Below are 72,089 nucleotides of genomic sequence, written 5' to 3'. Positions count from 1 at the left end.
AGATAAGAACTTTATTGATCCTGCAGGAAATTGTTGTGTCAGAATTGCAATACAAAGAAGCATACAAAGAAGCAAGTCATTTTTCACACAAAATAAAAAAATAACAGAGTAATATATGTATATAAAAAATAACAGAGTATCTGCATACTAATGAGAAAACTCCACTGGATCAAAGATTTAAAAAACACTGTGCCAATGCAAATTTTTACAGATGCAAACATTTCAATGCCAATATTTCCTTTTTCATTTCAGGTTTTGTTTTCAATGTCTCCAATCTTATTTTTGATGTCAAAATAGCATTTTTTTATTTTTTTTTTTTTTTACCAACCCACAGTTACCACCAGTGACCAGTGGTGTCGCCAAATCAACCACAACGTAACAGAAAAGCACATGAGCGAGAGAGATGTGGAGAGGGAGGAAGAGGAGGATTTTCAGCATCAAAGATTTCCCAGAAGGAAAAATTTTAGTGTGACAAGAAACTCGACACAAACCGCTTTGTGTGTCTGTGTGTGAAGTTAATGGCTTCCCAGTATGAGGGGTGGGGTGTGTGTTGTAACACACACTTCCACACATACAGAGTGTACACGAGCTGTTTGGGCGATGGTGCGACAGTTTTGGTCGTCCTGCTGGCATGTTGTCGCACTTTTCCTCCAACACGAAAACATCTTCAAAGAGCCTGAAGCTTCCAGAGCAGGAAAGTCAGTGAAATCCTTCCAAACCAGATTTAAAAGATTTAAATTTAAAAGAACATCAGCAGGTGCAGCTTCATCAGCTTCGTCTTTGTTAGTTTTCAGATGTGTTCATGTGATCTCCCACCTGTCGCTCCGCGCTGTGTTTTCAATGTGAGTCCATTACAAGAAGAAGAAGAAGACAAACACCTGGAGGGAACTTTTAACGAGTAAACAATCACACGCAGTTGGTTTCAAACATACAATCCACAGGTACAGACATGGAGGGATGTGATCAGTGGAGAGAAAAACGTATGAAATCAGAAACTCTGGGACAAAGAGCCGAAAACACTCACTAAAATAAAAATTTGTGTATGGCACAGCTGCTTCATGTGTCCACTCTTCTTTTCATGGTTCGTGTGTTTTACTGCTAAAAATGTTTCGCAATCAGCCATCAAACTCCATTTATTCTGTTAGTACTTTACTTTATTACTTTATTATTATACTTTTATTTTTTTCTCCATCTGTCTTTTCTACATTATGCCTGAGACTGACACATGAGTATTAATATTAATAGTTTCATTCGTCTCCGTTCAGACAGAACTCAAACATCTTTCAGTTTGAAAGAGAACCTGAAGTAAAAGATGTTTTAAAGCAACCACTGGTCTCCGTGCTGCTTTCTACAACTTCCTGTCTCCTGGTGCGTTCATGACGTCAAATGCGATGCACCAAAAAATAAATAAATAAAAGTAAACCTCATCTACTGGAAACGTGAAAGAAGCCAGTCAGTTATTTTTATCAGGTTTAGTCAGCGCTTAAAAACCTGCATATGGACGCTCATTTTGGTGTGAAAAACGCTGGTAAACAAGAGCGCCGCATGTGTTCAGTGGATTCTCTTTGTGGATGGTGCGTTTAAGGGCAGCAGCAGCCTGACAACAACAAGAGTGAGGGAGGGAGAAAGGGGGGAGGGGGGGAGAAAAGAGGGGGAAGCATCACAGTAACTAAACATTAATTGGTTGTTTGGATGTCAGTGAGGAAAGTGGAGAGGAGAAATCCTTTATCATTTCTTCAGATGCTGTTTTGTATCTGTGTTAAATGTATTCATTGAGCTCACAGTTATTAATGTTCTATAGTGTCAGAGCATTATCCATCCATTTTCTATACCGCTTATCCGTCAGGGTCGCGAGCGAGCTGGAGCCCATCACAGCCGACTATGGGCGAGAGGCGGGGTTCACCCTGGACTGGTCGCCAGTCAATCGCAGGGCCGCCAGAGCATTAATAATTCTTAAATTCTTATCTCAGAAACTCCTCTAAGCCCTGTTCGGCGTCCACTTCAAATTTTATTACTTAATAAGAACTTCTGCCATCATTTGGTTCCTTTTTAAAGAGTAGCTTTTAAGAATTATCATCAACTTTATTGACAGTATATATATTTTTACATACACACACTGAATTCATCTTCTGCATTTGACCCATCCTTAGTTGAACACACACATGCAACACCCGGCAAATTACATGCAGTGAAACACACACAGGAGCAGTGGGCAGCATCAAGCGCCCGGGGAGCAAATTGGGGGTTAAGTGCCTTGCTCAAGGGCACATCAGCCGGCTAATGAAACTTGCACCAATCACAGGATGAGAGCAGCCTGAAATGCAAAACACTGGGAAAAACATCCCCTTACATCAGGGTGTCGTTTTCCTTATGGGGTTCTGACTGTTGGCTCGCAACCTTTGAGCGTCAGGAGCACCAGAAGGTGTTTTGTTTGTCCTGGGTTTTGCCTCTCAGGCTGCTATTCACAATTTCAGGTTTCAGAGTGAGAGATGTTTATTCATTAACTTTTAGTTTTGTGTAAATGCAATGATGTGCATAGCTTATATTGCAGTAACACTGGAAACCAAACCTGCTTTCACAAGACTGGACTTCACAACAATAAAGTTAAACAAATGTGGGAGACAGTGAGAGAGACACACAAACAAGGAGAGAGAAGGGGTGAGGCAGGGTGAGACAGGGTGAGGGAGCAGTAGTAATTGGTGTGAGGCTGTTTGGGAGGCAGATGAGAACAGAGTTAACGAGCTGAGCCTCCAGCACCAATTAACCAACAACCAGCAGACGTAGACAGAACAGACCTACTGCAATTAAACACACACACACACTCACATACATACATACACACACGCACGCACACACACACACACACACACACACACACACACACACACACAGGCAGCAGTCACACACACACAGGTACACACACACACACAGGCAGCAGTCACACACACACAGGTACACACACACACACACACACACACACACACAGGCAGCAGTCACACACACACAGGTACACACACACACACACACTCACACACACACAGACAGCAGTCACACACACAGAGTTTTTATTCTGATAAATGAATTTGAAGATGAGGCTGCCGCAGGAGGAGGAAGTGCTTCACCTCATCAAAGTAAAAGTCATGTGTTTTCTCGTTACCTTATTTGTCTTACACACATCCAGTGCCATGAACTCTACTCGTGTCATGAAGAAAAGTTCTGTTCCCTGTTCCTCTGTCAGCAGACTTCAGCACGTCGGTGAAGCGTTTCAGTCACGGACGAAGCAGACGGCCTGTAATAAACAACAGGATGTCGTCTGCGTAGAGGAGGTTTGCCCACAGTTTGGAGCTGTGACGCTGCAGAAATGTTTCCTGGTTACGCAGGCTGCGGCTTGTTCTGCAGCAGTGATGTTAAAAGGGCTGCCCCCTCGGTGGTCGTAATCCACCTGCAGCCCGTGGGTCTCACAGAATCACAAACCTCTGATGCTGTTTCCAACAGGTGTGTGAAGAAGACAGGAAGTGGGCAGCTTTTCCCATCCACCTTCAGCACAGAAAACAAAAGTGAACAACGTTGGCACCATTCGTGCTGTTTTAGGATTTAGTTATTCACTGAATATTTACGTGGATCATGATGCTGTTTTCCTAAACAAAGGCTCATTAAAACAAACCCAGACGTGTGGATGTCAAAGTCTTCAGGAGTGTTTAATGACCTGTTTATTTACAGGATGTTTATTTGTGTTTCTGTGTCAGCTCGTTGCCAAATAAGATCTGGTTGTGTAGACATCAGAGCTGCTCCTGCAGAGGCTCTCATGCTCACGCCAGCCTTTAATATTCCTCATCTTTCATCTGACAATTCAGATTTTATTTCCTTCAGTGTGAACACACACTGATTATCAACCTGCCTCAGTGACTCTCTGACCTGAGGAGGCTTTAAAGATCTAATTACTACTGTTGACTGGATAGAGGTGTGTGTGTGTGTGTGTGTGTGTGTGTGTGTGTGAAATGATAAGGGCCTGTGGGACAGATAACAGTTATTATGACTCTCTGTGGACACCCCCCTCCACACACACACACACACACACACACTAACATGCAGGTCAATTTACAGCTAGCAACTGTAGACTTGCTCGTGTCCTAGTGGGCTCATTACTGTGTGTGTTGGGCCGTGTGCTGATTGTGTACACACACATACACACACACAAACAAGATGGGCAATGTGGGTATCCAGCATGCAAACACACACACATCCTGGCAGGTAAGAAAAACTGCAGAATCTCATGCAAAGAAACAGTAAGATGTGTGCACAGACTGACAGTGTGTGTGTATGTGTGCGCACAGAAGTGAGTAAACAACCATAAAACATTCATACACAAACACAGAAAATTAAGCACATGTACGACAGCAGAAACACGCGCACACGTGACAGGCATGTTTTCCACATCACGCTGCTGGGCATGATGGGACGCCGCTCAGGCTCACCGATGAGCCGCCTACCTGCTGCTGATGTGTTCGATCGGGGTGACGAGCGGACAGGAGTGTTCACCTGACGGTCCGACGTGCCGTCTGAGGAGACCAAATGAAAACGTGTTTCATACACACACACTCGTTGACTCGTCAGTGTGTAGCTGATTCAACCGCGGGGTGACACCTAAAACCTGCACGGGGGCCCGCAGATTTTAACATCTGATCACCGTGCTATGACACATACACAGGAAGTTATTTACTCAAACAGGATGTGCTCTCCTCATGATTCAGGTGGGGACTCAGGATGACAACGCTCAGAGCAGAGCACAGGTGATGCGGCAGAAGCCGACCAGGTGCTGCCGTGTGGGCAGGTCCTGACTGGTCACAGCAGCTCGATGCCCCAGTTCACGGTAACACTGACAGCGAACCACTGACACATACAACGCTGTTCTGGTGAGGTCATTTGGAGCCGGAGTCTGTGCAGTGAGATCGGGAGGTGGAGCCGCGGTGTCGAGTTCCCGCCCACACACCAGCCTGAGCCAATCAGGAGCAGCGCTCAGCTGTCAGTCGTGACGTTTCAGCCCCATCTAATAACATAACTAATTGACACCAAACTGATCAGAAAAATCTACTGCACAAACTGCAGTGAGTTTGGTAACCATGGTAACACAGGTCAGCAGGTTAAAGGCAGTTAAAGCAGAGCTGTGATAGTAAAGCAGTAACACAGCACCTGTTTTTATTCACTTCACTCTGTCCAGGTGTGTGTGTGTGTCATGGACAGTTGCAGCTTGTTCCTAACTTGCTAATGATCAGTGTCTGATACACACACATACACGCACACACACCCAATTAAAGTTGTTTGTCAGAGAGGAAAAATAATTACAGAAGCTGGTGTGTGTGAGTTACTTCAGTTCAATCCAATCTTTATTGACATGAGCAGTTAAAACACAAAATTACTTTCTCTTTAGTTTTTTCTTTGTTTTTAAACTTCACATACTGATTAAAAACCACAAATCTGATCAGTGAAATCTTAAGTTTGTGTGGATTTTCAAATTTCATTACCATAAAATTTATTGTGAGTGTTTAAGTCTTACACACAGCGTTGTGTTTGTGATGGTAAACAAGTGCTGATTATTATGTTTGTCAGTTACAGGCAGTGTGTGTGTGCGTGTGTGTGTGTGTGTGTGCGTCTGTTTCTTAAGCTCAATCACTCCAACATTCCTAACGGTCTGATTAAAGCTCCACTCTGCTGCTGTTTGTTCTTTATTGCTGTGGTTGTTGTTGAGTCAAAATGTTAAATGTTCATTCAGCATCTCGACAGCCACAGCAGGCAACATGCAAGTCTTTTATTTTGTCTTTAAAGGACAAACGGTTGTGTTTTATTTTGAAGGTCTGAGCCGAGCACACGTCAGATCATCAGCATGTTTGTTTTTGTGGAGTGAAACGTGTGAATGTTACAGGAAGTGCACCTTTTATACATTTTTTCCTCCTCCGGGTTCACGACGGACGCGTTCCTGCTCAGTGCAGAGCACTAATGTGCACTAAAGTGTGTGAGCACACAGTGACCAAGGCAAGTGTGAGGTGGTGCTAATGGGCAGCGCTGGCTTGCTGGGGCCTGGAATGACTGGGTTGGTACTTTGGCCTGCAATGGCTTGTTTGCGCTTGGGCCTGAAGGTCTGGGTCCTGAAAGGGGCGATCTGAGACATAAGATGGTGCAAATTCTGGCTTGTCCTTTGAACACTTGACATGCTCAATAAAATGCTTGAGGAAGACCACAAAGTGTGTTTCCGTACCGTACCTGTGTAAAGCCGCACCTGGTTACCGGTCTGGCTACTGTAACACCGGTCTCATCCATATTCCAAATGTCCCCTGGTCCCCCTGGTCTGCTGATTGTCAAGGCCAGTTGCCTCTGGCTGTCTGAGAGAGTGTAGCTGCTTTTAGAAACCCATGAACCAATCACTGCTGGTTTTTTCTTTTTCTGTTTCTGCTCATGCTGGTGGAAACTGCAGCTCCCGTGCCACTGCATATTCATACGCTAGCTTTCCCACCTCAGTTGGTGTCAAACCAAAATAGATGTCAGCTGATCTTATAAGGTACTTCTCAGCTCTGGGCTAAAAACCTGCAGTAGAGATTTACACCCAACCGCTGTGGCTGGGACGGCTGTCCCACTTTCTGTTTCAGCTGCAGTGAATGTCCTGCAGTATCGAGCCACTGTGCGATAGTTGATGTTATAATCCTGATTGATTTATTGGTCAACTTCATCTGCCTCACTGGCCTTAGCACCACATCAGGTGCTGTGCTGCCATTCTTTGTCTTTCTTTTCTAACTCCTGACCATCTCTTCTGAAGTGCTTTTTCCTTCTTTCCTCGTCTCGTTTCTTTCTTTAAAGACACAATGACAAAACTGAATATTGTAAAGACAAGTGCTGACAGGTAGGCTGTCTGTGCCTGTGCAAAGCTTATTGGCAACTTGTCTCTGTGATTCTGGGGTAAGTTGTCACATGTGACATGTGCCCCAGTCTGCCGTGTTTGCTTCACTGATACATTTGAGAAATCAGTTCCTTTAGTTAACCTTTAGTGCCTGCAGGCTTCATAACTGAATGAAACGCGTTTTATCCCACAAAAGTTTTGTCAGTTAAAGTGAAATGCAGTAACGTTTACTGCTGAAGTGCTTGTGATGCTTAAAAGGGCCCCAAATTGTCAGTATAAATACATGCTCTAAATGCCACATCCTGTCAGGACAAAACAGCATGTCGGGTGTCATCAGCTGACGGCGCTTCGGCGTGAGTTTCAGCTCACGGTTCATCAGCGTTACTGTGGTGCTTCCCTCTCGGCGCTCTCATAGCGTCGCTTCCACATTCTAATCTGTGAGAATCCACGCCACACGAGCTGCGGAGCAGACAGACCGCAGGCCGGCTCGGTTTCCTTCCTGTTTCCCACGGGAGGAGGGCGTCAAACAGAGCTCTCACAGAGGGACCGCTCAACCCAAAACAAGTTACAGACTGAAAACTAACATCCGCCATCCTGCTTCAGCGAGGAGCTGCTGTCACAGGTTTTCAGAGCAGTGAAGGATTTTTTACTGACAGCCGAAATGCACATGCTTTCAGTTTGGCCTCCAAATCAAAAATAATCTGATGAACGGTTTGGTTTCTCTGTGATGTCACCGCGTTGTCGCATCTCCTGCCAATCACGGTCACTTTGAATTACCCTCAATTACTGTGTGCACACAGAGAAAGAGGCCTTATGAAAATGTAACGTGAAACGATTCAGTTTTACTTCTTCAGAGCCCACAGGTCAGAGAGATGATGCATGCAGACAATAGATGCACTTCATCCACATCATTAAAGATCTGCAGAAACTGTTGTTGAACTGCTGCTCTCAGCTCTCAGTTTCCTCCACAGAACGACGCCCAGAGGCAGGCGGTCGGAGGCCGAACGGGAGCAGTTTGTTATTTTTAAAGTGCATTAACGAGTCGGTAACAAAAGGCCTCCTCGGAGAAACAGCATTTTTCTCATGACATATGTTCCTCTGTAACACGTTGGAATAAATTACCAAATTTAATCATCTCTGAGACTGTCACCTCACGTCCTCGAACCTGCACTGTAAAAGGTGGCAACACGCAGATGATTTAACTTCACCTTCTGTTTACCAAGCTCTGTGGAGGAGCACGGACTCCACCGCTTTGATGCTAACAACACGTCATCTAATGCATCAACCAAACATCTGAAACGTCCGACTCCAATAAAATGAGTTTTTTCACGCACACATTCGGCCCGACAGCACAACCAGCACAGCTTCAAGATTAGCCAGCAGTTCAGTATGGGAGCACATGTGGAATCTGGTCCCAATCTGCCCTTCAGTTCCTGAGTTTTGCTGCTCAATAACCGACAGAAAACATCAGGATGTCACTTTGACCTTTTGGATAGAACATGTCATCACTTAATTATTTAAGTTTATATTTAAGAGTAGACTAAAAACTTTCCTGTTTGATAAAGCTTATAGTTAGGGCTGGCCTAGGCCGGCCCCTATATGCTGCTATAGGCTTAGACTACCGGGGGCCCTCCCATGACGCACTGAGCTCTTTCTTCCTCTCCCTCTCCTTCTGCACACATTCATGTCCCATTAATGCATATTACTAACTCAACTTCTTCCTTGGAGTCCCTGTGCTTTCTGGTCCCGCAGATTCCTAGCGATCATGACTGGACCTCCTGCTGCGGTCCTGCTGTCGTCCTGCTCAAAACCTACTGCGATTACTACTGTTTAGTCATAATCTGATTTAAATCTGTTACGACTCGGTACAGCTACTACCATTATTGTTACTACTATTGTTATCAAAATCACCATAATACCTTCTGTATACTTCATTGTCATTATCGATACTTCTGGTATTATTACTGCTGCTATGCATCTCTGCTTGTGTGCTCCTTCTCTCACACCCCACCCCCTCTGCCTCTCTCCCTTGTTCTCTCTCTCTCTCTCTCTTGCTCCCCTGCTTGCTCTCTCTCTCTCTCTCTCTCTCTCTCTCTCTCCCTCTCTCTCTCTCCCTCTCTCTCAACCCAACCGGTCAAGGCAGATGGCCGCCCATCTTGAGCCGGGGTCTGCTCCGAGGTTTCTGCCTTCTAAAAGGCAGTTTTTCCTCTCCACTGTCGCCAAGTGCTTGCTCAAGGGGGAATGTTGGGCTCTCTCTATTTTACAATTTAATTAAAGAGTTTAGTCTAGACCTGCTCAAATTGGAAAGTGTCATGAGAAGCGCTATATAAATAAACTGAATTGAACTGAATTAGTTTGTCTTTGAGTCCATGTGGACGTTTGACTGGGAGACTCAGGAAACAGAAAAACCGATGTGATATTTAACCAGTAATGAGAGGCCGCACAGACGTCTGCAGAGGTTTACCTTTTCGCAGACAGGAAGTTGTTCATATGATGCTTGTTTCTCTGGTGATTTTACAGCTGATTAACTCTCAGAATGTTTGCAATAAACAGATCATGCATGAGTCTCAAACGACTCAAGAATTTCTCCATTAGTCTAATTAGCAACAGCAAATACGTACTGTAGACGGATTACGTTTTGTCTTAATGTGACCAGGAAATGTTGATACAGAACATATCAGTAAAATATCCACAGGAAAAGGATTTCATTTGTTTTCTGGCACATTGAAAACCCAATGTCTGACCTTAACCTGCGCCCGCCGGCCCACCATCCACCCTGAGAATGGTTACTCACTCTTTGTAACGTTAGCTTCAAAAGCTGCAAATAATCACACACTTTTCATCATTCAGTCAGTCTGTTTACGTGACACCAACAAAACATTACAGTTAGGCCTGTTGGCTCTGCCAGGTTCAGCCTGATGTGACCTCATGATGCCTGCAGTCAAAAGTGAGGGAAAAGTGACTTCATCAAAAGAGGAGAGGCAAACCAATGAACTGAGACCACTTGTCTTTTGTCACAGAGCTGCAAGTCAACTTGGCAGGTTTTCAACACGAGATAAAATCACCTGCGAGACTTGTCACCTTTTGCAGCGCAGCTTCCATCTTCTCCTTCATCAACATATGTCAAAGGAAATGAAACATGAAAGCTGACAGCTCCTGCACTGAGGGCTCGGCTGCAGGCGTCGACACTCCACAATATTTACATAAAACTCACCGGGGAAACAGCTAGCAGTGAGGAGTGAGTGTCATCGTCACCCCGATATTTACAGTGTGTGTGTGTGTGTGTGTGAGTGTGTGTGTGTGTGTGTGAGTGAGTGTGTGTGTGAGCATTCCTCTGGGTTGTAAAGTGTCAGGACCTTCAGGACTTGTTGCCTTTAGGAGAACATCCTGAATGTGACTGAATCATCACCGCTCGGCCTCTACAGGTAACTGACATGACACACAGTGTGTGAAGACTGCCTCACTTTGTTACAGATCAATGAAAATGCTCAGAAATGTGAGTTCCACAAACTCTTTCAGTGAGACAAAGTTTGTTCAGGCCCTGAGGAGACGGCCACACCACGCTGCATTTCTTTGTTATAGGAAAAAAAGTCAAAAAGTGCTCTGATTTTTAAAATTGTTGCCAGGCAACTGAGTTTAGTGTTTCTTATTCTAATCGTGTCATAAGAGCTGGTAAAGTGAGAAAGCTTCAGGTGCCCAGAGCCTGCACTGGTTTCCGTAAACCCTGTGGTCACCTGCCTCTCAGGTCATCTGATTGGCCAGTGAGAAATGACGTCAGGCGCGTCCAAAGCATAGCAGTCTGCAAAAAGCCTGCTGAAGTACATCAGCGTTCGTCTCGTCCAGGTGTGTAAGAACTCCTTCACTCTGATTGGTTGTTGGATGTGTAGACTCTGACTCACAGTCTAAGGTCTGGAAGCAGTCAGGGTCTCATTTAAAGAAAACTTCCAGCAGGGAAAAGACTTGGCACTGACAGGGGTTTTGGTTTCTTCTCTCATGATGATTTGAAGATGTACTCGGCTTCATAACAGTCGGGATGTTTTTCTGTCTCTGAGAAAACACACACACACACACGCCGTCTCAGTCACGCCACGTGTTTGTGTCAGTGTTTTTAATGTTTTGTGAAAGTGAGGTACAATTTCAGCAAATGTGAAAGCAATTAAGACAAACTGTAACAGGCGGGAGGCGTGACCTGTGACCCGCAGGCTGACACGTTCCGGCTTCCTGCGGCGTCTTGCAGCCCCTCCCACCGCTGCCCTCTGACTACTGTTGTACCTCGCCGTGCGCCACCGTCGGCAAACTTCCTCTCCAAACATTTGCACAACAACATACAACAACGACACCAAGTTTACTGGGAAGAGACGGCGGCTTTTTAGCACTTTTGCCGCATCTCGCACACCCCACGGTGACGGGAATAGCACCCACAGAGGGAGGAGGGGGCTGTAAAAATGTAACGACGGGTGGTGGGTGTCAAATCTGTCAGAGTGCTGTTTGTTCATGCATGTGTGTGAATGAGGAGTGTGTGTTCAGATTTAGTGATGCATGAGTGTGAATGTGGTGGTGTATGAATGGTGTGTGAATAACGGAGAGTAACTGAGCGCTGTGTGTGTGTGTGTGTGTGTTTTGAGGTGTTGGATAAAATCTGGTCTGATCTGAGCACGCTCACTGCAGCAAGGCACCATGTTGGAGGAGAGGAGGAGGAGGAGGAGGAGGAGGAGGAGGAGGAGGAGGAGAGTCACTCTCATGTGAAAGTCAGTATTTTAATCAGATGGTTTATTTCACAGACTGAGCGATGGGGTGTCGCTGTGTGTTCTTGAACTTGTTCTCTACTGTCTCTCTACTGTTGTCTGCTTTCATTGTGTTTTCGGCCTCCACAGAGAAACTTCAGTCCAGAAGAGTCAAACATTTGAATTCACAAACACAACGCCATCCACCACATTCATAAAACATCAGCACACTTTTATTCTCCACAGCAGAGGAGAAAGTTTTCACATCCTGCACTTCAGTAAAAGTTCTGGGTTCATATTCCTGCTGCGTTCAGGTGCCTGTCTGCATGTCTGAGCTCACCTCAGCTCCTTTCTGTTAATCTGTGGTGCATCAGATTCTATCAGATCATCGTGAGTTTGTAGACTTAATTTGGCTGAAGAATCAGGAGGACGCTCAGCATCGGCACATCTGGACACACATGGTCTTCATCTGAACAGGAACTGAACTTGCCAGACTCGGGGACCAGGACTTCGGAGAAGTTTTGTTTACTCGGAAAATTACAACTTTGGTTTCATAAATTCTGCATTTCCTCCCTGAATATCACCCTCCAAGCCCAGTTCTGCCCCAGTGTCTCCTCGGTGTGTCTCCTCAGTGTGTCTCCTCGGTGTGTCTCCTCAGTGTGTCTCCTCAGTGAGTCCTCTCAGTGAGTCCTCTCAGTGTGTCCTCTGTGTCTCCTCTGTGTTTCTGCAGTCGTGACTCTCAGTGATCGTGTCTTCACACCAGAGCAGCTCTGGTCCTGTTGGTTTGGGGTCCTGCAGAGATTGTGGACCCACAGATGGACTGAGAGGGACCAGACTGTGTCCACTCTGAGCTGTTAATGTCACACGGTACACAATGCCTGTGGAGCTGAGACGTTCACTGTGCTGACTGACTGTGTGGTTGATTTGCTGTTTTGTCCATCAGGTGATCGGCTCAGCAGATGTTTTATTGTTAAGTTAGACATTTGAAGGCCAACCAGCTGCTCGCTTTAGCAGGTTCACCACAGACCTGTCGAGTGGTCCCACGTGACCAGCAGAGGTCGTTTGTCTGGTTTCAGTCACTTTACTCTTCACTTCATACAGTTTAGAGCCAACGCGTCGTCTGCTCTGACTCATCTTCATCATCCTGTTCCAGCATCAGCTCTATAAATAAAGACCTTCACTACGCTGCACATTTCCAGCCTGGGCGGACCTGCAGGGACCTGAACCCTGGCAGACTGGCAGACTCCACAGCTGCAGCACACCGTCAGTGCTGCTGCTGACGGGATTACCTCCCGGATGTTTCATCTGATTCGCTCATGCTGCAGCAGGTTGATCTGTCTGTAATCTGGGGAGAATTTTTCAGTCCCACAGACTCCTTCACTCTTCACTCTTTTGTCAATAAAGTTTAAAGCCACCAGAAAACCAAAATACAAGCAACATCACACGGAAACCTGAAAGAAGACAAACGTCAGACAAATCATAATGTCCACATACTGTGTGGTCGAGTCCTCCAACCAGTGACCTGCTGACCCAACCAGACACACGCACGCACACACACGCACACACACACCATATGCCACGATTCAATTCTGGCATCATCTTTGGTAATAAATGGAAGTAAATGGAGGCAAGGTTGAAGCGTGGGAGGACTGGCAGAAGTGTGTCTTTGTGTATACATCTGTGTGCGTGTGTGTGTGTCTCCTAGCAACCAACACACTTCACTCTGTCTGTGTTGAGCCGACAGAGAAGCAGCACTCTGTGCTCGCATTCAACAGGTGTGTGTGAGATAGACAGACAGGCAGACACGTTGGCTCATGTAACCAATCAGCTGCGACTGATGTATCAGCTGACTCACTTTGGCTGTTTCTGGCTCTGACACAGGAAGATGACGTCCGTGTTGTTAACTCCGCCCACAAAGCTCTGATTGGCTTGGTTGTTTCTCTGACAGGTTGAGCCTGTTTGACTTACTGAACTGATCAGAGTTGTGGGTGAAACAACCTCCAGGTTCCTCTGCCCTACAGAAAAGCCCAAGAGTTTCCAAAATGTCATCGGTCAGTCAGTCTGTTCGTCCTTCTGCTCTTCAGATGTCCTTCAACGTGTCCCTGAACTCATATTTTTGCTTATTTTGGGACATTAACGATGTAACTGTCCCTCCTCTTACGCCTGGTCAGGGTCAGTGCTGCATTGATGACAAAGATTTCAGGCTTATTCCACTCCTCTAAACACCTTTTAGATTTAAGATTCAGTATGTTGCTTTATTAGTGCAGCCCAACAATCACAAACATCTGTCCAAGGTGCTTTAGTAATGTCGGAATTTAAAAAGCTGAATGAATAATCTGGAACTACTGCAGTTTTAAGTAGACTAAATTGTCAAATGAAAAGTAGAAAATATTAGTGAACATCAAACCTATGAAATAAAATGTGTGTAGGGGGGGGGCTTGATGACCTTCATGATCTCTAAATGCTGTCTACGGCCCTGAATATCTCTGTCCTTTTCAAGAGTTTTATTTTTCGGATATAACAATCAAAACGTTTAACCCTCCAACAAATTAGCTGATGACTCTGCAAAGACAGAAACACGTTTAATTAGCAGAAAATGAAACTTTCCCAACGAGACTGAGGAGGACAAAAGAAAACAGCTGAGCCTCCTCCATCAGTCCGGGAGCTTCCCTCTCTCCTCTCCTCCCTCCTCCTCCTCCTCTCCAGCCACTGTTGACGTCCACGGCTCTGTCACCCGCATCACCGGTCTCCACGCTGCTCTCCGGTCCAGTCATGTAGTCATTATGTCTCCTGTGTTCACATCCGGTCTCTGTCTGTCCTCTCCTGGCTCTTCTGCGCTGTTTCTCTCAGTTTTGTTGCAGTTAGTTCACCAGTCGTCGTTTCTGTCGGAAACTCTTGTTTTTGCGCTTTTCTGACGCTCTGTGGAGTTCAGCGCGCCCGAGCATCCCGCACCGTCTCCACGCGTCGGATCCTTCCTGCTGCTCCACCCGGACCCGACGGCTCGCGCTCTGCCGCTCATTTCCCCGCGCGGTCACTTTACCGGCGTCGTGACTTCTAATTGTTTCTTGGCGGGCTGGAAACCACCGGGGAAAAGGCTCATATGAGTGCGCCTCCGCTGATCCGTGCGCCCAGCCCGCTCCCGTTCTCAGGGGGGACAAACAACACCGGCACTGGAGGAGGAGGAGGAGGAGGAGGAGGTGTGATCTCCTTTCACATCCAGATCGGTCTGAGCCGGGAGCCGGTGCTGCTGGACGCCGCAGAGCTCAGCCTCAGTCAGGTCCGGGAGGTGGCGTGCTCCATCGTGGACCAGAAGGTAACCAGCCAAGCCTCAAAGCTTCTAACTGCAGCAAAAAGTTGTAGAAACGAGACAAAAGTTAAAGCTTCAGCTTTTTGTGTACTGATCCATCAAAGGCAGATGCAGTATTTGTTTTTATCAGAAAACTTCTTAAAATTTGACCTACAAACATTAAGATTTTTTTGTTTGATTTGGTTCCAATCTGTCAAAAATAAAATACAAATTAAATTTAATTAAATTAAACCAAACTCACAATAATACAGAAAAAACAACACAGTCATTAGGATATATTGGGGTTTCATGAAAACAACATTAAAGTGAAATAAAATAAAACAGCTGATAGAAAAGGACTAGAAAGAAATGTATGTACTGCATCCTGCAGACTGTACTGCAGAAATGTCCCCCTGATACTAAGGACACTTGAGAGAGACAGGAAGCAAACAAAAACACCACCTGGCTCCATAGCACATGGCCGGATTAAGCTGCTGATGGGCCTGGGGCAAAGAGTGGGCTGCTGGGCCCCCACACAGTTTACTTAGACCGCACATGTTCTGTGTGGGGCGTTGATTAAAAGCAAACAATCGATCAGTCATGAGCGCATTACGGCCTAGATTTCTGCACAGGGAGCATCCTGACGACAGGAGCCACCTTGGAGGCCCTGCTGTGTGAGTAGATGATCAAATATCTTAGCACCCAAACCAACCGCCAAAGAGACACAAAATGGCTACTGAATGCACCACTAGAGTCCACTGATGGGGCCTCGAAGGTGGTTGGGTTCTCACCCACCATGTAACGTCATGTTCTGTTTCTGAAACCCCACTGTGCTGTCGTGAGGTGTGTGTTGTCACTTCAGTGCATCACAGCAAAGTGTGCGTGTCGTGTCAGGGTCAGCATTTCACATCAGATTTGGTAACCGACTGAGTGAAAACCGAGATTTGACCTCAACATGAAAACATCAGGCAACATGCAAAGGGTCCCTGATTCAATACTGTGTGTGTGTGAGGGGGAATATTCAATAGCTGACCTGTATGGATGATGTGCAGTGCCATAGGCGATGCCGTCTGTCCTAACACTCGCTTTCAGTCGATGACACCACTTCCTCCTGGATCCTCCTGCGATCTAAACGTGTCGCACAGTAACACACGGCGAACACACGTCACACCTGTCTTGTCTTACTCAGGGTGGGGTCTGCTTCCTGTTTCCAGTCACCACAGGAAGTAACCTCAGGGTCTGAGGCTCACGCAGCACGTTTTCTTTTTGTTGTGTTTCCACAGCATCTCTTAGACCCAGAATGGATTTGAAATTGACATGTTAGTTAAAGATGTCATTGTGTTGTTCTTGTGAATTTCAGTGTCATGTTTGAGTTTGGAAAGCAGACGGAAATGACAAGAAGCGTGTGTGTCTTCTGTTCTTTCAGCTTTCTGGTTGGTTTACTGCTTTTTTAATCATAATTCTGTCAAACAGAGGAAGCAGCGTGGGAAAACCGAGCTCCCACTTTGTCGACCCCCTTTCGTACTTCACGAGTAACGTTAGCATCGTTAGCGTCGGATGCCTTTGGCTTTCTCTGTCTTGCATCATGTTTGCTGATTAACAAGTTATCTCTGCCTGCCTGATAACTTGTCCTGTAACACATGTCCACCCCAAAATCTAAAACACACACGTTTCCTTTTCCCTGAAGTGCTTTTCATCCGTCCGGATAGCTCTGGTGTGAGCTGCAGAGTTCTGGAGAAACCGGCTGTAGGAATTAGATGACACTTCACTTGTGGTGGTCAAAGTGCCAAAAAATAGATTGGGAAAACTCAACAGCTATGTCTCTTAAGTAAAAGAAGCCATACCACAGTGGAGAAATACTCTTTTCCATCACTGACGGTGGCTCAGAAGTGTCAAACCAAATTCAAAACCACCGACACAAGATTACATCTGATTGATTAACGTTAGCTTAATCACTAGCTGAACCTTAGCCAAGCGTCAGTACAGAAATGTGAACAGCTGTGTTCATGTACTTCCTGCACCACATGTGCAGGCTGATAGCATGCTGGACTACTGCAGATGAACACATGAAAAACATTTCTGCGGGAGCCTGGCAGTATTTCCCTCCATGCATGCAGTATGTGAGCCTGCTCCAGTGTTAGTCAGTGCGGTGACTCACTGCGAGGCTCGGTCATTTGTCGTTGGAAACAAGATAAAGTCTGCCTTTGTTTGCTCGCTCTGCAGGGGTTTCTCTGTTTTTCTGGCTTTTGCTTTATGAACCGAAGCTGTGGCCAATTAAAGTAGACAAAGAAACACACACAGACAGTGTCAGTGTCCTTACGAATGTGACAGATGTCCTCTTTCTCACACAAGGCAGGAGTTTGTGATTGTGAGCTTGCTTTTCCTCTAATTTTCATAAACAGTGATGTTTTTATGAATGTGAGCACCGAATCTGATTGTAATCCACAGTCTTTATCTTGCATTTGACACATCAAACCGCTCAATGCCAATGGAAGGACTTCCTGTGTTAGCTGATAAAGCACTTTGGTTCTTCATCTTCCAAAACACACGTTCAGTTATTGATTCACTGACCTTGAAAATACAGCATCTGTTTAAAGAGTCATTTAACGCCGCAAACAACTTAGAAAGAGACAGAAAACGCGAGCGAGCTGGGATTGAGAGAGAATCGGGATGGGTTCTGAACTGGACCGGGGCAAGTGCAGGTTGGGACTGAACCATGCAGAGGTTGTGACTGGAATGACCTGGGAAGTGGATGTGGATGATCACAGCTGGATAAGGACAGGAACGGGATGGGATTCAGGCAGGATTAAAACAGAAATGTGAAAGTGCTGTGATTGGTTCTCTCTTGGATCAGGATGGAATCTGGATCAGATCAAGAGGAGACCAGGTGGAACGGGTTTAAAATGGGATTACTGGAAAGGGAGCAGGATGGACAGAAAACGGGATTAGACAGGATTAGCAACTACTAACATCACTGGACACATGAATTTCTTCCTGTTGTGGGTGGAAAACCTGACAGGAAGCAGGAAGAGGAGATAACATTCAGTCCATACCACAACATCAAATCGATATTTTCAGATTCACTCACTTCGAGGGAGCCTATTAGGAAGTAACAGAAAACACCTGCTTAGTGTAATGGCAAGCCAAAAATAGAAATAAAAAATGTATGTACATGAGTGTGGTCACACTGTCTCACACACACACACACACACACACACACACGATATTCACGATGTGATGTGTCCATTAACTCCATTCAGATACACTAATCATCTCATTTCAGGTGAAAATCACCTCATTTCCCCACAGTGAGACTTTTACACCTGAACACAACACAGGCACATACCTGAAACCTGAGAGCCAGGACGCTAACGACTTGACACAGTGTGACACACACACACACACACACACACAGACTGTTGATTAAAGTGTTTATCAACAGGTTGATGCATGTTCTACAGAGGAATATACAGTACAGCAGGTCACCACGACACCTGTTCACACCCCAAACCTGTGTGACATCGCTCTAAATATGCAGCATTTAACACTTCAAATACCACCAAATGAACTAAGAGAAGTGTGCGTATGTGTGTGTTTTTATAAACGTTCTAAAAGTTTTCAGAAACTTCTCTTCCTCTGAACATGTCCCTGACAGACCTGAGGCCCGATCACAGCTCAGACTGGAGGGTTTGAGCTCTTTGGCTTTTCATTGGCTGTTCTGTCAGGTAAAAGCTTACAGAAACACTGGAGTCTGGTTGCAAAAGTCTATAAACCTGCTCAAACGGTTAACAGTATTTTTGAGTTTTAGCAGAAACGGTTATTGAACGCTGATCGATCAGTATCTTTTAAATTGATAAGCCAACCTTAACTTATGTCCTGTTCTTGCTATTCAGTAACTTCTAGTCTAACTAGTCTCTGATTAGTGAGTGATTAGCTAACGTTACCTGCTCTTGGAGGAAACGACCACTTTCATAAAGAAGATAAGCTAATGTAGGAAGTGTTGTGGATGCAGCGCTGTAAAGTGGGTTCCATAATCAGTGTCTACAGACAGACATCTTTATCTTCCTCTAGATGTTCACTGGAGAAATATCACCCCGCTAGCTGGCCATGTTAGCTTCTCCTCTCATGCTAAACCCAGTGAGCAGTGAGCGGAGGTAACAGCCAGCTGTGCTAATGCTAAAGCTAGGTGGGCCAGACAGAGAGCGTTCATAAGGAGCTCATGTGGACGTTGTGTATAAACCATAGATGCACACTAAGATTGCGTCTATATTCAAAAGTCTCTCAGTGAACAGTACAGTAATGTTTCTCCTGCTGGCTCCGTGAGTTCCTGCCCAGCCCATAGAAGCCAGAGATTTTTAAATAACTCTTCTTGGCTTGAAGGAAAGTTTTACAAGTACAGAACCTCCATGGATCAAAAAGCGTCAGAGCTGACCTTGTTTGCCTTGTTTTGAACCCTTGCTGCAATACCACGAGTGACCACTGGGCAACATTGGACCCACCGTATCCTGATCTACTTAATACATTCACGGTATGTTTAACCTTTCATTTGTGGTATGTTTGTTTAATTGTTAACAGTTAAACAGAAACTTAACCTGGTAACAGAAAGTCATTCCAGTTACCATGGTAACGGAAAACAACAAAGACTGATAAAAATTAAATAATATAGTCTGACCAACAAGCACACAGGATCATATTTTCTGTGCCTCATTTCGCTGGTGGTAAAGAGAGATTGTTTTCCAGTAATCAAACACACACACACACACACACACACACACACACACACACACCTCTGTCACTCTGTAACAGAAATAATAAAGCTGTGTGTGCCATGTTTCTGTCGGTAGCGGTTTCTCCTGGTTGCCTGGCAACTGATGATGATTGCGGCTGTGAAGTGTCCTTCTAAGGGCCGTTATGACACACACACACACACACACACTGAGTGAAGCAGGGAGAACAGATGTGTGTGTCTCATTGTTCTCTCTCTTTCATCTCTTCACTTTCTTCATCCATTCATGTCTCTTTATTCATCTCTCTCTTCATCTCATCTCAGTCGTTCATATTCTGTTTTTCTTCTCCTGTTCACACTCAAACCAGCTGTGACTCTGTTGGTATCAAAGCCTGATATCTTCTTCAACGCACACAACAGCACAAAATGTGGATTAATCCGCCTCTGAAAATAGTCCCTGACAAATGCACAGTTTCCTCCTGTTTGTTTGACTGTGAGCAGCTGTTGTAGGATATTGCTGAACTTTTCCAAACTTCATATTTGTGTTTTAAAGACTTACCAGCAGGAGCCAATGGGCTCAGAGCTGAGAGTCTGAATGTGTGGGACATCTGGACTTTTTGTGTTTGTGTGCCTCTAACTGAAAGTGAAAAACACACTGACTGTAGCCTGTTGGCTCGCGGTTTTGTGAGGGACGGCGGGATGCCGTTTGAGCCCTGCAGTCCACTGGGACATTTCAGAGGCATGTAGACAAACTGTCTGCTCAGCCTTTATTGAGACCATCGATCAAACTGTTCATAACAAACGTCTGATAAGCATCAGCCTGACTGTTTGAGTTCAGTGCAACATCACCTCAGAACTAAATGAAGGGATCAACAGGTTTGAAGCTGCAGTGTGAGCAGTGAGGTGTGTGTAAGTGTGTGTGTTCTCACTATCTGCACACTGCTGATGTCACACACACACCTTCATAAATGGCATCATGCAGTGTGTCCTGTCGCCATGGTGACAGTCCTCTCTTATCCCCCAATTAGGGACCAGTACATCGTCGCTGTCGGCGTGTGGAAAACTTCGCAGCCCCACTTCTGGTGGTTTTCATGTCGAAGCTGCAGGGTTCTGTTTGTGTCTTTAATGCGTCAGTTTGGTTCAGTGAAGAGACTCTGTGGCCTTCATCTTCACCACATCACATCACGCATCAAACCTGCACCTGTGCTGCATTCAGTGCACCTTTCCTCAGCACTTACGTTTGGGGCAGGGGGGTCGGCTCCGGTCCATCGAGTCACAGTGAGACGTGACAGCAGGACCCTGCGACTGGTTAAAGAGACGCAGCTGTTGTTATTGATTATGTCTATTAGTGGTCATTTATTCTCTATCTCATCCTGAATATGTCCGGGAGTTCAGAAAATGCTGAACAAAACGTTTTATTTAGTTTCTTGTGGACATTTTAGATTGTTGAAGATTGATGTGGAGCCCCAACAAAAAGGCAAATGAAATGGAAGATAACAAGTCTGACCAGCAACACGTTGGTGTGTACTGGACTGTATCTGAGCTCTGTTAGTGGGTCAGCCCTGTGTGTGTGTGTCAGTATTGATCTCTTGTTTGCAGCACTGTTGGCTGCAGTGAACTCTACTGCACACTTCCACTTCCTCCTCATTAAATATGTCTGTTTATTCATCTGACCGGGAGGAGAAACAGCAGCAGGATCAGCTGAGTGGAGGATGCTCAGGTCGGGTGGAGAGCCAGGTCCGACCTGAGCATCACTACAGGGCCCAGGCAGTCCGCTGGAAGCTGGAGGTTCAGCCTCCTCATGTTGGAACTATTTCTTGTCAAACAACAGTGTATCCATCCGCCCAGTACTTGTGAGCCTCCAGCTGCAGTGCAGGCTGCCAGATCAGGTGACTGAGCACAGCGTCTGGTCTTTGTGCAGACAGCACGATACTGACGGGCCCCCAGCTACATCAGAGGAAATCAGCAACAGAAAAATGATCAAAACGTTCAGGTATCAGCCTAGTCTTCGTTTGTCACAGACCAATCACAGCAGCTTGTGGAGCAGAGGTGAGACAGGAAGTGACATCAGCACATCACACTCCGTTCACACTTTGATCTGAAATGTCATTCTGTTGATCAACAAGTTGACATGTCTGAAGAAAGCAGTCAGCTGAGCTTCTGTTCCGTAGTGACAGCAGCGAGACTCCATCACCTACAATGCTTTGCAGGGAGGGGATGAGGAGAGGAATCAGCCTTGAGTTCCTGCTGCCATGACAACAAGACTAGCTGCTATGGTAACACCATGCATACACACACACATAGATGTATCTATGAAGTGTGTTGCTGAGGATCCTATTGAGAGGCAGAGCGAGACATGAGGCACTGAAGAGGGAGAGGAGAGAGAGGTGAAGGCTTAAAGTGAGTGAGAGCATGAACTGAAGAGTCCCATAAGGGATGGGACTGATTGTTCCACATGGCATCAGTGATGTCCTTCAAGGTGTCCATCATCAGGAATTAAAGCCTCTGTGCTGTCCATGAACTCCTCATAATATTAGATGTTATGTTTAATATTCATTTATGGAAGGTGTTTTTCTTCCTGTGTGTTTGTATGTTTCACTGATGTTTGTGTGGTGTTTCTGTGTGTGTGTGTGTGTGTGTTTGAGGTCGATATCAGTCTCAGCAGTGCTCTGCTTTCGTGTTGCTCGTTTCAGCGACGCCTCATCGATCCTCAACAAAACAGCGAACTGCACCTTTAACTTCCTGTGGGTTCACTCGTGTGCGCTTGGTCCTCCGTACTGCACACGTATGATCAAAGCTGTCTTCATTTTGCCAGTGTGTGTGTGTGTCCCTTCAACTTCCCTCCTTCATCCTGCTGCGACACACGTCATAGTTTTAATCTCATCTGTCAAAACCCAAAATGTCCAGAATGTAATGAATCTGTGAATGAGGTGAAGTTCCTCATATGAAACCATTCATGTTCATAACATGATCACGCTTCACACTAACCATTTGTATTCATTTATTCTCTTGTATTATTCTGTCCATCACCGCCTGATGAGAATCTCAATGATTTATTCATCTGCTGATGAAAAAGCGAGCTCCTTGTTTCTACATTTAAATGTGCTTTATTGGCGTGACATAATTAAAGGAAATATTCAGTGTGTACTAATACACTCATATTAGTGCTGCAACTAACTGTTATTTACAGAATTAATCTGAAGATTATTTTGATGATTTATTGACTTTTGGCCAACCAACAGTCCAAAAGCCAAAGACTCTTCAGTTACTGTCAGAAACGAGAAAGAAAAGCATCAGATCCTCACGTTTAAGGAGCTGGAACCAACAAATCTTTGACATTTTTACTTAAGAACTGAAGAACAGAAGAATCAAAATAGATCGGCTCGAGTCTGTGTGTACTCTAAAGTAGAATTTACTGCAGTATTTGTTCCTCCTGTCCACACTAAGAAGTGATGAAGTCCTGAGTGTGGACACTTGATTTGTCGAACTCAGGCAGACAGCCGTCTCACCGCACAGGCGGGTTTCTGAGTGTTTCTGAAAACATGTGAATCATCGGTCCGTGATGAGCGACCGTGTTCGACGGCCTGAACGCACCCGGGAGGGAACTCCAACGAGGAGCAGCTGAAAGTCATTGGGCAAACACAAAAGGCTGGAAAATCTGGACAGCTCGTCCACCACGCTTGTATATTATCGTGCTGTTTCTTGACAATGACAATAAAGTTAAGTAAAAAGACAAAGGCAGGAAATGTGATGAAAAACAAGACACAGGAAGGGGAAACTTTTAAAATAAAACAGGAATTAATGAAACTTACACACCAGAGGAAGCTCATCAAAAGAATCTAAAACTGTGATTACAGCTCATGTCTCTGTCTCCTTCAGATACCAGAGTGTGTTTTCTATGGGATGTATGAGAAGATCCTGCTGTTTCGTCATGACCAGACGTCAGAAAACGTGCTGCAGCTGCTGCGCTCGGCTTCCCAGATCCAGGAGGGCGACCTGGTGGAGGCCGTGCTGTCAGGTAGCAGAGGTCATAAAGTTTTTCTTCTGATGGAGCCAATCTGATAAAAGCTGTGGCCAACATTACAGCAGCTCATTTGATGAAAGGCCGTCGTGTTGGTGTGGGCAACATTTTTCACTGTGGTTTCACTCTGAATGCAGCAGAAAGAAAAAGCTGAGAGAGACCAGCACAACTAAATACAGTTTAACATCTGAGCAGATTGTGCACACATTAGTAACAGTGCACATAAAGATAAATTCATTTACACAGCGAGCAATAAACACTGTGGCAAAGATGGTGGGAAGGGATGTGATGACGGAGGCTGGCTTCAGCCTCGGAGGGAATGCGGAGCCTCCCGGGCGCCTCCTTTGGAGACCTCGGGGTGGACCCAGAACTTGCTGGGGGGATTACAACTTTCCTCTGGCCTGGGAACACGTGGGGGATCCCAGGAGCACCTGGAAAACGTTGCTGGGCTGAGGGACGTCTTACTGCTGCCACAGAGTGAAGTTGTGTGTGCGTTTCCTGACGCTGGAAGGAGTCGAGTATTTGACTCAGTGAAGGTGTCAAAAGCTCAGCAGGTCACACTTCAGTTCACCTCAGTGTGTGTGTGTGTGTGTGTGTGTGTGGGGTTTGTTTTGGAGGGAATAAATCAATACATGTACTTTACTTGAATATCTCCACTTTCCATTCTTCTACTTCTATTCCACAACATCTCAAATCAGTTCAGGTCACTTTTATTTTTAAAGTCCAAATCAAAGAGCTCGCTCGTGGCAAGAATCACATGCTGTGTGTTCGAGCAACGTATTGAATATACAGTTTTTACTTGTTACAACTTTCAGTATTTCTACACATTTATGTTATTGTTTTTACTTTAGTAAAGCATGTGAGTATTTTTCCCACCACTGAACAAATACAAAGCCTCTCACAGGTATGGACTCACTGGTTAATTGGTGGAGTAAACAGGATGTGGCAGCCTTATAAACACCTGCAAGAATCCAGATGTTTTTAATAAAGATCCTCCATCTCAGTTTGCCGTCTGACTTGTCCGTCTGGCTGCCGTCCAGGACTCAGGTGTTCTCACCATGCTATGCTAACGGACTGACAGCTGCTGCTTCCCAATTTCCTGCCTCTCTGTCACCACCCAGTGCAGTGTGTGTGTGTGTGTGTGTGTGTGTGTTTGTGTCTGCATTTGCATAATGCTTGTCAGCATTTGTCTGTTTGTCTTAGTGATGTGTATTTCTTGTGTTCCTTCCCCTTTTTAATAATTCTGATTTAATGCTCTGCCACTGAAAGGAGTTAAGGTGGCAGTGAAACCAGGAGTCACAGTAAAGTCAGTAAAGAGCAAAAAACTTTATTAATCAGATAAGGGAAACTTTGCAGAGGCAGTAAAACATCCACCAGGGAGTGGGGCAGGTCAAAGATGTCCACAAAAAAGTTCAACAACAAAAACCCTCTTCAGCAAAAAATTAAGTCACAACAAAAAAATCCTTCTTCAAAAAACAAAGAGAAGATTCCGAGACCACTTTACCAAATGAGAAGACAGGAAGCAAAAACAGAAGCAGGCAGGGTCACCAACAGGCAAGACAAACTGGAAAACAGAGTAGGAGAGATGGACAGGGGCTGCCTTTGTAACCTGTGTGGAGAACAGGTGAGGGCAGTGAGGCTGATTGAGGTGATAATGGGCTGAAGGATGAAGCGTTCAGGAGAAAACGGAAAAACCAGTGACTCACAGAGAGCAGATCATGACAGGCAGCTGATTATTGGGCTCATCAACAGTTAAAGATGTTGTAGTGCAAGGATATGAGGAGTCACTTTAATACAGCACGGAAAGGAGTTCAGGTGAAACACAAGCACTGAAGTAAATAAGGAAACTCAAAAAACAAGCAGCACAAAGAGTCTAAAGGTCACTGGAAGTACAAAAGTGAAAGTGATGTTATTTCAAGCACTGAAGTGCTGAAAGGACTCGAAGTGAAACAGAAGCACTGAAAGAAATTTAAACAGCAGGTATAATTCAGGTGGTGGCTACAGAGATTTAAGCAGTGTTGAAGATTCAGTTCAGAAGCAAACGAGTCCTACGAGGATGAGCGGAGTTAAAGTGTCGAGTTGAAACAGGAATACTGAAGCGGCACATGAGATGAGAGCACTGAAATAAAAAAAACTGAACGCAGTTCATTTGAATTACAGGCGCCGAAAGGTGTTGAGGTGTGAGCTGAGACAGGAGGAGGATTTTCATGTCCTTCATCTCTTTGTTGTATTTTCTGCATAATTTACAGTCCCCCACTATCTGTCATTAACCCTTCCTCTTCATGTCCTCTATCTTTCCCCTCCTCTTCCTCCTCTTCCTCCTCTTCTCTGAGGATGCTGACATTCGGTTAAAAACACTTTTGTTAACAGCTTTCTGCCAGGCCCAGCGACAGCTCAAAGTGTGGAGGAAACAAACAGGAAATTGACTTTGTAAGGCGTAACAGACAGCTCCAGCCAAGCGAGCTGATTGGTCACAAACGACCTGGGAAAAAAAAAAAAAGACATCCTGATAATTCCCGAAACACTCCTGCAGACAGGTTTTATTGGCTGTGATTTCAACCAGGGAGCCAGAGGACACACAGCTTTTTAATCAGCTCACAGCTCTGAGGACGGGATTTCAATATTCTGTTGCACTGTTTCTGGTTCACTGTTTTCATTAAAGTTTGTTAGTAGTTCAGCAGCAGGCAAATTAAAAAATACACAAATCACATCCTTACTTTTCCAACATCCAAACAGATTTCATGTAAACGTCCAAACTGTTATTATGACACTGAAGCTTCATAAAGCTGCACAGAAAACCAAACAAACACACCAAAGTGCGTCACTGAGGGTCATTAAAGGCAATATTTAACAGACAGACACCATAAAGCACACCGATGAGATGCTTCACACTCAGCCTGGTCGTCGTCAGTTCTCCTCATCCCGACCGACCAGGAAGCACAGGCGCTCAGATCGGCCTCAGCCGGTCACTGTTGAGACGTTACAGCAAATCGGCAGAAAATATGCCACGTCCCAAACACAAATGAACGTGAATGGTGTCAAACTGTCAGCTGCTAACGTGTTTTCACGTGCGGTTTGGAGATTCATCAAGTGGCAACGGACCTCTGACCTCTCCGGGTTTGGTTGATCTCGTCATTAAAGTTTCGTCTGCTGTCGCACATAGTTATTGGGCCAATCAGCTAAAACGCAAACATGATTATTAGTACACCACACACGGCTGCTCCACCACTGCCGGTTCAGTTCCTCCACCCGCAGTGTTTGTTTTCTGGCTGTGGGTTAACAAGCCAGCAGCAAGCGCTCCTTAACGCTTCTAATTCCTCCACAGAGAACACACACATAAACACCGGCATTTATATTCAGACAAGGACTACCTAGGAAACCCTCACGCACACACGAGCAGACACACACACATACACACAAGTCATTTTCTGAAGCATATAATAACAGTTCGGGAGCTTGTTCAGAGTTCCAAACGTATGCTGGCCCTCCAAACAAAAGGCATAAACAATAATTTGAATAAATGGAGGTAATTTCCTGCAGCAGAATGTCTAATCAGAGCCGCATTCTGCTGGAGGACCACAGCACAGGGCGAGCGCCTGTGAAAGAAAGCGAAAAGGCGAGGGAGATTCAGAGATACATGCAGAGAGAGAGTCAGAGAAAAACACTGAGCGAAAGGGAGTGAAAATGATATCCCAAACTACCCATCATGCCTTGCCAAGCCTGCTGGCCAACCAAACAAGCACTCGGCCCATCTGCGCCCGCTAAGAGCCTCTCATACCTCCAAAACATTTACAAAATACCCGCTAACAACCCATTCATTACTCTTTGTCTCTGTCGTCCTGTTTATCTCCCTCTCCTCCTCTCTCTCTCTCTCTCTCTCTCTCTCTCTCTCTCTCTCTCTCTCCCTTGGCTAGTTGAAGGATAACTCTGGTCATATTCTGTATTTTTATTCCTGTCAAAAAACCTCGTGGTCAGAAACAAACCAGCAGTGCACGAATCTCCTAACAGTGTGTGTGAGCCACAGCATGAACACACACACACTGTCCTTTACTTTGACTCAGTCCCACACACACCATCCTGCTGTGGCGATTCTCACTACAGCCAAATGTGGATTCATCCACGGCTGAAAATAGTCAACCAATGTTCTATTTCCTGCTTGTCCAGACTCTTGATCTCGAGAGCCACAGTCTAACGTGAACCTCTGGGTTCTGTTTCCAGAGTTAGCAGACACTGACTGCACTGAATGCAACTCCAGCTCTCCAGCTCACTCAAAGTTTGTTCTAAAGTAGTCCACATAAATAATTTGAAAGTCCCATTCACCAATCACACTTTGAAGAACCGCACTTCACTGAGACGAGGAAAGCTCTTGTACCTGCAGAAGTGTTTTCACTCGCTGATCAGAGCTCTGCTCAGGGTGACTCAGGTACATCCATGGTGAGAATTATGTGACCACAACAACTAATAAGGAGGATAAAAACTGCAAGTATTCCAGCCCCAACAGGTGCAACGAAGCTGACAGAGTGTGAGGGGAATGATAATGAAGCACAGTCTTTACACACCCACTCAGTCTCCAGAAGAGGCCTAATCAGTGAGGGAACACACCTGTGCAGGTCTGCCATGTGCCTGCAGGGCCCTCAGCAACATTCTCTCCGGTCAAATAAGGCATTTTTATATTTCTCATCCGTGAGTATTTAGTCAAACAAATAATTAAAATAGCATCCAGCTGACAAGCTCTACAGTCACCGTCCAGTGAGCAAGCAGCAAGGCCTGATTAGACAGCACAGAATCGTGCATACGAATCCCACCAATCTGCCACAAACTTCAATTATGACAAACCGTCAGCTGCCATCAGTTTGAAACTGTAAAAACAGATGCTCATGAATCAGAAAGGTACTCATCCCAAACTGCTGCCCACCTCATTAAACCACAGCAGCGAGTTTTCCTACCTTAAACCAGGTGGCTTTGGTGGAACATCCATCCATTTACAGCAGCTTGGATTCCTCTGGTTTGTTTCACCGGACGCTTTGTCTCTTTGTAGTCTCTGAGAGAGACCTTCTTGTTAAAAGGTAAAATCCATTTTGTTCAACCAGAAACACAAGTCTCACGCTGAACTCTCGCGAGGTGCGAGCTGTTGCAGGAAGTCGACCGTGGAAACGTGAGCTGGACAGATGAGTCTGTGTTTACTGATAGGATCTGCCAGCAGCAGTTTATTTAGCGGAAACGACTCACCTTTAAACTCTTTCAGTGCTAATGTTTCATGTGAGGCACCTTAAAGTGCCTCAGTGGGATGCGTTTCACCTGTGGAGGTAAATTATGTCCTAACTCAAAAGCCTGATCTCATAAATGAATGATGAATCATTTTCCATCTGCTTTGAACGGTTAATTTGTTTCAGGTTTGTTTTGTCCATCGTGTCTCGTCTTGGAGAGTGTGTGACCGTCCCAAAGGTGAAGCAGTGTGAGTTTAGAAACTTGGCCGGTAGACTCCCTCTGTGAGCGCTGTGGGTTCGAGGCAGGAGGTCTCGGAGCTGCCGAGTGCCCAACTGGGTTTTTGTGAAAACAGCTGGAGGATGTTTAGGCTCAGATGGCTGTTATGGCCACCAGCCCAGTCAGCGCAGCTCTGCAGCTTCTCGTCTCCAACTCGACTTAAAAGCATTTGGTTTGGTTTGTTAGCTTTGCTGATGTTTTTCTGGCATTTACTTTGGTTTTACTTTGGTTTTCACGTTGCAAAAGCCTTTCAGACAGGACACTGCTCGTCTGCCATCATGTCAGCGACTGTTCAGTCTTATCTGACAGCTCAGTTCTTTTCAGTACTCACTTTAACCACATCACTTCAACTCCTTTCAGCTGCTCTGTATCAACTGACACTGCAACTTCTTGTCACAGCTTTGACCTCATTTCGCTGCTTTCACTTCATGCTTGCATTTCAACTGAAGGTTCATTTCCCTTTAACGCTTTGTGGCTCCCGTAGACCATCATGATGACATTTCATGCGACACTTCAACTCCTTTCAGTGCTGAAGTGCTTCATTCAGCGCGTCTACTTTAACTTCAGACGTTAGACGAAAGATGTTGAACAGACAAACGATCGCTTGTTTTTCTGGTTGTTGAATTCGCTCGTATCCCAATAGCTTTCATTGTTGTGCAGCTTCAGCCACAGTGGAGGACTTCCAGATCCGTCCACACTGTCTGTTTGTTCACTCGTACCGAGCTCCAGCCTTCTGCGACCACTGTGGAGAGATGCTGTGGGGACTCGTGCGACAAGGACTCAAATGTGAAGGTAAAAACTTGCTGACATTTTTCACTCTTCTGCAGTTAACAGTTCTGACAAAGGTTGAAATAAACATTTCTGTTGTCCGACTTTCTGTCCAGGCTGCGGGCTGAACTACCACAAGCGTTGTGCCTTTAAGATCCCCAATAATTGCAGTGGAGTGAGGAGGCGCCGCTCGTCTAACGTCTCCCTGACGGGGGGGCTGGTAAACCTGGGCCGCCCCCTCTCTGCTGAGCCCTCGCCGCCACACTACACTGACGATGCTTTACTGGTCAGTAAATTCAAGAGCCAACACCTGACATCTCAACAGCACTGAACTCTGCAGGTAGCCAGGCGGGTTCGCTAGGCCACACCCCCACCTGTTACCGTGGCTAAGACTATGTCTTCTTCTTTCCACGTTTGAACTGTGCATGACTGTGGCAGATTTATGGCAGCTAAAAGTCTGCAGGCGAGTTGATGGTCAGCGCAGAAGACGTTAGAATGGTATTGCAGGTTCTCTTAGTACACTAAGTCAGAGTGGGGAAAACCTAATGAGACTCTTACTTTGTTCTGTCTGGACACGTTCACATGCTTTGAGACACTGACATCAGCTGTCAGTGTGTTTCAGAGGTTTATACAGAAAAGTACAGTGAGATCCTTCATTAGAACATCCAAGCCGGACTCTAACTACCTGTCTGTCTTTTGTTCTGTCTCACTGTGCAGTCTCCAGTCAGTCCCAGCATGGAGGTAAGTCGCACCACTTTTATCCTTAATGATACTCTGATGTCGAATCGAGGGAGTGAATTTCTGATGTCCTGTGCAGTACAACTCGTGCTGTATTTATGTTTCTAATTATTTAACACATAGAATTTTATTCTCTCCATTCATGTTTAGGTTTAATCCACTGTATTGTCCACTGGTTTATTACCTTATTATTATCAGTCTATCAGATCAGAGTTTGGCAGTCATTTTGGAGGGTCCAAAACACAACAAAACTCAAAACTAAAGAGACAAGAAATATATTTTTTGTCATGGTGATTTGAGCTTTTGGTTCAAGGACCAATTTGAGTTTAAGGTTCAGGAATATTTTGACTGTAATGATGGTGGAAAATGCATGCTGCCCAGCAGCTGAATGTTTACCTGCCATCTTCTCAGGTAATCAACCATCTCCCGGAACCTGTTCTGAGCATTAGTATAATAATACAAGTCATCTCTAAACGAATCTGCTCCAGTAAGTCCAGTTATTCCACTGAACTCATCCTGATTTGTCTCCTCACAGCAGAAGAACCAGTTAGATTACTTCCCTGGTAGAGAGCGGCGATCGAGCTCTCAGTCGTATGTCGGTCGTCCCATCGAGCTGGACAAGATCTTACTGTCGAAGGTTAAAGTCCCTCACACCTTCCTGATCCACTCGTACACTCGACCCACTGTCTGCCAGCACTGCAAGAAGCTGCTGAAAGGCCTTTTCAGACAAGGTCTGCAGTGCAAAGGTGAGCATCTTTTATCCTGTGGTGATACTACAAAGCTTCCCTAACATCGCTTCCAGCTGTCACAATATGAAAGTGTTGGACAGAATTAACAACATCCTGATGATTTATCTCGGTTTCAGCAGATCAGGGAACTTTAGTCTATAAAATGTCCAAAAAATCCGATACATTTCCATCCTAGTTTTCCCAAAATGACGTATGCAGTTCAAAACCCAAAGACTCTCCATTTTCGACTAGCGGTTTGTTCAACGTTTTATTGTCATTACTCTCCATTAATGTCCCTGTATTATATGAATGAAGAGTGAAAACAGTCAGTAATTCGTGAATAAGAGGTCAGTCCACCACCGTCTCTCAAACTGGCTGCAGAACATCAGACTGTGACCTGATGGCTGCTCTGCTTCACGTTTCTCCCTCAGACTGTAAATTTAACTGTCATAAACGATGTGCTGCTAAAGTGCCGAACAACTGCCTGGGAGAAGTGTCCAAAAATGGAGGCAAGTTTCAGCCCACACCCACACACATGCCTGATTGTATGTGAGCCTTGAGCTGAACCCAAACTTTAATGCGACCAACAAGTCTTCATGTCCTCACTCCTCACTAGAGCTCCTGAGCCCGGGGGCGGAGTCAGACGTAGTCATGGTGGAGGGTTGCCTTGACGACCATGATGTCGACAGGGGAGGCGGCCTGTTGGATGACATGGATGAAGCCTTGACAGCAGAGGGGGGTCTCCTGCTGGACGTGGGGCCGAGCGACCTCTGCGACCTGCACGACCCCGACCTGGACGAGTCCAACCGGGCCATCAGGTACACACACGCACACGCACTGAGAAACACACACGCACACAGACGCACACACACAAATGACAGGTTGTGCTTTGTCCCGCCCACTGCAGCCCGTCCACCAGTAACAACATCCCTCTGATGCGAGTCGTCCAGTCCGTCAAACACACAAAGAGGAAGAGCAGCAACGTGATGAAGGAGGGCTGGATGGTCCACTACACCAGCAAGGATACTCTGGTAGTCCACCTGTCTGTCCGCCTGTCTGTCTGTCTGCCTGCCTGCCTGCCTGCCTGCCTGCCTGTCTGCCTGCCTGCCTGCCTGTCTGTCTGCCTGCCTGCCTGCCTGCCTGCCTGCCTGTCTGTCTGCCTGCCTGTCTGTCTGTCTGTCTGTCTGCCTGCCTGCCTGCCTGCCTGTCTGCCTGCCTGCCTGTCTGTCTGCCTGCCTGCCTGCCTGCCTGCCTGCCTGTCCACCTGCCTGCCTGTCTGTCAGTCTGTCTGTCTGCCTGCCTGCCTGCCTGTCTGTCTGTCTGTCTGTCTGTCTGTCTGTCTGCCTGCCTGCCTGCCTGTCTGTCTGTCTGTCTGTCTGCCTGCCTGCCTGCCTGCCTGCCTGTCTGCCTGTCTGCCTGTCCACCTGCCTGTCTGTCTGTCTGTCTGTCTGTCTGTCCACCTGCCTGTCTGGGACAGATCAGAAAGGTTGTTATTGTGTGCCTCAGTGGACAGTGTTGTGTGTAGCTCAGGGTCATAAGCTAAACATTGATAAAGAAAATTCCTTCTCTATGAAGCCTGACTGACAAAGGACTTTGAGTTGAGCAGATTTTAACTGCATGAATCTCTTGGCCAAAGGGATTGACAATAACCGTGATGTCTTGATATCTATAGAAAATGTGAAAAATGCTCTCAGTCGAATTCATCTTCAACTTTGTTTGTGTGTTTTGTGTCTTTATTGGAAAAAGAAGAGTCTGTCACAAGAAAGAACAATAATGAACTAATGAACTAATGAATAGTGAAAAGAAGGCCTGAAATGTAAATGATATTATGTTCTGCAAACTGTAGAGACTTCAGTAATTTGAAGTCAAACATTTTAATGTATTTGAAATGAATAATACACATGACAAAACAAATTATTCATATTATTTTATGTAAACTTTGAAAAAATAACTACACAAAAAATAAACTAAAGTTTGAAAAGGTGGATCCCCTCAATAATCCATATAATTAGATGAGACATACATTTAATATTATATTTCTTATTACAGTCCCACTACAGCAAAACCTTTTCTACATCACTTTATAGAATATTTTTAAGTGAAAAAGAGAGAAGCTTGTTCTTAAAGGCTGAGGACAAACCTGCTGAATATCTGTCACATTCTGTTCTTATTTTATTTCATGTTAATGTTTGTTTTCCTTTCTTCACTGTGGCCAAACTCTTTTGTTCGCTTCTTCAAAATAAAGAAATAAATAATGAAAGAAGATTTGAAGATTAGACGTGTTATTAAAATCCACAGGATGATCAAATCAGTGACATTAATGTACAGAGAGATGATTGTGTCAGATGAGAAAAGTGTTCAGGGAAAACATTTTTCTGCCGGTTGAGGTTTTGAGTTTCAGCTGCTTGTGATGCTGTTTGTGTCCTCTTGCTTTTGTCTTTGTCTCTCACTCCTTCTGTCTCCTCCTGTCTCATCCAATCCCTCTCTTCTGTCTTCCTGCTGTCCCTCTGTACGTCACAGAGGAAGAGACATTACTGGCGGCTGGACAGTAAATGCATCACGCTGTTTCAGAACGACACAGGAAGTAAATACTATAAGGTAAGACGAGCTTGTGTTATGGCGGGTTTGCAGGATGTAAAAAAGGGCTTCTGGCTTCAGCTGAGTGAAATGATTTCTCCAGCTGGCAGGTACCAAAGGTTTTCCTGCTTTTGATTGTTACACACAGGATATTATACTAACTGAAGTGCTTAATGATGTGAAACAGAAGATAAAACATCACACCCATGAAGATAATCTGTGTAGAGCCCCTCAGATACCCACTGCTCACAGCGATCTGTTTCAGGTACATGGCTGTACTTTTAGAACTGACCTCATTCTCAGAGGGTCCTGATAGTTTTTTCTTTGCCCTCCATTGCTCACGTCTCTGCAGGAGATCCCTCTGTCAGAGATCTTGTCTCTGGAACCGGCTCAGACTTTCTCTCTGCTTCCCGACGGAGCCAATCCTCACTGCTTTGAGATAGAAACAGCATCACTGGTTTACTACGTTGGAGAGAACCTGCAGAGAGCTGAACCGTCTGTGACCGGCAGCAGCGTTCTGGTGAATCACATGATCCGTCACCTTCTTCCGTTAGCCCAGTCCAACTCCTCCTGCAATCACCTTTCTCTCTCATGTAGTGTAGATACACCTCCACCTCCAGATGTCCCTAGCTGTCAGGACCCACTGAACATGTGCAATAGGAAGAAAGGTTTGTCCCTTTTAGGGGCCACAAGTTAATCACAGACGACTTGTTTCCTGTCACGTTTCAGGTCAGCGGAGTGGGGCAGGATGTGGCTCGGATGTGGGAGATGGCCATCCAGCACGCTCTGATGCCGGCCGTCTCTACAGGGATTTCCCACAGCTCTCACTGCAGTGGACACAGTAAGACATAGCCCACATGCGGTTTCGATCTGCACTTGTTGTTCCTACATCATATTTACATTTTAAAATGTTTTGTTTAAGGTTTTGTTTACATTCTGTTCTGAAAGCTCAGTAACCATTAAAAACACTTAACTTCCGTCATATTGTATGGAAAAGCACATACAGACTCTGTGTCGGTTGAGACCCAAATGAAGGACAAATGGACCAAATGCACACAAGGACAATCAGAGACAGGCAATCACAAAGGTGGGAGAACACAATGGCAAGCAGTGCAAAACAAAGAGCAAGAACTGAACCTAAACCCAAAACCACAACATGGTCAAAGTTTCCCCAAACTGTCTTGACCGGTTTTGTTGATACCCCCCTTTGTTCTAACTGATTATGGGTGTTAGGCTGAACTCTGTCTTGGCTTTGGTCCTTCATATCAAGCCTCAACTTCATGGTCTCAATGTAAAGCTTCTTTGTGATAAGAATAAATATTCCTGTGGCGTGCCACAAGGTTCTATTCTGTGGCCACTGCTTTTCAGTCTTTGTGTGGTACAGTGAGGGTTCATCATCGGTCAGAACAACATTCACTTTAAAAACAAAACCCAGCTCACAGCTGTTGATCTGATGACGTGAGCGATCTTTGCTGCCTTTTGGACGCGCTCATATGGCTGAATCCACCAACAGGACATTTACACGTCTTCACGTTCATCTTCAGCCTCAGTCAATGAAAACTCATTTATGCCAGTCAAGAAGAACTAAAAGGGGATTACTAGATGTCTTTTGCCCTTAAATTCCCGGACACAGTTCATGCTTTGCTAACATGGCAGCCATCAGGGTGGCAGACGGTCTATCTGGAATGAAGCTGAGCTAACATAAATGTCATTCTGACTTTATCTCGTCTGTGAAAGTAGAAATTTCCAGCTCAGGTTGCAACGTTCTCGTCGTTGCTGAATTCTCCTGCAGACTCTCAGACGCCCACACAAAACCCGTCAGAGATAATTCAGACCTTCACTGACGTCAAACTGATCATGACTAACAATTCACTGTGGTCTCAGTGCCTTCACCTGTGGGGATGGAATGCATTGTTTCAGCCGCCAGAAGGCTACAGGCTGCGGATATTTATAGCACTTACTCTGAATACACGCAGTAAATACACTGCTTGGAGTAAATACACAGGTTACAGTACCTGAACACAAGTGTTTTTTAAAGGTGTGTCACCAGGATTTCCATGATTAATATCACTGAATGTCCGTTCTTCACTCTTTTCATTTCAGTTTTAACTCACGTTTGTGTCTTTTCAACAGAGGAAATTTCCATCAGTATTTCTGTCTCCAACTGCCAGATCCAGGAGAATGTGGTGAGAAAACACACACACACACACACACACACAGCAGCAGATCTTCATATCTGTGGAAAAATCACATCATCAATCATGATCAGTGATTGATTAATGGGCTGATGGTTTCAGCTGTACTTGTACAAACTGTATACCGTAAAGACCTCAGGCCAGTGCATCCAGATCACAGACATTCACAGAAAAGTGAACTTGTCTCTGTTTCAAAGCATTTTTTGATGTTTCTGTGTGTCGGTTTCTTCTCATTTCTTGACGACTGATTGGCTTATCTGCAGTGAGCTATCAGCCGGTATTGGTCAGGTTCTGATGTTGTGTCTGCCTTTAACTTTCTCTCCTGAGTTTAAGATGATGGGAAATGCCTCTTTGGCCAGTTTCTCATTCATTTGCGTGTGAACACTTTGAGGAGACGTTTAGATCGAGATTTCACATGAGGCTCAAACGTCTGCAAACTCTTTTCATGCAAATGTACCGCTGAGAACATCGAGTCTCTTTTCGGTGTGCTCACCTCGCCGTCTCCAAGGTGAGCACGTCTTCAAGCACCTCAAATGGAGATTACTGTGATTACTCACTCAGCCAAACGGTTTCCATAGCGACGGATGGTAATTAGGCAGCGAGCTCGGGGAGGAGGTTTATAATATTGTATTTCTGTCCTCTTTGCTTGAGGTGTGATATTAGGCTGTCAGCTAACAGGGGAGGGAAGGGAGACGTGATTGCAGACAAGGAGAAAATATTTAGCAGTTTTGGTGTCAAAGCTGTGGCAGATCACTGACGCCTCGTAGTTACACTAAAGGAGGCGCACAGGAAGCTCTCCTGTTCAAAACCCTTTTGTGAAAAGTCCTCCGCCAGCTGATGAACTGATGAACTGCTGCACTTCTGCGTTGGACCCACAGTCTGTCGACCTTCCTCCACTTCACTCACAGCAGTTTTCCATCAGAGAAGCCGGAGACTTTGCCAAGGCGAACTTTTAAGAGGGTGTGAGCTTCTGTCTTTGGGAGCATCTTTGCATTTCCTGTCCTAAACATGAGACAAATCAGAGGCTGTACAAAAGAGCTGCTGTTCTGAAGCCTTGACGTCGCCATCTTGGTTGTTTGGAGTCAGAAGTAACCACATTTGGTCAAGAGGGTGGAGCTATGTTATAAGCTAAATGCAACACTAGCTTAATTAGCATGGAACATAACTCACATTAACTGTGATGATGAGGTTGACACTTCAGTACTTTTTAATAACACTTTTACAACGTGAAAACAACGTGATATCTGCATTCACTAGTATCATAAGTACAGCCGCATTAACAAACAGATTTTCATGTGTGTTGGTGTGTGTTCAGTGACGGTTGTCCATACCAGCACTGTGTGATGATATTTGTCAAGCCACAGCGTCCAGTGTTTGCAGACTGTAAGGTTTCAGTCTTGGCCTCTTTGGCAGTGGGTGTGAATGACTGATGGGCACTCGCTTGCTTTTCTGTTCTTCAGGATATCAACTCCGTGTATCAGATCTTCCCGGACGAGGTTCTCGGCTCAGGACAGTTTGGCATCGTCTATGGAGGTGAAACAGACCTGCACATTAAACACCATGTCTGCTGGTACCATCATGCAGTTATTCTGCAGAACCTTTAAAAAAAAAACGACGTGCTGACAATAAGCTGCAAGTACAGAAAGAGAGAAAGTCTTAATGTTTAGAATAGAAATGAAAGGAAAAAAAAGAATTTTTGCTAAATGTTCGGATGTTTTTGGTGTTGCATCCAGTCAGCTGTTGCCTTGAATCAAAGTCTCCAAACTTGATTTAGTGTACAAAAACCAAAGGTAGAAAAGTAAAAGTACCTCAAATGTATACTTAAGTTCAGTACATGGGTAAATGTACTGACTTACACTGCACCACTGGTAACAGACACACACATGCTGATATATGTGTGTGTTTTCATGTAGGTAAACACAGGAAGTCCGGCCGCGATGTTGCCATCAAGATCATCGACAAACTGCGTTTTCCCACCAAACAGGAGAGTCAGCTGCGCAATGAAGTGGCCATCCTCCAGGTACACACACACACACACACACACACACACACACACAGCGGTGCTGCTCGGGAGCCTGTTGGCAGTGAGTGAGACTTCCTGTCGTGAACGACTTAATTACCGTGGCAACACTGTAGGGGTGTGACATCCTGTAATATTCCAGCACTGCTCAACCTGCAGAAGCTGCTGCTGCATCACACACCTGCACATAAAACACTGTTCACTTCATGTCTGCTCTGCTCCACCGGGAACATCATGAGTTCATTCCTGGAGGTTACAGTTCACTTCGGTATTTGTCTGATAGCTGCAGTGCTGAAAAGTACATTCATTTTGTACAATTTTGAGGTGCTTGTCCTTCATTTGAGTATTGTCATTTTATGCTGTACTTAAACTACACAGATGCAGATAACCAGAGCTGCAGTTCTGTGTGTTTAAGTACTAGAACACACACGAGGAATGAAGTTGTGGCTCATTTTGAAGGCTATTTAACCACTGATCCTGCAGCAGTAACTTTAAACACAGTCGGCTAACTGAGCACATATTAGATTTTATCAATAGCTTCATCACGTTTCTCCCACTGACACAAATAAAGATGGCCAACACGTCTCCACTTCCTCCCACTGCACCAAAGTGAAGCCAAAATATCCCTGGTACAACTCTTGTTCTGGTGATGTCATTTGGAGCCAGAGTCTGTGCAGTAGAGGTGGGGAGGTGGAGCTGCAGTATCCAGTTCCTTTCTACACACCCTTCTGAACCAATCAGGGGCAGCTCTCACCTGTCAGTCATGACATTTCTGCCCCTTTTTATAGCATCAAATAGCTAATTTAAACCAAACTGATCAGAAAATGAACCCTTGAACAAACATCAGTGTGATAAGAATCACCTAAACTGAGGAAAAATTTATTTGATGTTTTTAGTTTGGCCCATGCCCCATCTGCTAACACGGAGGGGGAGGAGTTTATATATCTGTGTTTCAAATGAAAAGCATCAAACTATTAGAACAGTCACAGACACAAAGACTTCATAATTTCTTTATAAACTATATTTATAACCTTCACACAGCAACAACTGGCAGAACTTTAGATAAAGATAATTTCTCCTCCTCCCTCCAGAGTCTGCACCACCCAGGTGTGGTCAACCTGGACTGTATGTTTGAGACTCCGGAGAGAGTGTTTGTCGTCATGGAGAAGCTTCACGGAGACATGCTGGAGATGATCCTGTCCAGTGAGAAAGGACGGCTACCTGAGAGGATCACCAAGTTCCTGGTCACACAGGTGATGCACACGCACACACACATCATCTTCATCATCATTATCATTGGACATTCAGATTACAATACCAATGAGATTTGACACACTTTAATTTACATCTGCATCTCTGTTGGTCACAAATCTGAGCTGTGTGGGCCATTTAGACAAAAACCTAAAGTTCCTGATCACACTCCTGCTCCCCAGAGACTGAACCCTGTTGATTTTGATGATATATTTTCTCACCGTCAGATCCTGGTGGCTTTGCGTCACCTCCACTTCAAGAACATCGTCCACTGTGATCTTAAACCCGAAAACGTCCTGCTGGCTTCTGCAGACTCATTTCCACAGGTACTGAGTGTGTGTGTGTGAGTGTGAGTGTGTGTGTGTGTGTGTGAGTGTGCGTGTGCGTGTGTGAGTGAGCAGGTGATCAGTATTAGCTAGATTACATCAAAAACACAGTATGTAGTTTCTGCTGTTGCGGTGCGTCGGTAAAAACAAAAGCTGTCTGCACTGTGGGATCATGGGAGTTGTTGTCGTCGTTGTTGTTAATGATGAAGATTAATCTGACGTGACTCAGGCAGAAACATTCGCAGACGAGGTCATGTTTTAAGGTTTTATTCTCGGCTTCTTTGCTCACTCTCTGACTCTGTCCTTTGTTGATGGAAACATTTGGGATGATGTAGGTCCACGACTGTAGAACAATGGTGGAGTCATTTTTGATCATTTCATGTGGTAACATTACGTTCAAGTGCCTCTTTGGATTCCTGTTAAAGAGTTTTTCTTCAGCCGTGTTTTTTCCATATCCATACAAATGAACGTACAGTATATGGAACATGTGGCTCAGAACTGAACATATTCTGAAACTGCATGCTGAGACAGGTTCCAACCTATAAGCAGGCAAGGAAGACTGATGGATGATGGACAGGTAGAGAAAAGGCAGAAGCACAAGCGATGATCCTGTATGTGCTGCTGGGCTGATGAGGAAGTGGAAACAGGTGTGCAGGTGGGTGGGGGAGGTCAGAAGGTGAGGAATGGCAGGAACACAGTGGTTATTGAAGGGCAGCTCGGAGTGGGTGGATATGAAACAACAGGAGAATAGTTAGTACATGACAGAGGGAAAAGCAGACATGAGGATGGATAGATAGATAGATAGATAGATAGATAGATAGATAGATAGATAGATAGATAGATAGATAGATAGATAAAGATAAGAACTTTATTGATCCAGGAAATAGTTGTTTTTTGTTTTGTTTTTTTTAAGATAGATAGATAGATAGATGAAAACATAGACAGACAGACAAACAAAACAAAAGCAGGCACAGACGGTCTATTAGCTGTCACTGTAACTATTAGCAGCTTTGTGCAGTTTTCTGTCTCCTCTCCAGAAATAGCTGTTTGTGTCAGACACACTAACTGTTAACTCTAATGATGCATCAGGCCGGCTGTTGCACCCAGGATTCCTCACACTTTACTTAACTGTGTATCATCTACAGAGCCTGCTACTCCTGCTAATCTCAGGAAACAAACAAAATGCTAGCTTGGAGAGCTGCGCTTATGTTAGCTCGGGAGCAAGCTAGCTAATTATGTGGGTGGCTTGTTATTCATGTCAGTTTGTGATATTTCAAGGAACAGTCGGGCATTTCCTCTTGTCTGTCTTTGCCAGGATGACATGGAAATGACTGTGTTTTCTTGTCCAGTACGGAGTTAGGTCCTAAGCAGGGTTTAGCCTAGCCTCATTGGAAACTGCTAACCTAGAGGAGAAAAAAAATCCAAAAATCAGCTGAAATTGTGTTTTTCAATCAAGGCACCTATCAAGCACGATTTTATATTGACAATTCAAAGATTTTATCTTTTCACTTCAGTTGCTATTGGTGTTTAGCTGACATGTTAGCTTTAGACTTAAAGCAACCAAGGGGGACATAAAGTCCAGCATTCTGGAAAAATCTCAAGTTAGTTTTCAGAAAAGAGTATGAAGATTATGTTCAGGACAGAGATAGGACAAGTGTAGCTTAGCACAAAGACTGGAGGCAGCTAGGGGAAAACAGAAATTACAACCAAGCTTTCTTGTTCACATATTGCATTTTGTTTATTGAACAGGTACAGAAATAATAATTGTGAAAAGAAGAAATTTTGGTTTTGACAGCGATGCAGGTACAGTAGATGTGTCAATCAGGAAAATAAATATAAAAAAACAAACAAAAAAGCTACTTTTGTGGAGGTTCGACCAACAACGACACTTGAAGCGGGGTCAGTTTTCCTATGTTTTATTATGTACCTGAATGATAACGAAACCAAAATAGACGTGAGCAGCAGTTGAGAGTCAGCGTTGAAGAGAACTGATTCATCACAACCCGACTGCAAAGCGAGCCAACGTATCATTTCCATCTTTCTCCGGAGCGCGTGTGAATCATCCGGCAAAGATAGCAGCCAACAACTCTTCACTGTCAGCAGCTTCATCACACTCATCCCCCCTCCTGTATCTCCATCCAAACAGTCACTGCTGCTGCAGAGCCAAATTTATGACTCACATTCATTAAGACTTTACTTTGACCTTTGTCTCTGATGTAATGGGGCAAAGAAAAGTGCCCCGTTAAATTATTCACCGCGTGCTGTATAGATTTATTTCAAAACAAAAAAGAGAAATGTAACACGTCTCTGTCCTCAGGTGAAGCTGTGTGATTTCGGCTTCGCTCGGATCATCGGCGAGAAGTCTTTCAGGCGTTCGGTGGTCGGCACGCCGGCGTATCTCGCTCCTGAGGTCCTGAGGAACAAAGGTTACAACCGCTCTCTGGACATGTGGTCGGTCGGCGTCATCATCTACGTCAGGTGGTTTTTGATCCTCATAGATTTTAGATTCCATTTCTCTTTCGTGTTTGCTTTCTTTTTTGCTGTCTTTCTTTCTCTTGCTTTTTTCACTTTCTTATCTTTTGTTATTCATTTTCTTTTTTCTCTTTTTAAATTTTGGCTGAATTTGACAAACACTACAATATATAAAGCCCCAGTTATCATGACTGTAATGAAATGATCAGAATTCCATAATCATTAGCTTGCACTCTGTCTGTCAGGTCTGTAATATTCACATATTTAATGTTTTTCTTCTGCCTTGCAGTCTCAGTGGAACGTTCCCATTCAATGAGGATGAAGATATTAATGATCAGATCCAGAACGCTGCCTTTATGTACCCTCCTCATCCTTGGAAGAAAGTTTCCCAGGAAGGTAAACCCTCCAACACAGTTAGACCCTGATGAGCCTCTCCACACCACCGAGACAAAACCAAGGAGACAAAGGGCAGGGCGTGTCCACATGCAGAATCAGTTAGCACTCTGCTAGCCATTTTATTGGAACCTTAAAGAAATAAAAATAAATAGATAAAACAAATAACCACATGAACACAGAACCATTTGATCCAAAATCTTAAAGTGAATTGATACAAATCTCTGAATTTATTCAACGACTTCCTCAGAGCTTGGAGTTTAATTTCACCCAACAAAGAATAATAAATAAAGAAAGTCTGTCAGTCATGCAAGTCTGAACTGGTGTCACCGGTCTCGTAAATCCAGGCAGCCAAAAAGCGGAAAAGGCTTCATTCCCAACAGAAATGCCTGTCAGAGATGTTCAGGAATCGAGATGATTAGAAAGCTGAAATATGTTAAGATTATATAAACTCGAATATGAAAGACCAGATTCTGTTGTGCCTCCCTGCAGAAAAATGATCGAAAATGGATGCTTATTTATGTGTCAACTTCCTGTGTGACTCGCTGGTTATTTCTTGCCCTCAGACATCAGCATTATTTCTTGGTGCTGCAGTACGATAGTTCCAACACGTCTGAAGTCAGTTTGAGTCGTTCTCTGCTGCTGCGTGACTCATGCTGTTGTCGTCATTGTCTCTAAATGCATCCATCTTGCGTGTTGTTGGCTGGAATAGTCCTGTTGACTATGAGACCGATTTAAATCAGCCTGACTCACTCACTCCTCGGCCGGAACCCCAAAGCGCTCTTAACCTTCCCTCCACCTCCTCATCCTACCATAGCGACTTCAGCTGCGCTTCAAAATGAGTGTTGTAAAAGTCGTTTCTGTCAGCCGCAGGAGGACTAAATGTCAGAGAATAAACTCTGAGTGCCTCAACAAATCTGCATTTTCAAAGATCACTTCGGAAGAAGACACTTTAAAGGGCTTCTGTTATAGAACTCATTTTTCCTCTGCCCACATCCAAACACGGGGTTTTTAATGGAGACATTTGAATAAAGAAGTTTTTCAAAAGTTAGGACGCTTTTGAAACTCATTTGAGATGCTTACTTTTGAAAGTGCAGATGAATTCTCAAGTGACTTATGGTTGTGATGAGCTTTCTATAATCTACTGTATGACATCCAGTCTGATTAGAACTCTGCATATCTATAGCTAAGTGATCCACCGATTGTTCTGTACTATTATCACTCCTTCATCTGTTAGCATATGACATCCACATTGATTAGTTTGGTACGTGATCACTCTAAGCAGGTTTATGATGATAAGTCTTTATTAAACACATAAGAAACACTATGAATTTTTAAAAATCCTATGATGTAATCTTTCCTTAATTACAGCATTTTGCCTTGAACATAGTATATGACTATACATGAAGATGGACAACACGAGGGCTCGCCAAAACAGGATCGCCCCCTGGTGGCTGGCTGCAGTACAACTCCCCCTCCATGTTAGCAGATGGGACATGGGACAGCCAAACTAAAAACTTGTGCATTTTGTTCTATAAAAATGGGCTGAAACATCATGACTGACAGCTGAAGGCTGCCCCTGATTGGCTCAGATGGGTGTATGTGTGAGAACTCGATACCGTGGCTCCACCTCCCGACCACTACTGCACAGACTCTGGCTCCAAATGACATCACCAGAACAAGATGGCAGCCGTCATATTCAGGATATGAGAGGAACCGGCTTTGATTCATGTATATTAAAAATTTAGAAGAATATAAATTGAAATTTAAGTAAATCTGTGAATAAATAGGCACAGAAACCTTTCAAAGGCAATCGTTTGTCTTCAGATGTAGGAATTGATAGAAGTAATTAACGTCCAATTGTCTGCTCATACTTAAACTGGCACAAAGATTTTCCTGGAAAAATGTGACCGTAAGTGAACATTCATAATCACAGGAATATCTGCCTGAGAGCTCTGACCTGGTGTTGACTGGGCTGACGTCACCATCGCTTGGCCCCACTTGAAAAAGGCAAAAAAACAGGGTCATGTGACTCCCGTGAGAAAGAGAAATGAGGGAAGAGAAGCATTTGCCAGAGAAAGAGAGTGAGAGTCCAGGCAGTTCTTGGAAAGACAGATTTTCATTGCTGGTCCATTCATGTGCATAATGGCAAGCAATGGAGGCCCCTGTAGACCTGAGGGGCCCCAGGGTCCCAGAGCTGTTCAGCCCACTGACCCCTGAAGAAATGTTAACACCATGTTAGCTTTGCTCATTAGCCCCGACTGGCCCCTCGCCACAGGAGGGGGGGCCCCGACCCTGAATCCTCCTCCCTCCGCTGGACATTCGACCCACACTTTACCTCAGCAAAGTTTTTGTTCCACCTCTTCTTTTATCTTTTCTTTTTCTTTCTTTTGTCCTTACAGCGATTGACCTGATTAACAACTTGCTGCAAGTTAAGATGAGGAAGAGGTACAGCGTGGACAAGACCCTTAGTCACCCCTGGTTACAGGTGAGACGTTCATAAAATCAAATATTTATTTTGCATTTCTAAATCAATTTTAAAGAAAGAAAACAACATTGAGAGAAACAAAGGAACATGACAACCGAAATACATTAGTACATTAGCACCCAAACAGTCGCATTAATGCCAGATTTAAGGCTAGATAAAATGTGAGGGGTGATGAGGGATGCAAGAGCAGACTAAAGACAAACTTTTAACAGTGAAAACCAGACTAAAGTACACATTTTTGAGTGAAGGGTAAAAATGCTCTGATGGTAGCGCTACAAGAAAATCATTACTACATTCATCCTCTGGGGATCATCAGTAGCTGCAGGCCTTTGCCTAAAACCCACCTCTGTTGGATTTTCCTGTTATTTAACCGTTATTAGTCTTCGGTCAAATTTCTGATTGTGGGCCATATAAATAAAGTAAAGCAGAAAAGTGCAAAGATGAATTATCATTGTAATTCTATCATTGTAAGCCTGAGGACTAAAATAGATTGCATCTACATTTCACATCACCATCATCTCTGGTTTTATTCCCCTAAAGCAAATCTCGCAGTCTTACTGACAGTGAAAAATAATTCTCGTATCCTTCCTGTGATTCAGATTCTGGTCCAAAATTCAATAGGCTCTTCTTCCTTCAAATATATGAATAGCGGACCAGTAGTTTTTCATTGAACAGACAAAGAGACAAACTGAAAAACATGTTTACTGAGGCAGCGAGAAAAAACAGCTTCATTAAAAATATTTAAATGTGACAAAAATTCTCGTGTATGTTTGTTTTTCACACCAGGACTACCAGATGTGGTTGGACCTGAGAAACCTGGAGTCGCGGATAAACGAGCGCTACATCACCCATGAGAGCGATGACCTGCGCTGGCATCACCATGCCCAGCTCAGCGGCCTGGACTACCCCATGCATCTCGCCAATGGTCCCCGCAGCGATGGCGGACATGGGGTGGAGCGCTACCAGGAGCAGGAGGAGGAGCTGGAGACCCTGAGCGAGAGGGTCAGCGAACTCTGAGCAGCTTCACTGTAACAAATGAAAGACAGCACAAACTAAAACAAGTGAGGAGACATTTTAAGGTTCTGTTTAAGCCAACCTTTACTTAAATGACTAAAACAAATTAACATTCAAATCCAACTTTAAATTTCCTTAACTGACTGCGTTTTTCGTCCATTTTCTATGGGAGCACATTACATTCACTCAAAAATATGTGTAAGTTAGGTTTAGTCATGCAAGATTTGTATCTTTGTCTTCATGAGATAAGGAAATTGTAATAGATTCTTGTTTGTTTTCAGAAATAATTATCTTAGCCCAAAATCAATTAAGTGGTAAGGATATGTAATTATTTTATCTCTTAATTGCAAGATTCTTATTTCAAAGATAAGAAGTAAATATGTTGTAATTATTATTATTATTATTATTATTTAATTATGATGAAAGAATTATTATCCTTGTTTTATAATTGGAAGTAATTGATCCCAAAATTAATATATCAAAGATCTGATAATTATTTATTTCTATAAAAGGATCTTATAATTATTTTATCTCATAATTCCACAATTGTAGACGTGGCTTTTTAAAGTAAGTTTACTCATCTCCTGGTCATAAATCTGAATCAAAGGACAAAAGAGGGGTTGTCTTTGGTGGCTGCTCAATGTTGACCCGTGCAGTTATTTATCTGAGAGGCTAAAAGCAGCACCTCTTCCCTTAGGCAATCATAAAACTGAAGATAGTTATATAAGTTATAGGAAATCATTTAGATTTTCTGGTGTGTGCCTCTCGTGTAATCAGAAGTTTTCTATGTACAAGACTTTGCACTGACAATTTCAACAACTTAGGGAAATTTAACCACGGCTTTAAAATAACTGGTGGAACAGAGAGATTGTATATATAAATTCAGAAATTCAGAAATGTTAACAAATTTTCAGATTCTTCATGCTCACTTTTCTGTAGTAGATTCTTGTTAAGTTAGGTCCTCTCAGCCACCATACATTTTTCGACAGATCTGACCATAGTGAATAAATCCTTAATCAATAAAAGAATTTGTTATTATTAATCAGTGACAGTGTTAAATGTTAGTTACAGTTCTAGCACCAAAACTAAGAAAATCATCACGAGCTTCATCTTAAACGCTAACAAAGTCTTTAAAGCTAGAAATGTCTTCGGGTTAATAAATTCAAAACTCTACGATGGACAGCCAAAACTCCAAATGCCAAAAACCACGAGACACTAACATTTTACTTTCTCAGTATTTTTCTGGTTGTTTTCCCGTCACTGTATCCACACCTACCCAACGCCGACAGAAACATTCCAATGTTTCTGCATCACCGGGGTTGGTAGTTTGTTTGTTTGTTTCTTTTTGATTTAAGGCTGTTTTGACCACAGGGAGGCGACAGTAGCTGAGCTCCCTTTGAGGTTTAACAACAAGATGGCCGCCTATAAACATTTATGTCTTTTCTTTCTGAGAAAACAGCTACTAAGATCAGTTTTTAAAAAAATAAAAATTAAAAAGAGGATAACTAATGTACAGGATGGTGAGCCTGTTGTTGTAGGTCCGGTGGGAGTTTCACCTGAATGCTACGTACCATCTTATGTAAACAGTGCGAATGTTGTTAGTTTTTCGGTGCATTTACTGTACGTATGTCCCAAATACATGCTGTTCAAGCTTTTTATGGGATATGAGATCCTGGTCCAGGAAGCTTTTCAGAATGTGCTTCAGTTTTATCTAAAAATTTAGCCTAGTTAGTCTTTTGATTGTAAAGCTGCTTCAGGATTGAACATTTAACATCATCTTAGGCTAAAGAAGACTGTTTAAGCTTTGTCATGGGTAGAGTTCTTAAATAAGATATTAAAACAGCAGCTTATATTTTGATGAAGGTAGCTAATGCTAACTAGAGGGCATGCAACCCCCTCTTCAACTGCTGTACATCTGATTATGGCTTACAGTGAATTCTGTTCGTGTTGCCTTGCTTACTGATAAACAGGCAGTAAACCAACAGGAAATCACAGGTCTAAAACTGTATTAACTAATCTGTTATATCTGAGCTACTGCATAACCAGTTAGTAAACCATAGTTTGCATCTACAGCTTTTCACCAAACTTCCAGTGGCACCAATTTTACCCCAACAAATGTCACTTGTTGTTTATGATCTTGACGTATGATTGCCTGATTCAAGAAGTTAGAGATGTCAAAACTGTTAAAACTGCTATAACTGTTTTTTTGTTTGGTTGGTTGGTTGGTTGGTTGGTTTGGAGGGTTTTTGTGAACCTGGAAAAATTACGCTGCACACTACATGTTGAAATAATTGCAGGTACATCCCCTTCCGGCTTGCTGTATGTCAAATTGTTTGCTACTTTGACGGTTCAGCCTACAAATTTTCAGTAATTTTCCTCCTGGAGTCATTTTCCACCAGAGCGCACAGTGTGCAGCTGTTGTGATCACTGCAAATTCATTTTAAAAGTTGAGCAGTTTCTTGCCCTGTGTGCAGCTCAGTGGACAGTAATGGTTCAGAAAAGGCCTCCCGTCATGCTCTACGGGACGTCTGTTTATCGATAAGCAAGGCAAGTTGAACTGCCACATTTTGAGCTCCTCCCATACAGAGACAAAGGAGAACAGCGTGTATCAGGGTTATTATACAATATTATTATACTGCCATAGATCTGAAAAATAAGGGCTGTTTCTCTGAAGCCTTCAAGGCCTTGTTGTCTTCGTGCCTCCTCTCGCCAATCGATGCTTCTGTCTTCTCTGAAACTGCTTTAATGGAACAGAAATGCCACCTGTGAACAGGTGACTTATCAGGCGTTTGTTGAAATACATGTTTTTGTAACTGTGTACAAATGCTCCAACAGTGGCGTGCAAAGCCGCTGTTTATGACCGAAAGTACAAGAGCTCTGAGTGTGCATCCCTGCAGCCACAGGAGGAAAGCTGTGGTTCTATGAAGCGAGGATAACAGTGCTCCTCATTTCCCAGTGCTGGTGTCTCTGGGAGTTCTCAGGAGTCCAACCTAAGTGTGGTGACAGTGTTATATATATTCCAACACAGTTCATTAAATAGTCCCAAAATATAATCTTTAGGATTTGTGTACACGGACATGAGTGTTCAAATGTTTGGACTGTCGGTATGATAATCTTGTATGACTTTTCTTCAGTTGAAGAAACCTCTCTTGGTTAAGACGAAGAAAAGTTATTTTCAGTTTGTTAAAACAGTCACAAAATTTCATCTATAGGATTCAAAAAATCAGTTGGAGAATTACTGCCGACATTTAATCTTGAGGACTTGTGTACATCTTTAACTTGTATCATACACATGTATGATGTCTACGTGTTTAACTGCCATGTAGACATCAGAATCACAAGGAGATAATCAAACGGCTTCTTTGTTAAGACTCCTCTCACTAGGAATGACTGTGGATGTTGAAGCGCTCTTGGCAGCCACCTGGTTATGAGTTGCGATTAATGACAAAAAATAGTCCCACACATAGTGTGATAAACAGGATAGGCTGTGATCAATTTTCTCCCCCACTAGACAAAGTCATGCTAACTGCTAACTTCCTGTTAAAAGGACAGATACGAGAGCGGTATTGATCATCTCAAAGAGTATTTTCCAAAATGTGAAAGTGTTAGGTGTACTTTTACACCCTTAGCCTAATTTTACCTCTGCAAAATTTCTAATAGTTCTTGTAGTAGAGTGGGATATTTTCATATTTTGGGATTTAAGGATTTAATATCCACCAGGAGTGGATAAGAGTCAAGCTCCTGGATTTTGTTTTCATAGATGTAGAATAGCCTGGCCTGTTGCTTCGAGGGACTAGTGAACAAGTTTGATAGTACAAGTGTCTTTAAAGGAACAGTCCGTCCAAAAATGTAAATTTAGAGACAGAGCATGGGTATATATATATGTGTGCATGAGAGAGAGACTAAAAAGGCCCAGGTGAGGCCAACTCATGGAAAACAATCGCTAGAACAGCAGAACTAAGACAGGAAATACAACAATGGGATGAACACTGGAGACAAGACTGTCACAGTAAGACAGGAAGTGCAAAACAAAACAGGGTCTAAGGAGGTTGGACATGTGCAATTAGCTTCAGCCAAAGTGAAATTTTCAGTTCAAAAAGGATTTTAATAACATTTTTTCAGATCAGTTTGGGACTGTGGGGCTTCTGGAGACCTGGACTATGCCCAGAGAGCGTAAACAAGTCCCCAGCTTCTTCTGTTGTTTAGCAGAATGCTACATTTGCTGTGAAGCCTCAGAACTACTGTGAACTACAAAACTTCACCCGATTCTCAAGTGAACAAGGACTGAATTTTCCTTTTGGGTGAACTGTTCCTTTAGGTAAGCCAGTGTGTTGGTGTGTTAAAGATGAACAGTCAGCTGAGTATCAATGGAGGAATAAGGTGGACTGTGTTGTGTCCACGTGCTGAATGGTTGACTGTTTCTCATGTCGCTTCACTGCTCTGAACAAGCTGCCTGAAGTGCTCACGAAGTGTTTGCTCTCTGCAGGAACTTTAAAGATGTATTTTTTTTCTGGATCATGTTTAAATAAATATATTTTAAAATCAGCCTGTGATGTGTTCCTTTCCCCACATGGTCAGTATCTTTGAGCATTATCGCATAAATGTTGCTTCTTTCAAAAATTCAGGTTTGAACAAATAAGAATTTACCCAAACTTAAACGTAATCAGCCTGATTCTAAACTTCATCAATGAATAACTAATTACAGAATAAAAATGGAATAGATTTGTTTACAAATTAATTCATTCATTTTATTTTAGTGCACAACAAACAGTAATTTTGTGCACAAATGAGAAATTAATCTGTCAATAAAAAGTTAAAATTATTTACAAAAACTTTAATGGATTTTTAACAAAATAAAGAGCTTTAAAAATCCTATTTCAAAATGCAAATTGAAAAGAGAAATAAATAACTAACACAACGTAAAAACGTGTAAAAGGTTGGATGTTTTCCCCTTTTATTGCGTTTATAAATGGAATCATAGTCAATAATTTTTTTGACAAAAAATTTAAAAAAAACCTCTTTCATGTCAAAATGAAAGTAATGCCAAATACGTAATGTAAAATAAGTGATTTCATAAATATGAACGCCCTTCAAAATGACTGACCTAACTCAGCGGGGGTCCATCCAGTTGGTGAGACACCTGTGTCTGGAAGGTCCAGTCACTGCTTAATCAGTGAATTTCCCTCAGGATCAATACATTATCTATCTATTACATCATGAAGACAAGAGGAACTCTGAGAAAAGGTTATTAAAAAGTGCAAGTCAGGGGATGGATACAGAAAACAGGAATGCGGCCCATGTGTAAATCTGACTGTGCAAAATGAAGGTTAGTGAAGGAGGTTTTTACTGCTGAGGTACTTTTACTTAAGTATAAAATCTGAGTACTTCTTCCACCGCTGCCCACAGGAGTAGAACTTCATCAGCTGAGGTTTTCCAGCCTTCCAGCCTTCCTCCGGGTTCAGGTTTGATGCTAATGGCTGGTGGCAGAGAAAAGGGCCTCAGGGTGGAGGAAGGGGGAGACAGCGGAAGCAGCTCTTCAGAGAGACAAGTGGACAGGGTCAGCAACGCCAAGACAACAAGGGATCTGTCCAGCTCACGCCGAGAAGACACACCAGGTCCTGACAGGACAGCCCTTTTAAAATCACGTTTCTGATCCTGTCTGAAGAGTAAAACATCAGGAGACATACTATAAAATTACTACCACCTGTACTGCTGTTAGTACTGTGATACTGCTCCTATAACTGCTGCTGCGGTGACAAAGCCTAGTATAGTATTATTTCTCTCACGGTACTACACACACTACTGCTAAAGCCATTCTCACCTCAGCTGCTACTACTGCTACTACTACATGATTAGTACAGCTATAATACTGCTGCTGTTGGTACAGTAAGAGTAGTACAAGGTGGATGTAAATACTACATGTTTCTTCTTCTACTACTTCTATTCCTGCTGATATTCTGAAAATTCAGCAGCTGATGCTGGCAGACCGATGGAGTGCAGTAAAAAGTACAGAAGAAGAATATAAAGTATAAAGCTAGATAAAAATGGAAATACTATAGAGTACAAGTACTTCAAATGTGTACTTCAGTATGTGAGTAAAGTTAGTTACATAGTTACTTACTTACATTATAACTGCAGTTACTACAGGACTACGTGTCATCATCAACGCCATCAGTGCCGACTCAGGTGAAACCTTATTTCGCAGGTGAACCACCGTCACAGGCTGTCTAATACCACATGCTGCATGCTGAGTACTACTCGTGGTACTTTATGTATATTTTGAGGCTAATTCTAAATTTAAATGCACGACTTTCACTTGTAACACAGTATTTGTCCGCTGTGGTACTGCGTCTCCCACCTCTGCAGAAGTCATCCTTTAATTTCCTGTACAACTTTAACATAACACCGTGTTTTACTTTGAAAGCCTGTTTTCAGTCATATTAATACTTCCTAAAAATCACGATCAGTAGGCTGCTGCTACTGTTACACTACACAACGCTGTACAATACTGCAGTATTTTTCCTCAGCATAAGGATTTGAAACTGTCAGCTCTGAGGCTCCAAGTCGCCACAAGATGGCGCCCCATGAGAGGCAACTGCTTCCATCTGAGCGTGTGTGTGCGTGTGTGTGTGCACGTGTGCGCGCGCCTCTCTCTGAGCGTGTGTGTCTGTTTTAACGGATATTTGTCTCCGGGTTGTTTGTGTGATTTCCCATGGTATGAGTCTCTTTGTGCATTTGTTGTCTTTGTGTGTTTCCGTCCCTGCGTGTATTTCTGTCTTTGTCATCTATTTTGTATCGTGTGTGTGTGTGTGTGTGTGTGTGTGTTTGCGCCTCCCAACACCTACCGCGGTGCTTGTTGGGACACCGGGGGCCACATGAACACGAACACACACATTTAAGAAACAGCAGACAACAAAAACAAACAAGCCTCCCTATATGCCAATTAAAAACACAGAGAGACGGCGAGAGAGGCGGGAAACCAGAGACAAAAACCGGAATTATTTCAGAGCGACGACAGAGAAACATGGAGCCCAAGTCCTCCTGGTTTCAGCTCCGAGACACGACCGACAGCCCGAGAAGAAGAACCTCTGAAGTATAACACACACACACACGCACACACACGCGCACACACGCGCGCGCGCGGCCTCACTAACGTATCAATACTTGATTAAAGCCGCAGGAAGCGAACTGATCAGCGATGGTTTCAGTTCAAACTTCAGTGTGACACATGAAACATCAGATCAGATCCGAGCCGAGCCGAGCCGAGCCGAGCCGCACGGCACGTGGACGTGGACGTTCCCGTGTTGCGTATTTGTGGGTTTGTTCTTGTCTTGGAGTGACATTAAACTGACTGTTAAAATGACTTCCTGTCACGATTGAAGCGCCACAGCATATTAACACAAATATTAATACATTCATACTGAAAGTCCGCGTCATATGATGAGTGTGACATAAAAACTGCTGATCTTCTCTTGTTCTTTGATTTAAAAAAAAATAAGAAATGAGAAGAAGATCAAATCTGTTGATAAAATAGTTGCTTATTTTATTTATTGTTTCATTTATTCCTTTTGTTCTTACTTGTTTACTTTAGCTTGTTTGCGTCCTACCAAATAAAACCCACTCATGGTGTCATTTCTGACCTGAAGTCTGATTGTTTTGAGACTGAATGTGTTTAAATTTAACAGAATTAAATAAGAAATAAATCAGTGTTTCCACGTGTTAATCTGCCACAACTGACCCAGCAGCCGCATCACATCAGGTACAGTAAAATAAATAGAATAATAAATAAAAATAGAGTCTAAAAATCCAAATAATTCAATTTTAAAAATGCAATTTATTATTAAGATTAGGCCATAAAATGCACTACAACACATTGTAAATGTAAAATAATTCATGATAATCAGATGTTATATTTGTGCTTTAATTCTGCTTTTTTCTTCTGTCATTTCTCACGCGTTTGCTTGTCTGATTTGTCTCTTTTCTGCAGCTTCAGTCTGTTCAGAAAAGAAAAGCGAGAAATTCTTTGTGCTGAGGCTCTCGTTAAGCGTCCGCCTGCTGAGGCGGCAGCCAAACCGTAAAGAAGCCGACATGTTGGACGTCCTGAGTGAGTCTGCAGCCTGGACACGACGGCGAGACGAAGCTGCCGCCACATGCAGCTCATCAACAAGGTGCACTTTGGATCTTTTAGGCTGAATATTCTCCCATTTATTGTTTGTGATGTTTAGATCATAAGTTCATAAGCTTTCTCTCCAAATCCTCCAGTACGGTTAAACACAACGCAGTGAAAGTAGAATTTATTTGTGTCTTTACTTCCTCACTGCTGCTTCTTGTCCTCGTGAATGACAAAGCTTTTAATTTGTGTTGGATAATCTGAGTGTTAATTATGAGTTTAGGGATAAACCCACACTGCAGATTTAATTTTAAATGTTGTGTGAATTATTTACTCTGACTGCTTTATGGTCTTTTTAATGTCCACACTGTAAAACAGTCAAAAGACTTAAACTCTAATTTGTGTTCATATTTAAATATCTTATCTTGTGGATATCAAATACATACGGTTTGTCCGTTTTTCTTCTCCTTTTCTTTTTTCTGCAGATTTTAATTGATTTTGACAGTGAAATTTTGAGTGACAAATAAAAATGAAACAGACGTGAAACGGATTACGTTTGTGTTTGCTGCGTTTTCAACATCCACTTGGTTTGCTGCTGTGATGTGTGGTTGATCCCGTCTGATGCGTGATGAGTCCGGCGTGGTCGTTGGATGTGAGCGTCACACAGATGTGCTGCAGTGTTACCTTCTCACTGCCGCCTGCACTCTATTGTCTCTACCTTTTATTTCTATTTTTACATGTTGTTCCCGTGTTATTCAGAGCGGTGAGACGAGCTGTCAGCTCGACGCCGCCAGGCAGAAAAGTCTGCGAACCAGCAGCCACCATATGTCTCTCGCTGCCTCTCGTTTTCTCGCTTCATTACTCTGCCTCTCCTTCTTTTCATTCCTCTTCTCTCTGTTTCTTCATCCTTCTCGCTGTATTGCTTTATTCCTCCCTCTCGTATCATATCATCTCAGCCCTTCTGCCTTTCACCCTCACATTTTTAAAATTCAAAAGGGTTTTTATTAAATACATCTTTACAAAGATCAATATGAACATACAGCACATACACACTGAGGTGTGTGTGTGTGTGTGTGTGTGTCACAGCCTGATTTATCTTCTTCCATTAAAACACATCACTGAGTCTTCATCACCACGAACAAACACAAACACACACACACACACACACACACACCATCCTGCCATCACAAGCACTCACCACAGCAACAAATGTGGATTCATCCGCTGCAGGAAATAGTCCCTGGCAAACCAGTGGTGTACTGACAGAATTACCTTCTACGATAATAAAAGCAGCGAAGACAGCAGGACTCCTGGTCGCTCGTTTGGTATGTAAAACGGATTTAGATTTAATCAAATGACCAAAACGAACAGAGAAGCAGTCAACCATCACACACCTGCGCTATCAAACGTTAGCATTCACGGCTAATAAACAAATGCTGATCAGCGTCATCGTCATCATCACGTTCAGGGGCCTGAATTCATGGCTGTTCACACAAATCCTAAAGATTAAAAGCCGCAGGTGTTTCACAAACTGATTTTTTATTAACATGGAACAGAATCAGGATCTTTTTCTAACCCTGAACAACGCCAATCCTTTTCATTAGATTTAAGCTTGACGACACAAACTGAAAATATCTTTTTCAACCGAAACCAAAGTACTTTTGTTGCCCAAACATAACCTCAGACTGGATTCAAACCCTGGACTCTGGTGTGCCAGTCCTGACTCCAGTCAGACCACCAACCCCGCGACTCTGCTGTGCCCTCCGGTCCAGTCCAGGAGGATTCGGGCTGAGAGATTCGAGTCCATGCGCACGAGTCCGACTGTACTCGTAGATTTCGTGAGTACTTCACGAACTGCTGTGTCACCGTTTCGACCCTGCAGCCTGTCTGAGCGCGTGCAGTCCGGTGGTGTGATACTGCAGAAAACAAAGCGCGAGGTGAAGTCGCGCCGACTTTGAAGCGCGGTCGACCAAAGCTTCGGTCCCTGCAGGCCCACGCGGAGCAGGGAATCATGGGTAGACCGTGGTGTTTTCTGACATCGTCTTCCCACAGGATGTGCACGTGACAGCAGGGGAAGATTAAGGGACGGTTTATGGTGGATGAAAGGGGAAACCTGAGGCTCCGTCGTCCGTCTCCACCTCCCTACAACAACACCTTCTGCTTTGTTTCTGAATGAAAACGTGATCTCTGAACGCCGCCTGCTTGCTGCTCCTGCAGAGACAGGAAAGTGTCAGTCTGTGTTTGTAATATTTAACAAGCAAAAGTGCGACTTAAACTGTAACATCAGCTGTTTTCTTTTTTCCTTTTTGTTGGAAAAACAAATTTGCAGGAGACAGAAACAAGAAGAAGGAGAAGACAGGATCGTTTTCTGCCTGTTTTCAGCCTCTTCTGGTGATTTCTGTTTCTTCTCTCGCTGTCTCACACAGTCTCTCTCCTCCACTGTCTCTTTGTCTTCATCTCTCGCTCTTTTCTCCTCTCCCTCCTCTTCATCCTCTCACCGTCTTTCACTTCTCTCTCTCTCTCTCTGGCAGACAGAGGGATGATGGGTTTGTTGCCGTAGTAACTCCTTCATTCAGCCTCTCTGTTGGCACCGGCTGCGTCGCCCGATGACGACACACAAATACAACAGTTTTCCCACGTCGAAGTGATTTAGTTGTGTCTGTTAGGAAACAAAAACGAGGGTAGACAACATGAACAGCCCTCCCTCCCTCCATCCTTCCCTCATCCCTCCGTCTGTCCGCCATGCTCGCTCGCATGTTGATTATACACAGCAGCAGAAAAGACAACAGACGAGTAAAAACAAATGAATCGAGCCTCACAATTATCGCCCCGCCATCGAGTCGTGTCTCGTCTCAGATGTTTGTTGTTTACGGTTTCAGCGAGACGAGATGAAACGTTATCGATGGCTGGAGGGAGGCGAAGGAGATGACCTGAGAGAGACGAGAACGAGGCGAGATGTGGCATGTCGAGAGGGAGAATCTGCCCAGAAAACACGAATAAAGACAACAGTGATGAATGTTGTGTTTCTGCTGTCTGTCGACGACCACGCGGCCTGCACTCACCTGAGGAGTTTGTTACCTGGCAGGGAGGAAGCAGGGTCAACACATTCTGTCAGATCTTGTCCAACAAGTCCTCTGATGGACAAAACTCAGCTCATATGCGTGAGTATGAGCTTCTCCGATGCGATCGGCCACGTCGATGGGAAGCGAACGCCTCGTCTCCTTCTTTGAGCCATGAGCACACAGTCTGAGACACAGTGTGGAAGATCAGGAGATGGTCGTGGGAATCATCAGCAAAGAGGTCTTGTAGCTGGAGGACAGCAGGGTCCAGGTTCACCTGCTAGAGGCGAACGTGAACCCCTGAGGTACCCGGAAGGAGTTTGGTTCCAGTGTGGGTAGAACCTGTGACGGAGCTGTCAGGATGGAGCGACCGAGATGTTTCTCCTCTTGGCCTTTATGTGCCGATGGCGACACCTGAAGCCTCTCAGTTCTGCACAGCAGCCCGACCATCACACCTTCAGTCCTGTTCCACTGGGTGCATCCTGACAGGCTGGCAGAGGAAGCCAACGTGCACCTGAATGCAGCTTTAAGTTCATGTTGGGTTTTCCTGCTAAAACTTTCTCTGAGAAGATTTGATTCTGAATCAGAGTTAGAAAAAGTCCTGAGTCAGACCGACATGAGGCCCGTCTGTCTGCCTGTCTGCCTGTCTGTCTGCCTGTCTGTCATGTTCTGTCAGCTGGATTTATTTTGTGTCACAGCTGCTGTTTTGATGGTTGAAATGACAGTTGGCTTTAAATACACAGTGAACGACTTTTTGCACTGCAGACACACACAAGCCCAAAGAACTGAGTGTGTGTGTGTGTGTGTGTGTGTGTGTGTGTGTGTGTGTGTGTCACTCATGGAAGGTGCAGTGTGAATCAGGAAAAGGTGATGATGGTCCACACTTTTTTTAATAGCAGTGTCTCAGTTTTTCTCCTCTTCCATTCAAGTTGATATTTGTGTAAACTGTTTTTCTGTTTCATGGAAACATGTCTGCAGTATGTAGCATGTGGATATGTTGAAATGTTACAGCGTAATGTGATTGGTCCCTGTGCGGCGCTCCAGATGTGGCATGTAGGTTTGAATGTGCAGTGTGGGAGTCTTTTGTTTTTCTCCACAGAAATCGACCTGAACGCTGCTAGTTTAACAAATGATGTGTTTGTAAAAACTCTGCGGTTTGCTCCTTTAATGCTGGGAGCTGTTAGGATGGAGGAGAACTCAGACAGACTGACGGTGATGTTTCTCTTCTTGGCCTTTCTCTCCTCTCTCGCTCCGTTTAAGACAAAGCCCTGGCTGCTGTCAATCACTGGCTAATAGCCGGCGAGCAGCGGCGGCCGGGTCGTCATGACTTCACGAGGCGTCTGCTCACGAGCTGATTGGATGAATTAGTGACCGCAGTCGTTAGCAGCCCTGCTTCAGACAGACTCTTAATGTCTCCGTATTAGCACTAATGGAATGCAATTTCAGCTCTCCCTCTGCTCTCCATCACCCCACCCGGCCTTGATCCCGGGGACACCGCCGGACCGTCGTCTAGGTAACTGCAATCACGTGCCGACGCCCGGTCCTCCTCCTCCTCCTCCTCCTCGTCCTCTTTCTCCTCCTCCTCCTGTGAACCCCTCGGTGAGACAGAGAGAAAATTAGAGATGGCTCTTAATAAGAATCCTGGTGCTTAAAGAAAATGACCAATATTCTTCCTGAGGCAGGGAAATGATTTGAGCTGCAGCCAGTTTTGTGAAGGAGCAGCGGGGGAGATTAGCTCGATTAAGGCCAAATCAGACAAGCTTCCAATTTGATGAGAGAAGGGAAGATAATAGCTCTGAGATTGGTTTCTCATGCAGCTCCGGCCTTCTCCTAGGGAATTAAACCATTCTTTGTCTCTCCATCTCTCAGGGTGACTCCACTCCCCCAAACCAATCATGATGCTAGCTGCTAAATTTGAAAGCTAATAAAACCTTTTCTCCAGAGAATTACCTTCATGTCCAACTTGGTTTCATTAGCTAAACAATTTTTTGGGTTCTGTTTTCAACTCGCACCACGGCTGCAGAAAACACTTGTTTCTGTCCACATGTGATGCATGATGTGATGTAACTCCGGGTTCACCGAGTGGCGTCTGGGCAACTCGCTTCAGGTCTTCAGTGGTTCCACATGTGACCACAGCACATATTTTGCTGTTGTGCTGCCATTTTAGGCATGAATGCAGTACAGAAAAACATGTCAGGTGACAAAGTAATAAGATCAATAAGATCAATGATGTTCAGTGTTGTCCTGTGTGAACCCAAACGGAAATGTTCAGCTGTTTAAACTTCATGTTTGAGTCACTATGCATTTATGATGAACAGTCTTTGTCAGTGCTAACCTCAGTGACAAACACAGAGCATTTCCTGTGACTGCTTCACAATAAAAGTTGTTTGTTTCTTCCAGTCTGAACGTTGGGTTAGCGTTAGCAGTCATTTCAGCTCTGACATGTGGGAGAGTGAACACTAAAGAGTCAAGCTGGTATGAATGAGAATCACACCAGATTACATGCTTCCTCTTATCCTGTCAAATCCCTCAGAAGTTTAAATGTGGAGTACGGCTGGCGGACTCAGCCACTAGCAATGAAAAATACTTGAGAGAGGTAATTACAGAAAAACTCCCATCTCAGTGAATGGAGCTGCTTTCTCAGTATTCAGTCTGAGTTTGTCTTCACGTCATGGTTGAACATTTAAAATGTAAACTTGGGGATGACACAACCTCAGTGTCGGGTGTTGCTGTTCCAAAGGTGCTGAAAGTCCGCAGCGATTCATGGCAGACTGGTGCCATTAAATGAGAGCCGAGCTGCTCTCTGCTGTGTTTCAGAGCTCGCCGAGGTGCAAAAATCATTTCGAGAGAGAGTGAAACGATTGGACGTGACCTTTACGGCGAGACAGTGAGAAGGAGGAGGAGAAGAGTGGAAGAGAATTAATGGGACAAACTGTTCCCAGATCAGCCTCGGCTCACTTTACTCTGACGTTTGATTGACGTCTGCATGTTACTCTGTGAGTGTTTGACCTCACATGTACAAAGACCCATTCGAGTGAGATTTATTTCTATGGGTCCACGCTGGAGACGTCGTGTTTGTCCGTACGGTCCATCTTCATAATCCCATCTCAGGAACACCTGGAGATTATGTCTTCAAATTCGGTACGTCCTCTCTGACACAACGCCACACTGCAAAAACACTCAAGTCTCAAGTAGAAGTCCTGCATTGACTGTGTAACTGTAGTAAATCAGGAGCATGTACTGAAAGTACTCAGAGTACTGCAGTAAAGCGTCCCCTGTCGTCCTGTCCTGTCTGACCTCAGATCAGCTGGCTGTGACTCCTGCAGGAGCTTCCTGTTGGAGCTCATGTTGACTGCAGCTGATGATTGGTTGATTGTTTTCTCCATGAATCCCCTGATTGTTTGGTTTGTCCAACTGGTCTGAAAACTCATTCATAATGACAATAAATAATGCAGATGAATCACATACGACTGTAGAGAATTGCAACATGAAGACGAGTTCAGATCGGTCTGTGTGTTGCTGTCCGTTTCAGCGTTCGTGCCGTTTTCTCGACGTGCGGCGGCGTGTACACATTTAACGGTCGTTTCTCTTCTTTTTCTTCACTGTCTCTTACTTTGAAGCGATTGTGTCCGTGAACTGACAGAGGCCAAACAGGAAACAGGAAATCGTGTCGGATGTTTGTGTGGCCCAGTTTGGTCGAAGTTTGTTGTTGTCAAAATGTTTTTCAGGATCTATTTCAGGGACGGGGTGATGATCTCTGCGGGGAAACTGGATCTCGCAGGTGATGTCAGAACGTTTCTCAGCTTTAATTGAAAATCATACTTAAAAAAGTCATTTTTTCAAAACAAATTTAGACTTTGAAAAGAAGAAAAACAACGGCGTCATTAAAACTCCAGCAGCCTCCTATTCTCACTCAATTAGAAGATGATTGGTGGAAATTAGACTGTAATTACACTGACTGCTGCTTTCAGTGCTGTTAAAGAACAGGAACAATATTATACATTTATTTATTATGTGTTCCTGTGAGGAGAAGCCGTGAAGGAGTGATGTTGCCCACATGTTTTATCACGGAATAAATGAAAAGAGAATGTGTGCGCGAAAGTGCCTCCAGTCGGCGGAGTTCAGGGGTCGTTAACTGATAGCGGATTGGCAGGTTCCAGATTGTCTTTGGACTTTCTGATGTTTGTCTGTTGCTTTGTTTGACCACAGACAGAAGACATCCTGTTCGTCCCACTTGGCGTTTTATGTTTGTTCCAGCTGCCTGAAGGTTCGGCCTCAGCTGGATGAAGGTCGGGTCCGTCCTCCTCACTCTGATAAGTCACACAAGATCTACTTTTCAGCAGGACTTTCGGTCCTGATCCCCCAGTCTCACCTCTAGCGCCACCAGCAGGTCTGCCTCAGCTCGTCCATCTTGTTTTCACGGTTGCCTGTCTCTCTGCCTTGATCTCGGTCAAACTCACGCACGCAGATTAAACAGTCCTGAGACCCTCTGATGGGCCCCTGGCTGAGGCGGGCGGGGCTAAGCGCTGTCACATGTCAGCAGCGGGGGCAGCGGCCGATTGGTCCGTCTGGGAAGCGAGGGCAGCTTTACTCTCGTGTTTCCCCACATCAAACACCTTTTCAACCCGTTGCTTTGACAACCGTCAGCCAGCAGCTGATTGGAGCTGACTGCGGCAGGTTCAGACGGGGCCTCAGCCTGAAAGTCAGCGCACTGAGAGGGAAGCTGGTGGTTTGAAATTATTTAATGTCAGCTCTGACATGCTGATTCTATAAATGTTTTCACTTAATTACTACTAAACCAAATGACTCTGAGTGTCTCGTTCCTGTTAACCTGCCGTCTAAGCTCCGCCTCCCTTAGTTACTGTTGCTATGGCTGTCAGTCAGTACAGTCCAGCATGACACTAATGCAGAGTCCAGACTACACAATATTTCACTCGAAAATTCTTTTCATTCTTCTTTCCTGATGTCATTTGTGACCTGCGTGATGTCATCAGGAAGGAGGAGCCACAGACCAACTTCAGGAGGAGAAACACCAACAAACGAACATGGCGTCTGAGGACTGAAACGTGACTTTGGTGTCAAAGTTCCAGTGAAGAACATCTTCCAGCTCGTTTAATGGTGTCATCTTGTTTCTGAAATTCAGCGTTTTCTTCCAGAAGGATGAAAACCACATTCAAAGTCCCATCATCGGCTAACTCATCAGGATGTTGTGTTTGTTCAGTACAAACACTGAGTCACTGAGTCCACTTTCATGATGCTCATGTACCTAACCCCTTACACTGATTGTTTAGTGTAAAACAGGAAAATGTCCATTAGAGCATCCTACAGGCCAACACCACTTCATCCAGTGTCCAAAACCCAAATAATATTAGCTTGAACACAGAGGAAGACTCAGAAAGTCTCACACGTGAGACGCTTCAGCTGTGAAATTAATTAATTGTGAATACAGAAATTCTTTTTCAGAGCAGAAACCAGAAAAAATAAAATAGTTTTTTAAAGAAAGGAGAAACTTTTCTGCTTTTCTGCCTTCACGTTATTGGTCTCAGGTTGGTTTGATGAAAACGTGAAGGCGAGCACCTCTGAGCTTTGCATTTGTGACAGTTTGCCCTGAGTTTCGCTTCTCAGGCTGCTCACAGGTCTCCCATCATTGTAATTGGTTGAGCTTGTTGCAGACTCATTTTCATTCTGCGTGGAGGTGACATTTTGAACGGGACAGTGTTTATCTTTATTCTTGATTTTATTTTATAATGTTTCTCAGTCTCAGACCGTCTGCTGCACAATATGCAGGGTCAGTGTGGAAATAAAGCAGAAATTAAGGCCACGTTTCCAATTGTCTTGTCGGCCTGGTGGGAAGCAGAAAAAGCAGTTCATTTTATGTGTTAATGTGAAGCCACAGCCTTCATCAAAAACAAGAGGATGACATTTTGTTTTTGATGAAATGATGTGGAGACGACGACTGAAGTTTCTGTCGTCTGCAGGATCGCGGGCGTCTGATGGCGACGGCGAGTTAATTTAGACTTTTGGAGGAAGTGAGCCAGAGAGAAGAAGTGTCATGTTTTTTTAAAAAAGGTATTTAAAATCTATTGTGTGTTTGTCATGTAACATTGATGAAGGCCTTCTGCCAAACACGCAGCTCATTCTGCACCAGAGAGATATTTTTAAATCCTGCTGATCATCAGGAGCCAGGATGAATTTATTCTGCTCCTCCTGAGAGGCGACGGCAGCCGCGCTTTGATTTTTCTTGATCAGATGTCTTTTCCATCATCGCCTTCGCCGACCTGCAGCCCGCTCTCAGTGTCCCTCATTTGCACTTTGATTCGAGCACCACCTCGTAAAGCAAATTTCATCAAAGTTGTTTCCTGAATAAAAAATGAAGGCGGTTATTTCGCTGTGCGCCGCCGACAGCTGAGGGAGGCTCAGACCGAACGGCCAGAAATGTGACAAACGGCAACAAAACCAGCACTGATTTGATCCAACAAGGCCAGCAGGCTTACTGGAATCTGAATCTGCTTTTCTTTCTTTCTGCCCTCAATGGCCAAATCTGCTCGTTTCGATCCGTGGAGGAACAAACAAGATTCAAAGTGTGAAATCATCCTGGTGTGTGCTTCAGTGTCTGAGTTCGTCCGACGTGACAGCCGAAGGCCTCCTGCTGCACAAGCTGAGTGGTTTCTGCTTTTAATTTGAAGAGGACAGGAACTGGAGACGCTTTTGGATTTAGTGCTGCAAAGTAAAACAAATAAAGATTTTAAAAATGGGTAAAATCAAAGTCTCTCTTTCACTTTGTTTGGTTGTTTGTTTAAAAACATCTCACAACATTCTCATTTTCTTTGGCCTTTTGTTGGTAACTTCAGATGTTGTGGTTTGAGCACATGATGTTGTTATTTTGTTTGCTTTCAGTTTAAATCTGTCTTCAGATTTTCTAGGCTTTAAAGCATCAGACATCAACACAATGAAAGCAGCAAATCCTCACATTCTTTCGTTATCAAAATGTTAGAAAATTAATTTTCTGTCAATCGACTGATCGACTGACTGTTGCAGATTTTGCTTCACACTTTTGTGACATTTGAGACCAAACGAATTGAATGTGTGTCATTCATCCTTCAATTCTGTCCTGCCTGGATGTGAATTCAAACTGCTCTTGAAATAACTGAAATGTGAAAAGGTGAGCTCGTGGACGTGATGTTCCCTAAAGTTTGGTGGAGATCGAGCGTGCTGACAAAAAGCTGGTTGGCGGCGGCTCTGCAGGCCGTCACTGAGCACCAGGTGTCCTGGTGTTTTCGGGGTGTTTGGAGCCAAACACGGCGGCTCGTGTGTTCAGGTTTCGGCCTTCGCTCTTGCTGAGGAGGTCAGATATGTGACGATCCTCCGCCTTCCTGTCTCATAACCAGCCATTAGCTGATTGGACGCAGACGATGTATGATAATATTGCAGCAGGTCGTCATCTCCTCAGGGGGGCCGGCGCTGGTGATACTGGTGATGGTGATGATGGTGGTGGTGATGTGGTGTGTGTGTGTGTGTGTGTGTGCGGGGGGGGAGGGGGGCGTCTATCCATCCATCCATTCGTCTGTCCAAATCAGCATTAATCAAGACAGCTCGCTTTATTCCTCCTCGTATCAAATCAGACAAATGATTACCGGCATTCAGCCGATGAGGGCCGTCGACGGGCCGAGCTGTGCGCAATCAGACCGCCGCTCGCTTCCTGGAGATCCGGCCACAGGATCACAGTGTTTTTCTTTTCTTGACTAATCGTTTAATAAAAACGATGTGATGATTGACACACAGGATATAAAGGACGTGTGTGTTTCTGAGCCTGCACATCACAAACCCGAAGCCCGTCCTGAAAATACTCATCATCCAGTTTCTTCTCCTCTCAATCAGCCTCCGTTCCAGCAGAGATAATTTCATTTCCACTGTGGTGTAAATACAGCAGGCCGGCACAAACACCGCCGAAGAAGAAAGAGGATTTAATCAGGATTTACGTCCACAGTGTTCAGATGAAAACCGACAGACTCGTGGTGCAGATAACGTACCAAAAAACTGGAGAAGCAAAGGAAGACTTCAGACGCCGAAGCTTCTTCCTGTCTGAGATCTGACCTGAGATCAGCCTCGCCCACACGCCTGTCACATCACCTGCTAATGAGCTTGTCCTACAGAACTGTTGCTTTATCACCTGAGACATGAATTCACTGGTTCAAACATATTCATTCATTCATTCACTCATTCATTCATTCACAGTATGTTAAACGTCCAGTCGGTGACCACTGGGGATCTTTGATTTGTCATGTTGTTACCTGACACCAGGTAACTCACCTGAGCAAACACAAGACGGGGGAAAGGGGCTCGTGTGTGTGTGTGAGAAGAAGCCGTCCCATCATGCACTGGGGCACCAGACTCGTGTGTTATTGGCATTAAAAGTACAGAAGTCATCATGCATAATAACGTCTTCAGAATCATTGGTTTGTTATTGTTAAAAAGCTAAATGAATACGACAGAACAGTCAACATTAATAAAAATAAACACACGAGGATTTCAGAGGATGGACCTGACCCCCATACAGCTTGTCTGACGTGATCCAGGTCTCCAGAGACCCGAGACCCCAGACAGATTTCAGTTTGTAGATTACAGTTAGTACAGATATTCACAGTTCCTTCCCACGCTCCACCTGTGCCTCCGGGTTTCTGCCGGGGACCAGCTGTGGTTCTGGGCCCCGCTGCCACTGCGGTCCCTGGCTGTCTTATCCCTGCAGGACCCGCACCTCTGAGAACCAAGGCGAACGGCTTCTCCCAGACCGGCCAGGCTGTCATTAAATCACCGATGTGATCATTAGAGGCTGGCAGCACTTAGCTTCAGAGTCAACACGCTCTTCTTCTTTAGCTGCTTGATCTTCATCGTTTTCTAGCACCGCAAAAACTGAATGAGTTTAATGAGCACAGACAAAAAAAATAAACCAAAAAGGAGCTTCTAAACCACCAGAAGACGATGGAGGAGTGGTGGGACAGGCAGGAGGAGGAGGTCCACAGGGAGTCCCGGGCCGCTCACTCTGACAGTGGGAATGTTTGGTGTCAGCCGGCCGAGGCGGCACAAGCTCAGGTGACAGCAGATCGTGTTTCGGGATAATTGAAGGATCGGTGGATTAAATGTGTGAGGGTGGATCAACAAACAGCCCAGACAGCCCTGTCACAGTGTTCTCACACAGACTCTGGATCAGTTCGGTTTGCAGGAGGAGGGGAAACAGCTCAGGTTTGTTGTCACACATGAGGACCCAGCTGAACCTTTGGCCACTTGTACCACATCTTGTAAACATGGAGGATATCATGTGACAGCGAAACGTGGAGGTGGGCGGTTCGTCTGCAGAGTGAAAATTTGGCACAAAGCCGTCATGTGTGTGCAGGATTTCTCTCCAGAGCGACAGAAAGTTCATGTGAAGATGACTCACCATGTCGTCCTTCAGTTGATACAAAGCCTGTTAAAGTTCAGAAATATGTTTTTAATTTCAAGATGATCATTAAATTATTATTAAATTTAGTTATAATGCATGTTCACGTGTTCAGTTTTCTGATAACTTGAGTCTGTTAGTTATTTGATGCTTTATAAAAGGGCTGAAACATGCTGGTATTTACAGTTTATTCCCATTCGTACACGTCTCCTGATAGCTACACAGTGTGGACTAAAGTATTGGGCCGCCTGACCATCACACCAACAGGGACTTTAATGACGTCTCATTGTAAACTCACAGACAGCTTTGCAGCTCTAACAGCTTCCACTCTTCTGTGAAGGCTTTCCACAACATGTTGGAGTGTTTCTGTGGGAATTTGTGCCCATTCATGCAGTAGAGCATTTGTGAGGTCACACACTGATGTTGGACCAAAAGGCCTGGCTCACAATCTCCGTTCCAGTTCATCCCAAAGGTGTTGGATGGGGTTGAGGTCAGGGCTCTGTGTGGGCCAGTCAAGTTCTTCCACACCAAACTCATCCAACCATGTCTTTATGGAGCTTTGCTTTGTGCACTGGGGCACAGTCATGCTGGAATAGAAAAGGGCCTTCAACAAAAGATTAATTACTTACTCGTGTGTCAAAAACCTGCGGCTGCAGCTCCTTAAATGTGGATATTTTATTAATGGATATTAAACCAAATACCTTCCATCGATCCTCGCTGAGATTGCATGATGGATGTCGTCTTTTAGAGCAGATCATTTTTAAATCGATTTATCGGAGCAGCAGACATCAGTGAAACTCGATTAAAGAAGACAACAAACACGTCTGTCTTCGTCTCCAGCGCTCAGGGTCGGGGGACAGAGGGACACTGTAAACAATCCCACGACCTGATTTGGACCCCTGAGCCATAATTTGTGGAAAGTCGGGCCCTGGGGGGACAGCGGTGGCAGCAGCAGGGGCCAGTGATACCTGTTGGCCCCTCCCCTCTCTTCCTGATTGACAGATGGCTGCTCCATTAGATGAGAATGATAAGTGGCTCTCAGTCAGCAGAAAGGACTTCCTCTTGACCTCCGACCCCTGGCCCTGACTCTTGACCCCCGTCCTCTCTCTCTCCAGGCCTGTGTGGTGGTCTCTCGACCGTCCACAGGTGCAGGACTCGGGTCAGGACTAAGTGATGTGGGGAGCAGCTTTTGTTCCCGTGAAGGAGACGGAGGACGAGTTCAGTTTGAATCATGTGAGCGTGGAGACGACGCATGTGACCAAAATTATGTGGACAGCCTGTGAAATCTGAGTGCGTGGTTGGTCTGAATCTCTGCTCTTCTTCTGCCTTTGAATTAAGCTTTAAAGTGACTTTATAATCCAACATTCCAACATGAAACTTGCACACTGAGCTTTAAGGCAGTACTTTATGCTTGAGCTTTGTGTGTTTCGTACTTTGTTCTTGTTGTTCTGCTGTGAAGTGTGAGTTTCCTCCTGTGGGTAAACTATCTGTAATAATATCTGGAATCTGTAGCAACCCTTCACGCTGAAACCTGAAGGCCGGTCGGGTATCTTTCTTCTCATAAAACTGGCCGTGCTGATGAAACTCTGTCTGACTGTCGCTCGTGCAGGTTGCTCAGATTTTTGTGAAACTGTCAAAGTCTTCCTGTAGTTTAGTTTTGTTTCTCCGAGTGTCCGGCTGTTCGCAGTGCGTCTGCGGGCTCCTTCACCTGCGTCATTGTTATTATTACCGTAATTATTTTTATTATTATAATTGTTACTGCGTGATTTGAAAGCCTGAGTAGTCTCTCATCAGACCGACTCCTCGTCCTGGAGTCCGGGTTTGAAGCTCCAGCGGCGGACGTAAGCAGGCCCCGGTCCTCCAGCCGACCCAATCCGCTGCTCTGGCCTCCACTAATAATTATAATAATTCAGCTTTTTGCTTTGTTCTCTTTCTCTTTATACTTTAAAATGTTTACGCTAATAGTAGCTCTGCCAGGAGTGGACCGACTCTCTCTCGCTGTATTAATAAGCAGTGCAGTACTCAGCACAGCGCGTGGTAAAGCTTCGCCATGATTACAGTACGCCATCAAGAAAATTAGTTGTTTCCCACACACAGCAAAGCACAGCGAGGGGTTTGCAACATAACAAGTTGCTTTTGTTTACAGCGGCTCGCTAGCTGTTTTCATTATGCTGAGACAAGCCCATAGACTCGGAGCCAGCTGCCACAAATCACACGTTCAATTATTCTGCTTTGCTTATGAGCATCCAAATATTTAGTCCACTTACCGCGAACAAAAACAGTAGTAAAGTGATTACAGCCGCCGAGGAGTCAAGTTCTCCTCCGAGAGGGAAACAGGAGGAAGGAACGAGGAGAGGAGAGAGGGATGGAGGAAGAGGAGGAGGGAACATAGAAACTGTTTCAGTTCGTTGTCAGAGACTGACCCAGTATCAGCAGCAGGACATACTCAAGTATCCGAATGTTAAAGGACTTTCTGAGAGGAAGAGGAGTTTAGTTTCACCGCTGTATCAAACTGGACAGGAGGGGCGGATGGGTTGAAAGAAAGAAGGGAAACGAAAGGAAAATGAAGGAATGGAGAGAAAGAAAACTAGGAAATGGGAGTAAACTTTTCTAAAGATATTGTGTTGAGTTTATGAAGCAGTGAGTCAGCCTGAAGGGAGACGTGGACAGTGATGAAGGTGATGAAGGTGATGGGGGGTGATGGGGCTGACGGGGGTGATGGGGTCATCCTGGCAGGGGTCAGAGGTCGTGACCTCGGGGTCGTCTCAGCTCTTTGAAGAGAAAGCCGAGCCGGTAACAGCAGCGAGCTGCAGATCTTCAGCCGAGGAGGGCAGAACTCCCAGCAGGCCTGTGGAGGAGGATTACACGCTTTGGTAGAAACACTTTAAATAAGTTGTGGACTAATCCTTTAAAGGCTTTAACTCAGCGCTGAGACTTCCTCTGCAGCTGCTGTGTGGGCCGAGCGAGGGTTACAGGTTCACGTCACTGACAGGAAACTGCTGCCGGTAACTACAGCTCGCTGCTCCTCCTTTGTTTGCTGTTCTTCTGAGGTTCTCCCACTTAGATCTAAAGGAACCTCTTTGGTTATTGACAAATGACAGTAAACCTGATAACTCTCTAACTCACTCTAACTTCTTCCAAAACCACTAGAACCTGTTAACAGACCCTTAAACCCTCATCAGTTACTTCCTACAGGACCCACAGGGTCAACTCAAGACCCACGAGAACCTCTTATGGGATCCCTACAACCTCATCAGGGACCATCAGAACCTCTTGAAGGTCACCTGAAACCTGCCAGTTTGTTAAATAGTGACGAAACTGAGTCCACATGACAGCACGAGTTAAAAGTGTAAAACTTGTGTGTGTGTGCAAAAAGCATAAAATTGATTTATTATTAATGTAGAACTTAAATGAGGATTTTTTCCTAACCAAAGTGAAAAATGACTTCAGAAACTGGTGTATTATTGATACTCCATCTGATGAGACCAGGCAGCAATTACATGTGTACAAGTACAGCTTTGAAGTACTTGCACTTCACTCAAGTGTTTACTAACAGATGTAAGCGTTTTTAGTTGTGAACGTTTTCCCTCCAAAAGAAAAGAAACGTCGGAGCCCCCAGTTTTGTCTGGAAGGTGAAACCCGACAGGCTGAGTGATGCGTCAGTTAACAGACGGATTATAAAGTGTGTAATGACACCTGAACGTCACAGCGGAACGTCTCTCACACTCTCAGTACATTTAGCAAAAAAATACTCGTGTGTTTTTACATAAGTGAGTCTTTTCAGGCAGTACTTACTACCTGCATGGAGTATTCTCACAAGGTAGGTACTTTTACTCAAGTGAAAGATTCAAATACTTCTCCCAGCGCTGCACAGATCAGATTTGTGCCCGTTTAGGAGGAGCGATGAGTTCAGGTCCGATAAGGAGCTTTCTGTTTTCTGGTTGGTTTCACAACAAAAAAATTGCTAAACTGTTTGTAACCTCTGCACAGACTCGCACACTCACACCTCCACCCACACAAACAACACAGCAGACACAACAACACGACCGTTTCGCTGGCTGATCCGCTGAGCCGGCCGCCGTGACGGACCGGCACCAAATCCTGTACGGGACTCAGATGGCGTCCACAGCCGCCGCCCTCGCGGCACTGACAGCATCACTCAGGAGTGACAACAGAAAGCCGAGGAGGTGACGGAGGCTGAGGCGGAACAATATTAAAGAGATGGAGAGACCCAGAAAGACAAAAACGTGGGAACGAATCCTCTGGAGGCCCAGCAGGCGGCAGGAAGGAAACATGAGTGATGTCGAAGGCCACACGGCGAGTTTCCAAGACTTTAATTTATGGTGCAGAGACACGTTAGAATATCATCTGCTCAGAGGTTAACTGCACTTCTGTCACGTCAGGCGGGGTGGAAACGTCATATCTCCGGAGTATTTTGTGTGTGTGTGTGTGTGTGTGTGTGAGAGAGAGAGAGAGAGAGTGTGTCACAGCCTGATGTGCACTAGAGCTCCATTAAAAACACATCAGTGAGTCTCACACACACCGTCCTGCTGCCACAAATACTCCCTACAGCACCAAATGTGGATTCATCCGCCGCTGGAAATAGTCCCTGGCAGACGTCCTGTTTCCTCGTGTGTGTTTGAAGGCCACAGCGAGAAGCTGATTCAAACATGAACAGATTCAGATGAAATAAGAGCTTGCACACATGTTATCGTTTAATTCACAGTCACTCCTCATGAGCGATCAGCTCGAGTGATTATTGGTAATCAGCTGAACTGATGTACATATGCAGTAAAAGTAGTCAAAATTTACTCATGTACTGTACTAAAGTACAATGTTGTAGTATTTTCATTTTCTTTCACTCTGCTACATTTTGGAGGCAAATATTGTTCTTTTCACCGCCACATTTATTTATTAGTAATTTCTTACTAATTTTGCAAATTCAGATTAATTCAAAATATAAGTTTACTGTTATAAAATACATATAGTTTTATTTATTTATTTTATGGGAAGTTGGACCAAAAAAATCAGAAAACTGTTGAATACCAGGTCTGGTCTGTGTGTGTGTGTGTGTGTGCGTGTGTGTGCGTGTGTGTGTGTGTGTGTGTGTGTGTGTGTGTAAGTGTGTGAGTGAAACAGCAGTTTGGGTTCGTGGCCTCCTGTAGCTTCAGTCTGCAGGTTCTTTGTCAGCTCTGCTCAGGACACGTTTCACCCCTGAGCTTCTCTTAAGGTGGGAGGAAAATCTCTCATGTTTGACAAAAAAAAAACAAAGTGACTTGCATGCAAGTCACTTTGCGTGTTTGCCACAGCATCGCCTCGTCGCCGTCTCAGCGGCGAGCGTCTGTCCTCGGGGTCCGTCTGACTGAACAGGCTCGGGCTGCTCC

The 72,089-nt window shown here is 44.4% G+C and overlaps 1 protein-coding gene and 1 long non-coding RNA gene across 2 annotated transcripts; one reads left to right on the top strand and one right to left on the bottom strand.

Annotated features, from left to right (window-relative positions):
* Nucleotides 1-14,290: 14,290 nt before the first annotated feature.
* Nucleotides 14,291-46,478, top strand: prkd1 (protein kinase D1). The gene is made up of 21 exons (XM_046413804.1): nucleotides 14,291-14,926; nucleotides 23,505-23,643; nucleotides 29,791-29,922; nucleotides 30,015-30,184; nucleotides 30,616-30,639; nucleotides 31,172-31,382; nucleotides 31,796-31,873; nucleotides 31,981-32,182; nucleotides 32,272-32,395; nucleotides 33,885-33,962; nucleotides 34,294-34,461; nucleotides 34,671-34,782; nucleotides 36,075-36,127; nucleotides 37,597-37,669; nucleotides 38,050-38,156; nucleotides 39,248-39,409; nucleotides 39,635-39,733; nucleotides 42,051-42,211; nucleotides 42,495-42,601; nucleotides 45,001-45,086; nucleotides 45,873-46,478. Exons 1-21 carry the CDS (start codon nucleotides 14,714-14,716, stop codon nucleotides 46,101-46,103), a joined length of 2,730 nt encoding a protein of 909 aa, XP_046269760.1. The 5' UTR covers nucleotides 14,291-14,713; the 3' UTR covers nucleotides 46,104-46,478.
* LOC124072393 lies at nucleotides 34,240-39,755 on the bottom strand. The gene is made up of 3 exons (XR_006845497.1): nucleotides 39,629-39,755; nucleotides 37,468-37,661; nucleotides 34,240-34,768 (listed from the first exon to the last, which is right to left on the bottom strand). It is a non-coding gene; the product is annotated as an uncharacterized LOC124072393 (long non-coding RNA).
* Nucleotides 46,479-72,089: the final 25,611 nt, after the last annotated feature.

This window comes from Scatophagus argus, chromosome 15 (assembly GCF_020382885.2).
Source record: "Scatophagus argus isolate fScaArg1 chromosome 15, fScaArg1.pri, whole genome shotgun sequence".
Classification (NCBI taxonomy): Eukaryota; Metazoa; Chordata; class Actinopteri; family Scatophagidae; genus Scatophagus; species Scatophagus argus.
Note: the sequence above shows the minus strand (reverse complement) of the source record. Positions and strands in the feature narration are given on the sequence as shown.

Coding starts and splice junctions, on each gene's coding strand:
- prkd1 (XM_046413804.1), top strand. CDS start 14,714: ATGAGTGCGCCTCCGCTGATCCGTGCGCCCAGCCCGCTCCCGTTCTCA. Junction 29,923..30,014: donor ACAAGGACTCAAATGTGAAG/GTAAAAACTTGC, acceptor CTTTCTGTCCAG/GCTGCGGGCTGAACTACCAC. Junction 34,783..36,074: donor CTCTCACTGCAGTGGACACA/GTAAGACATAGC, acceptor TCTTTTCAACAG/AGGAAATTTCCATCAGTATT.